Source organism: Stegostoma tigrinum, chromosome 34 (genome assembly GCF_030684315.1).
Source record: "Stegostoma tigrinum isolate sSteTig4 chromosome 34, sSteTig4.hap1, whole genome shotgun sequence".
Taxonomy (NCBI): domain Eukaryota; kingdom Metazoa; phylum Chordata; class Chondrichthyes; order Orectolobiformes; family Stegostomatidae; genus Stegostoma; species Stegostoma tigrinum.
Genome location: NC_081387.1, coordinates 23,905,840 through 23,977,928, shown reverse-complemented (window position 1 = coordinate 23,977,928; position 72,089 = coordinate 23,905,840). Strand labels below are relative to the sequence as shown.

The window sequence follows — 72,089 nt, the reverse complement described above, 5'->3', positions numbered from 1 at the left end:
AGTGACCACAACAGCCTCACATTTACCACAGCCATGGAAAGGGAAAGGAGCAGTTACCAGGGGAAGATATTTAACTGGGGTAAAGGAAACTATGACGCTATCAGACAGGAGTTGGGAAGTACAGATTGGGAGCAATTGTTCCACAGAAAGGGCACAGCAGACATGTGGAGGCTGTTTAAGGAGCAGTTGTTGCGAGTGATGTATAAATTTGTTCCTCTGAGACAGGTAAGAAGAGGTAAGATTAAGGAGCCTTGGATGATGAGTACAGAGGTGCTTCTTGTCAAAAAGAAAAAGGCAGCGTACGTAAGGTGGAGGAAACAAGGGTCTAGCACAGCTTTAGACGATTACAGGCTTGCTCGGAAGGAGCTCAAAAGTGGACTGAGGAGGGCCAGGAGGCGGCTCGAAAAAGGCTTGGCAGAAAGGATTAGGGAGAACCCGAAGGCATTTTACTCATACGTGAGGAATAAGAGAATGATCAGGGAGAAGGTAGGGCCGATCAGGGATAGCGTGGGGAACTTGTGCGTGGAGTCTGAGCAGATAGGGGAAGCCCTAAATGAGTTTTTTGCTTCGGTTTTCACTCAGGAAAGGGACCTTGTTGTGAATGAGAACTTTGAGGAGCAGAAAAACAGGCTTGAACAGATCAAGATTGAGGAAGTTGATGTGCTGGAAATTTTGGCAAACATTAAGATTGATAAGTCCCCAGGGCCAGACCAGATTTATCCTAGGTTGCTCTGGGAAGTGAGAAAGGAGGTTGCTAAGCCGCTGGCGAAGATCTTTGCTTCCTCACTCTCCACGGGAGTCGTACCGGAAGATTGGAGGGAGGCAAATGTTGTTCCTCTTTTCAAGAAAGAGAATAGGGAAATCCCTGGAAATTATAGACCAGTCAGTCTTACGTCTGTGGTCAGCAAGGTTTTGGAAAGAATTCTGAGGGATAGGATTTATGACTATTTGGAAAAGCATAGAGTGATTAAAGGGAGTCAGCATGGCTTTGTGAGGGGCAAGCCATGTCTTACAAATCTGATTGAGTTCTTTGAGGAAGTCACGAGACAGGTTGACGAGGGTCGAGCAGTGGATGTGGTGTACATGGACTTCAGCAAGGCATTTGATAAGGTTCCCCATGGCAGGCTCATTCATAAAGTCAGGAGGTATGGGATACAGGGTGATTTGGCTGTCTGGATTCAGAATTGGTTGGCTGACAGGAGGCAGAGAGTCGTTGCAGATGGTAAGTATTCTGCCTGGAAGTCAGTGCTGACAGGTGTCCCGTAGGGGTCTGTTCTTGGGCCTCTGCTCTTTGTAGTTTTTATAAATGACTTGCTTGAGGAGGTTGAGGGGTGGGTCAGTATGTTTGCTGATGACACAAAGGTTGGAGATGTTGTTGATAGTATTGAGGGCTACTGCAGGCTTCAGCGAGACATTGACAGAATGCAGAGCTGGACTGAGAAATGGCAGATGGAGTTCAACCTGGATAAATGCAAAGTGATGCATTTTGGAAGGTCAAACTTAAATGCTGAATACAGGATTAAAGGCAGGATTCTCGGGAGTGTGGAGGAACAGCGGGATCTTGGTGTTCAAGTGCATAGCTCCCTCAAAGTTGTCACCCAGGTGGATAAGGTTGTTGAGAAAGCATATGGTGTTTTGGCTTTCATTAACAGGGGGATCGAGTTTAAGAGCCGCGAGGTTATGCTGCAGCTCTACAAAACCCGAGTGAGACCACAATTGGAATATTGTGTCCAGTTCTGGTCGCCCTATTATAGGAAAGATGTGGAGGCTTTGGAGAGGGTGCAAAGGAGGTTTACCAGGATGCTGCCTGGACCTGAGGGCTTGTCATTCAAGGAGAGGTTGACTGAGCTCGGTCTTTTCTCTCTGGAGAGAAGGAAGAAGAGAGGTGACCTGATCGAGGTGTACAAGGTAATGAGAGGCATGGATAGAGTCGATAGCCAGAGACTTTTCCCCAGGGCAGGATTGGCTGCCACGAGGGGTCATAGTTTTAAGGTGTTAGGAGGAAGGTATACAGGAGACTCAGAGGGAGTTTCTTCACCCAGAGAGTTGTGAGCGCATGGAATACTTTGCCAGTGGTAGTCGTGGAAGCGGAGTCATTAGTGACATTTAAGCGACTGCTGGAGATGCACGTGGACAGCAGTGAATTGAGGGGAATGTAGATTAGGTTATTTTATTTTTGGATTAGGATCATTCCACAGCACAACATCGTGGGCTGAAGGGCCTGTACTGTGCTGTACTTTTCTATGTTCTATGTTCTATGTTCTACAACTCCAGACATCAGACCTAAATGGCAACTCTATATTGCTGCCTGATCATGCCTACTTCTGGATTCTGATTTCCCTGTGTTTCTCTTTGTGAAATCCTGATCATTCTCAATATTTCAATCTTCAACCTACAGAAGTCAAGACATTGCAAATCACATTCGTGCAACCATTTCCTTGGAATGTAATGCTCCACGTGCTGGCTTCATTCCAGTGAAAAAGCAAAACATATTCAAGTGAAAGGAGAGAGGTAAAAAAGGCTTAATGTACCCTGATTAACCTGACATCAATTGTTGGAAAAATGATGGAATCAATGATTGAGGAAGTAATAGCAGCAGCGTTGGAAAATCATAATCTAATCAAACAGAGTCAGCATGGCTTCATGAAATGGAAATTGTGTCTGGCTAATTCATTAGAGATTTTCAAGGAAGTCTTAACCAGCGTAGGTAGAGGGGAAACCATTAATGTGTTATATTTGGACTTCCAGAAGTTGTTGTACAAGGTACCATGTGGTTAAGTTTGGTTTAGAGATAGATATATACAGTTTATAGAGAGATGTTGGTAAGTTAAGCAAATGAGCAAAATCTGACAAATGCACTATAATGTGGGAAAATGTGAAGCTGTGCATTTTGGAAGGGATAACAAAAGAACAGAGTATTGTTTTGATGGAGAAAAACTGCAGAAAGCTGCAACTCAAAAGGGACTTGTGCATGAAATGCGGAAAGCTAGCATACAGGTACAGCAGGTAATCAGGAAGGATCACAGTCCAAAGGTGTGCATGTTCAGTGGATTTGCTATATTAAGTTGACTATCATGCCCAGCGATCTGCAAGCAAGGTGTATCAGCCATGAGATGTGCAGAGTTAGGAGAAGAAGGTAGTGGGTTGTGTTTGGGTCAGTGCAGACTCGATGGGTGGAATGACCTCTTGTGCACTGAAGGTTTCTGTGATTTTTCCTGTCTATTATTGGCCTTACTTAAGCTGAGGACACTGTGTTGAGAATGGAGCTGCTGGCCTTCAAAATAAATTGGAAATTTTACCGCATTATGATCACAAGGTCCCATTCAGTGATTTCCATTGACACAGTCAATTCATCTATCTTGTTTGAAATGGTGCATGCACTCAGATGAAGAGCTCTGAACATTGACTTTCTACCATTTCTGTGTATTCTGGTTTTGTTTCTGCGACACTTTTCGACCCAAGAGTAATGATTAGGCCCTTCAGCCTGTTGAGGCTGCATCAATAAAATAAATCACCAAACTACACTGATCTCACTTTGCAGCACTTGGCCCAAAGCTGGGAATGTTAGACTTTGGAAGTGCTCATCTATGTATTTTTAAAGTTCTGCCAATCCTCTCAGGCAGCTCATTGCAGGTTCCCACATCCTCTGGGTGAAAAATATTTTCCTCAGATTCCCCCGAAACCTCCTGCTCTTCTTCTTAAAATTATGTCCGTTCAATATTGACCCTTCAACTGAGGGCAACAGTCATTTCCCAGCTACCCTGTCCATGCCCCTCATAATCTTACCCTCCTCAATCATGCCCCCTCCCCGCCTCAGCCTTCACTGCTCTAAAGGAAACAACCTGAGCCTATCCAATCCCTCTTCATAGCTCAACTACTCCAACCCAGGCAACATCCTGGTGAGTCTTCACTCCACCCCGAAAAGTGCAATCACATTCATTCTCTCATGTAGTGATCAGAACTGTACACTGTACTGCAGTGGTGGCCTAACTAAAGCCCTGTATAACTCCAACACAACACCCCTGTTTTTATAAACTATGCCATGATTCATAAAGGCAAGTGTCCATGTGCCGCGTTAACCATCCAATTAACCTGTCCTGCCATCTTCAGGGATCTGTAGACAATCTCACCAAGATCTCTCTGTTCCTCTGAGCTTCCTGTGATCTGCGATTCACAGGCCACCATTGTCTTGTTCCATCTTCTAAAGAGCATCATGTCACACTTTTCAGGATTAACTTCCATGTACCACTGATGTGCCGATCTAACCAACCTAGCTATAGGGTCTTGTCACCGAAAGCTCTCTCCCCACTATTAACCACCCAACAATCCTCTCGTTGCCTGGAAATTTACTTAATATCCCTTTCACATTGTCATCCAGTTTATTGACATAAATTACAAACAATAGGGACAAATTGTCCATCCCTAATTTCCCAGAGGGTAGTTATGAGTCAATCACATTGCAGTTGGTCTGGACTCACATGCCAGCCAGACCAGGTAATGATGGCAGTTTCCTTCTCTAAATGACATTAGTGAATCAAATGAGATTTTCTGACAATCAACAATGGCTTTATGGTCATTTTTAAACTTTCAATTCCAGATTTTCATGTAATTCAAAATCCATCATCTACCAGGGCAGAATTCGAACCGAAGTCCCCAGAATATGACCTTGTTCTCTGAATTAACAGTCCAGACTGGAATTTTGTCCACATTTGAGCTCATCAAAGCCTCCATTGACTCCTCACTCTCTTTGTCAATTTTCTGAAGAAACTCACAGTCCATGTTCCCAAATTCTATACATACAGTCTTTTTCTCCAAAGTGAAGACAGAAGTGAAGTACTCATTTCAAACCCAACCATGACCCTCTGTCTCTTTGCACAGATTGCCCCTTTGGTCCCTAATGGGCTGTACTCTTCTCCTGGTTATCCTTTTCTGTTTGATATATTTGTAGAATATCTCAGAATTCTCATTGAGTTGCTCCCGTTCATCTGCTAAAGCCTGTGTTTTCCTTCTTATCAATCCTGAGTGTTCCTGGATATTCAGGGTTCTCTGGGCTGGTTACTCCTACATTCCACCCGAAAAACAACATGTTGGGTTTATACTCTGTGCAGGAATTCTGCCCCCTCTTCACCCTTTACAATATGACTTTCCAATTAATGTTGGGAAAGTTAAAATCCCCTCATTTAGTTACGTTATTATTTTTATGCTCATTTTGAATTGTCGACACATCCGATCATCTATTGCCTCTCGACTGTTTCGCTGTTACACTCCCAGCAATGTGACTGCCTCCTTTTTATTCCTAAGCTCTACACACAAAGCCTCGTTGGAAGACGAAGTGCTGAAGGTCTTAGAAAACTTAAAGGTGGATAAATTCCTGGGACCTGATCAAGTTTAATCCAAGAGGTTGTGGGAAGTTAGCGAAGAAATTGCAGGGTCCCTAGCGGAATCATCTTGCAACATCTATAACCGTGGGTGAGGCGCTGCAGGACTGGAAGGTGGCTATTGTTGTGTGTTTAAGAAAGGCTGCAAGGAGAATCATAGAGCTCGGAGTCCGACTTCAGTGCTGGGTAATTTGTTGGAGGTGATTCTGAAAGATAGGATTTACACACATGTGGAAAGGTAAGGATTGGTTAGGGATAATCGCATGGTTTCATTCAAGGGAAATTGTGTCTCACAAACTTGATTGAGTTTTTTAACAAAGTACCAACTGAAAGATAAGGGCAGAGTGGTAGATGCCTCAGTGAAGCCTTTAACGAGGCTCCACGTGGTAGATGCTGAGTAACGTTAGAGCACATGGTATTCAGGGCGAGCATACCAATTGGATACAAAGTTGGTTTTACTTTGGAGACAGAGTTTGGTGGTGTTGGGGGATTGTTTTTTGGACTGTGACCATTGGTGTTCCACAGGTACTGGGTTCACTTTTTCTTGTCATTGATATAAATGATTTGGATGAGGATATGGGAGGTGTGCTTACTAAGTTTGAAGATGACATCAGGATGAGTGGGATTGTGGACAGTGAAGAAGTTTATCTATGACCAGAAAGGAATCTTGACCAATCGGATCAGAGCTGAGGATTGGCAGATGGAGTTTAATTTGGACAAATGTGAGGTATTGCATTTTGGTAAAACAAAAATGGCCAGGACTTATACAATTAATGGTATGGCCCTGGGTAATGTTGTAGCACAGAGAGAACGAGGGATTCAGGTACAAAATTCTTTGAAATTTGCTTCACAGGTAGACAGAGTGTTGAAGAGCCTGTTTAGCACACTTGACTTCATTGCTCAGACCTTTGACAAGAGGAGATGGGACATCATGTTGGTGTTGTGTCGGATGCTGGCCTCTTCTGGAGGGCTGTGTCCAGTTCTGGTCATAGAGTCATAGAGATGTACAGCACGGAAGCAGACCCTTCACTGCTTCTCATCCATGTTGCCCAGGTATCCTACATAAATCTAGTCCACTGCCAGCATTTGGTCCATATCCCTCAAAACCCGTCCTATTCATTTGCCCATCCAGATGACTTTTACATTTTGTAATTGTACCAGTGCCCACCGCTTCCTTTGGCAGCTCATTCCATACACGCTCCACCTCCTGTGTGAAAAATCTGTCCCTAAGATCCCTTTTCAATCTTTCCCCTCTCACCTTAATCCTGTGCTCTCTAGTTTTGGACTTCCCCACCCTGGAGAAAAGACTTTGTCTATTTACTCAATCCAAACCCGTCATGATTTTGCAAAGTTTTATAAGGTCATCCTTCAGCCTCCAATGCTCCAGAGAAAATCGTCCCTGCCCATTCAGCCTGTCCCTATAGCTCAAAGCGTCCAATCTTAGCAACATCCTAGTAAATATTTTCTGAATCCTTTCAAGTTTCACAACATCCTTCCAATAGCAGCGAGACCAGAATTGCACACAGCATTCCGAAAGTGGCCGAACCAATGTCCTGTACAGCTGCAACATGACTTCCCAGCTCCGATACTCAATGCACTGACCAATAAAGGTGATCAAACCAAATACCTTCCTCACTCTCTTACCAACCTGTAATTCCACTTTCAAGGACGCCCTCTTGTTGGAAGAATATTCTTAAACTGGAGAGGGTTCAGAGAAGATTTACCAGGATGTTGCCGGGAATGGAGCGTTTGATTTATAAAAAATAGATTGGAAAATTTGGAAAATCCGAGACATTTTCCCTGGAGCATAGGAGGTTTAGCAGTGATCTTATGAATGTTTATAAAACCATGACAGGCACAGATAATGTATATGGCATGGTCTTTTCCTACAGGTGGGGTAGGTCTGAGCTGGGAGCATATTTTAAGGTGAGAGGAGAAAGATTTCGATAAGACATAAGGGGCAACTATTTTACGCAGAGAATGGTTCATGTTTGAATGAGCTTCCCAGAAAGTGGTGGATGCAGATTCAGTTACACCATTGAAAAGACATTTGGCGAAGTACTTTAACAGGAAAGATTTGGAGGGATAAGGGCCAAATGCAGACAGGTGGGTCTGATTTTGGGAACATGGAAGGCATGAACTGGTTGGACCAAAGGGTCTGTTTCCATGCTGTATTACTCTCTGACTCTATATTGTCCCTCCTTACGGCAGTGACTGACTCCCGAATTAACTATTCAACACTATCTCCTCTATTATATCCCCTCCCCGTCACCTGAAGATCCTATGTCCCATAATGTTAAGTTTCCTGTCCTGCTGCTCCCTCAATCGAATCTGTGGGGTGTGAACAATGTTGCAATTCTACATGTTAATCTACGCATATAACTCATCTGCTTTACCTGTCATGCTCCAAACATTAAAGTAGATACCATGCAGCCTCACCTTCCTCCCTTGAAACTCAACATTGTTGAATTCCCTTGGTGTTTGATCATTTACGACAGTAAGCCATGTTCCTATTGTACTGACACTCTGTGTCCCCTGCCCCTGCTGATCTACTTTAAATTCCTCCCAAATGCACTGTAACCCACCCTCACTGATGATGGCTCCATTCTAGTTTGGGTTCAGAGTGTCCTAGTTGTGCAGGTCCTGACTTCCCCAGAAACGGTGCCAGGGTGATGCAGGAATTTAAACCCTTTTCATTCCTGCACTAACTCTTGAACCATGCATTTATCTGGTGAAATTTCCTCTTTCCACATTTGCTGGCATGTGGCAATGGGAGTAATCCAGAGATTACAACCTTTGAGGTGCTACTCTTTAATCTACAGCTCAGCTCCCCAATTGCCATCTATCATTCTACCGACAATCATTGGTCCCAATGTGTACTACAACCTCCGAAGCATCACCCTCCCTGTTCAGGATGTCCTGCAGCAGTTCAGTGACATCCTGACCCTGTGACCAGGCAGACCACATTCTATCCTGGAGACACATCCTGGAGATTTCAGAAATGCCTGTCTGTTCCCCTGACGAATAAATTCTGTATCACGACTGCTCCCGCTTTCTGCTTGCTCCTCTCCTGCACAGTCAGGCTACCTGTGGGGCCAGAAGCTTGATTCTGCCTGCACTCCCTTGAGGATCTAGTATCCCATCTGCTTCAAAATGGAAAGTGGATTTGTAATCGGGATCCCAAGGGACTCTTGCAGTGCCTCTGGAACAGATGGGACATGAGCACAGGCCTCTCAGTCCAAAGGGGAGGGACATTACAACTGCATCATTGGAGGCACCCTCCATTTTGATTTTTTAAAAAAATACTAACAGTCTGAGAAAATGGGCCGTTAACCCTCTTTTAATCAACATGTTAAAAGATATAATTACACACGTCTGGAGCAGGTGAGACTTGAACCCAGGTCTCCTGGTTCAAAAGAAAGATCACTGTTACAGAGCCACATGAACCCAAATAATTGTGTAGAACCGCCAATTTTTTGAATCAAGTTTTTCAGAGATGTTATTGCACAGCTCATGAACAGATGGGTCTCAAACCCGAGCCTCCAGGTCCAGGGGGAGGGACCCCACAACTGCACAACAGAAGGGCGCCTTCCTTTAGATTTTAATTGAATCCTGCCCCTCACTCATAAGTGCCACCCCCAGTCTGCTTCACAGTGATACTGACCTGCTGCACACTCCTCCCAGTCTGTTTCACAGTGATACTGACTGCCGCACACTCCTCCCAGTCTGTATCACAGCGATACTGACCTGCCGCACACTCCTCCCAGTCTGTTTCACAGTGATACTGACCTGCCGCACACTCGCAGTCTGTTTCACAGTGATACTGACCTGCCGCACCCTCCTCCCAGTCTGTATCACAGTGATACTGACCTGCCGCACACTCCTTTCTCTGAGACAACTGTGTACAATTCAGAAACAGATCTTTCAGCCTACCACATCCATGCTGACCAGTTTCGTAAACTGAGAGTCCCATTTGCCTGCATTTGTCCTTCGTCCATCTGAAACCTTTCTTCTCCAAATGCCTTTTAAATGGTATCATTGTGCCCGCATCTACCACCTCCGCTCATTGGGTTTATGCTCCATATCTGTGTGAAAAAGCTGTCCCTCAGGTCCCTTTTAAGTCTTTCTCCTCTCACCTGACACATATACCTCTGGTTTCAGACTCTCTACCCTGGAGGAAAGACCTTGGGTATTCACCCTGTCCATTGCCCTCATGTTTTTTCTCAATCTCCATATGATCACCCCTCAGACTCCTGCACTCCAAGGAAATATGTCCCAGCCTATCCAGCCTCTCCTTCTTCCTCAAACATTCCAGACTGGAGTACATCCTTGTCAGTCTTTTTCACATCCTTTCCAGTTTAACAGCATCCCTCCCACAGGAGGGTGACCAGATTTTTACACAGTACCCCAAATATGGCCTTTCCACTGCCTTGTACACCTGTAACGTTCCGTCTAAATGTCTATACTCAGTGCTCTGGCCGATGAAGGCAAGTATCCCAAACATCACCTTCACCGCCCAGCCTACTTGTGATGCCATTTTCAAGGATATACCCAAACCCCTCGGTCTCTCTGTTGGACAACCCCCCAAAATGGTCGTACCACTAACTGTGTAACTTCTGCTCTGGTTTGTCTGATAAAAATGCAACACCTCACATTTCTGAGAATTAAATTCCATTTGTCATTTCTCAGCCCACTGACCCAGTTGATCCAGACCCCATTGTATTCGTACATTAACTACTTCGCTGCCCACTATACCACCCAATGTGGTGTCGCCTGCAAACTAATGACTGTGTTTCACATGTTCACATTGAAATTGTTAATATAAATGACGAACAACAATGGACCCAGCATTGATCCTTGCAGCACACCATTGGTCACAGGCCTCTAGTCTGATCAACTTGCGATCTCACCCTGCTAACCAGTCTATCATGCAGGAACTTGTTGAAGGCCTTGCTAAAGCCCATGAGGATAACATCTACTGCTGTACCTTCATTTATCTTCTCACAATTTCCCCTGCATGAAGCCATGCTGACTATCCTTCTTCGTCCTCGGCTTTCCAAATGCAAATAGATCCTGACGGTATGGACCTTACCAGTACTGACATCAGACACTCTGACCTATAGTTCCCTGACTTTTCCTTGCAGCCTTTCTGAAGTAATGGCATCACATTAGCCACGCTCCTGTCTTGAACCATCTCGCCCGTGGCTGTCGATGTTATAGGTCTCTCTAACAAGGGCCTCCCAACCGTTTTCCTCCCTTCCCACAATGTCCTGTGCCACACTTGATCAATTCATCTGGGAATTTATCTACCTTTATGTATTTTAAGACCTCCTCTTCTGTCATTTAGACTCTTTTCGAGACATCACCATTTATTCTCCCAAGCTCCCCAGCTTCCGTGTTTTTCTACACAGTAAATACTGATGTGAAATATTCATTTTGGATCTCACCCATCTTCTGTGTTTCCACACATAGACAGCCTCATTAACCTTTAAGCCCTACTATCTCCCTCATTCCTTATTTTTTGGCCTGAATATAGTTGTAGAATCCCTTTGGATTCTCCTATTTGCGAAAGCTACCTCATATCCCTTTTGCCCTCCTGATTTCCCTCTAAAGTATACTCCTACACCTCCTATGCTCCTCGAGGGATTCACTCGATCCCTGCTGTCTGTACCTGACATATACCTCCTTTTACTTCCCCAGATCCTCAATATCTTTAGTCATCCTGTGTTCCCTACTCAGACCAGCATTGCCCTTCACACTTAGAGGAACATGCTTGCCCAGAACTCTTGTTATCTCACTTTTGAAAGCTTCCCACTAGCCAGAAGTCCCTTTACCTGTGAGCAGCTTCCTCCAATCAACTTTTGAAAGCTCCTCTCCATTACCATCAAAATTGGCCCTTTCCCCCAGTGTAGAACTTTGACTTGTGGGCCAGGCCGATCCTTTTCCTTAATGACCTTTAGACTAATAGAATTGTGGTTATGTGTCCCTTAGTGTTCTCCCACAAACATCTCAGTCACCTTCCCTTCCTGATTTCCCAAAAGGATTTCAAGCTCTGCCCCTTTCTCGTTGGGTCAGCTACACACATCTTGCAGGCAATGTGTTCCCATGCAGCTGTAGGCTTGTTATTCCAGACAGAGGTAGCGGGTTTGGAAGATGATTTTGCAGGAGCCTTGTAGAGTTGTTGCAGTCTGTCTTGTAGGTGACATACACCGCTGTCAGTGCATTGATCATAGAACGAATAAATATTGAAAATGACATTTCTGGTGCCAGTCAAGTGGGCCGTTTGTCCTGTCCTGGATGGTGTCAGGCTTCTTGCGTCTTATTGGAGCTGCACGGTTCCAGGCAAGTGTGGAATATTCCATCACACTCCTTATGGTGGCCTTGTTCAGGGAGTTAGGAGGTGTGTTACTTGTTACACAATTCCCAGATTCAGCCCAACCATAACAGAACAGTGGGTCTGCTCTTGAAATCCCACAGCCCCTGTCAAAACCCTTACTTGAGATTTTCAAAGGGTGAAAAGGACCAGTGAAGCATTGCCAGTCATGATATTGGAGATATTGTGAATCAAACCATCAGCATGGCCACTGCATATTCTAAAGGCACTGTGCACAGCACACCATCCATCAGGTACAGATGAATGCCAAACAATCATAGCATGTTCTGAAAAACTCCAGAGACATTGCATACAGAAGTAAAAAACAAATTACAAGGAGAAAAAGATATTAACATGGCAATGTTCATAGCATGTCATACAAGCAGAGTTCAGGAACCTCAGGCTCAGAGAATTTATATTTCACCAAAAACTTTGTATAAGTGTTGCAGAGCCTGTTCAACAATGGTATGACTGCACTGTCTGTGTAACATGAGATTGGTGATAAATAAATAGACTATCACTTCTCTCCCTCTCAGGCAATTCTTCTGCTGAGACTTCAGGATGGAAGGTCTTCCCCACATTGTGCTGTTACTGCTTGTGATTCAGGACTCGGTGAATGGTAAGGATCATTGTAACCGGTTGCAGTGAAATTCCTCGGAGCTCTCCAGTGCTGGTACTCACACTGATTCTGAATGTCCATTCACTTTTTTTACCAGGATCAGGATCTCTATAAGATAGGGAAGAATGTCTGTGCCACTAATTTACAGCGATTCTCTGAGTCACTTGCCATTTTTGTTAAATCATACCCTGGATATTTTTTACAAAGGAGATTTGAGAATTCCAATTCAAAATTCAGGTCTTTTTGTGTGAAAACTGTAAATGATTTACCTTTAGCTGTACAATTATTCCATTTGGTTTTGCAATCATGGAAAGATGACAGTGACTAAGTGAAATATTAATCAGCTACCAATGCTGGAGTAAAGGTTTAGACTTTGTTGTAATGAACATTGTGTACATTGAGGTTACTTTCTCTTTCTGAAGATTCACCTACACTGCAGTTCTCATCAAAGCTGGCGTTGTCCATGCTTTGGATGTTTCCATTTCTACATAAATCATCTTACTCAGGTACAGGACTTGTGAGATGATAGAAAGGGTCGGTGTTGACGTGCTATTCAATGCAATGTTATTCACAAAACACACTTAAGACACAAAAGGGCTGAACATTCTCGAAAACCTTTATTTCGTGATAAAATGACTGATTCTTACATTAATTACCAAACCAATTGCAGTGTTAGGAAGGATCACAATCCTTATCTCAACTACCACTGGCTTCGAGACTCGGAGCAGGTACTACCTGAGCAGGTCAACTTGTCCAGGCTGCGCAGTCAGCTCTCATAAACCTGGGGAAGGCTGGTCGTGCAAATGGTTGTCTTCTCCTTCTCCCTCTCTCTCTCTCTCTCTCTCTCTCTCTCCCTCTCTCTCTCTCCCTCTCTCTCTCTCCCTCTCCCTCTTTCTCTCTCTCTCTCTCTCGCTCTCTCTCTGTCTGGATGGTTGGAGCCCCACTGCAGGGCCAGGTGGATAGGTGGATTCTACACTGAGGGAATGGCTGCCAGGGATCTCTCCTTATCACTCTCTGCTGCACCTTCTAGAATGTTCTCTGCTCCGCAGCTCATCAATCTTCCAGGTCAAGGCCACAGTGTCCAATGGGTCCATGATGCCGTGATTGGAAAACACTGGGGCTGCCTCGATGCCCATCCACTGATCTGTTGGGAGCACACCCCATCTCTCCATTTCATGGCCTTGGGCACCAGTGAGTTTGCTCACCTTCCTCCAGTACACAAACCAGCCTCGTTATCGAGCGCAATGTTTATCAGACTGTATGTAGATTTTATTGTCAGAAACAACTCAACCATGTTAACTTCATAAAAAATGAACAACTCGGCTATTGCAAACAAATCTCACTCAAGTGATGATAAGCAAAAGCTGTAGCCTTGCTCATAAATATCGCTACCTATTGAAACACACAAACATGTGCACATGTACACACACACACACACACACACACACACACATACAGACACACACACACACACACACACACACACACACACACACACATGCACACACACACACACACACACACACACACACACACGCGCGCACGCGTACACAAAATCAGACAGACACGCTGGGATCACAGCAGTGTATTTTAGATATCAATGACTTGGAGGCAGGAAGCAACTCTACTGTAACCAAATGTGCAAATGACACGAAGATGGATGGAAAGGCAATTTGTGAGAGGGATATAAACAGTTTATAGAGGGATGTTAGTAAGTTAAGCAAATGAGCAAAGAGCTATCAAATGCAGTATAATGTGGGAAAATGTGACGTTGTTCATTTTGGAAGGGATAACGAAAGAACAGAACATTGTTTTGATGGAGAAAAACTGCAGAAAGCTGCAACACAAAAGGGACTTGTGCATGAAACGCGGAAAGCTAGCATATAGGTACAGCAGCTAATCAGGAAGGATCACAGTCCAAAGGTGTGCATGTTCAGAGGATTTGCTATATTAAGTTGACTATCATGTCCAGGGATCTACAGGCAAGGTGTATCAGCCATGAGATGTGCAGAGTTAGGAGAATAGGGTAGTGGGTTGTGTTTGGGTCAGTGCAGTCTTGATGGGTGGAATGGCCTCTTGTGCACTGCAGAGTTCTGTGATTTTTCCTGTCTATTATTGGCCTTACTTAAGTTGAGGACACTGGTTTGAGAACGGAGCTGCTGGTCATCAAACTGAATTTGAAATTTTACCCCATTATGATCACAAGCTCATATTCATTGATTTCTGTTGACACAGTCAATTCATCTATCTTGTTGGAAATGCTGCATGCTCTCAGATGAAGAGCTCTGAACATTGACTTTCCACCACTGCTGTGTATTCTGGTTTTGTTTCTGCTACACTCTTAGAACCAAGAGTAATGAATAGGCCCTTCAGCCTGTTGAGGCTGCATCAAAAAAAATTGCCATTCTACACTAATCTCATGTTGCAAGTCTTGGCCCAAAGCTGGGAATGTTAGACATTGGAAGTGCTCATCCATGTATTTTTAAAGGTTCTGCCAATCCTCTCAGGCAGCTCATTCCATATTCCCACATCCTCTGGGTGAAAAATATTTTCCTCAGATTCCCCCTAAACCTTCTGCTCTTCTGCTTAAAATTATGTCCCTTCAATATTGACCCTTCAACTGAGGGCAACAGTCATTTCCCATCTACCCTGTCCATGCCCCTCATAATCTTACCCTCCTCAATCATGCCCCCTCCCCGTCTCAGCCTTCACTGCTCTAAAAGAAACAACCTGAGCCTATCCAATCTCTCTTCATAGCTCAACTACTCCAACCCAGGCAACATCCTGGTGAGTCTTCAGCCCACCCCTTAAAGTGCAATCACATTCATTCTATAGTGCTGTGACCAGAACCGTACACTGTACTGCAGTAGTGGCCGAACTGAAGTCCTGTATAACTCAACATAACACCTCATGTTCTTATAATCTATGCCATGATTCATAAAGGCAACTGTCCATGTGCTGCGTTAACCATCCAAATTAACCTGTCCTGCCATCTTCAGTGATAAGTAGACAATCTCACCAAGATCTCTCTGTTCCTCTTAGCTTCCTTTGAACTGCAATTCACAGGCCACCATTGTTTTGTTACATCTTCTAAAGAGCATCATGTCACACTTTTCAGGATTAATTTCCATGTACCACTGATGTGCTGATCTCACCAACCTATATCTCGGGTCTTGTCACCTGAAGCTCCCTCCTCACTATTAACCACCCAACAATCTTCGTGTTATCTGGAAATTTACTGAATATTCCTTTCACATTCTCATCCAGATTATCTATATAAATTACAAACAATATGGGACGAAGTGCGGATCCCTGTGGGATGTCACCGGACACTGGACTCCAGTCACACAAACAGCATTTCATCCCATCGTCTGTCTCCTACCACTTGGACAATTTTGGATCCATTTTGCCAAATTACCTTGAATCCAAAGTACGTTTCCATTCTTTATCAGTCTCCCAAGTGAGATCCTGTCAAATTTTTTGCTGAAATCCATATAAACCACATCACTGCCTTACCCTCTCCCAAACAGTTGGTCGTCTCCTCAAAAAATTCAGTCAAATTTGTTCAGCACGTCCTCCCTCTGACAAAACTCTGCCGACTATTCCTGATCAAACCTTGCCTGTATGAATGGAGATTACTTCTCTTCCTCAGAATTATCTCCGATAGTTTCCCAAACACTGATGCATGACTCACTGGTCTGCGATTCCCTGGTTTATTGCTAACAGCCTTCTTGGAAAGTGGAAACACATCAGGTGTCCTCCAGTCCTCTGGCATCTCCCCTGTAGCCAGAGAAGAATTAAAAATGTGTGTCAGGGCCCCTGTAATTATCTCTCTCACTTCACACAGCAGCCTGGGATACAAATTTTCTTGTAATTCATTCACAGGATGTGGATGTCACTGGCTGTGCCAGCATTGTTTTATTGCCCTGGGGGTATTTATGAGTCAGTCACATTGCTGTGGCTCTGGATTCGAACCCAAGTCCCCAGAACATGACCTGGATCTCTGGACTAACTGTCCAGTGTTAATACCACTCGACTTCGCCTCAGCCAGACCTGGAATTTTATCCACTTTTGAGCTCACCAAAACTTCCATTGACTCCTCACTCTCTTTGTCAAATTGCTGAAGATCCTCACAGTCCATGTTCCCAAATTCTATGCACATTTTTTTCTCCAAAATGAAGACAGAAGTGAAGTACTCCTTTAAAACTCAGCCACAATCCTCTGGTTCCTTGCACAGATTGCCCATTTAGTCCCTCACGGGCTCTACTCTTTTCCCGGTTATCCTTTTCTGTTTGAATATCTCAAAATTCTCCTTGAGCTGCTCCCTTTGTATCTGCGAAAATCTCTCTTTTTCTTCTTATCCATCCTGAGTATTCCTAGACATTCAGGGGTTCTCTTGGCTTGTTACTCCTACATTTCACCCTGTTGGGTTTCTTCTCTGTGCAGGAATTCTGACCCCTCTACAGCCTTTACAATATGATCTTACCAAGTAATGTTAGGAAAGATAAAATCCCCTTGTTTAATTATGTTATTATCATGCACTTCATTGAATTGTCAACATATCCGATCGTCTATTGCCTGTCAACTGTTTGGGGGCCTATAATACACTCCCAGCAATGTGACTGCTGCCTTTTTATTCCTGAGCTATGCACACAAAGTCTCACTGGAAGAGGAAATGTAGGCAATCTTAGAAAACATAAAGGTGGATAAATCTCCAGGGCCTGATCAAGTGTAATCCAGGAGGTTGTGGGAAGTTAGAGAATAAATTGCAGAGCCCCTAGCGGAATCATCTTGCAACATCTATAACCGTGGGTGAGGCGCTGCAGGACTGGAAGGTGGCTATTGTTGTGTGTTTAAGAAAGGCTGCAAGGAGAATCATAGAGCTCGGAGTCCGACTTCAGTGCTGGGTAAGTTGTTGGAGGTGATTCTGAAAAATAGGATTTGCGTGTATTTGGAAAGGCAAGTGTTTGTTAAGGATGGTCAGCACAGTTTCTTGTGAGGGAAATGTGTCCCACAAACTTAATTGAGTTTTTTAACAAAGTACCAAAATAAAAGATGGTGTTTACTTGGGCTTTAGTAAAGCCTCTGACGAGGTTCCACATGGCAGACTCTGAGTAAAGTTAGAGCACGTGGTATTCAGGGTGAGCATGCCAACTGGATACAAAGTTGGTTTTACTTTGGAGACAGAGTTTGGTGGTGTTGGGGGATTGTTTTTTGGACTGTGACCATTGGTGTTCCACAGGTACTGGGTTCACTTTTTCTTGTCATTGATATAAATGATTTGGATGAGAATATGGGAAGTGTGCTGAGTAAGTTTGAAGATGACATCAGGATGAGTGGGATTGTGGACAGTGAAGAAAGTTATCTAAGACCAGAAAGAAATCTTGACCAGTTGGGTCAATGGCTGAGGAGTAGCAGATGGAGTTTAATTTGGACAGATGTGAGGTATTGCATTTGAGTAAAACAAAAAAGGGCAGGACTTATACAACTAATGGTATGACCCAGGGTGGTGTTGTAGAACAGAGAGAACGAGAGGTTCAGTTACAAAATTCTTTGAAATCTGTGTCACAGGGCAGTTAAGAGCCCATTTAGCACACTTGCCTTCATTGCTCAGACCTTTGATGATGGGAGATAGGACATCATGTTGACATTGTATGAGATGTTGGCCTCTCCTGGACGGCTGTGTCCAGTTCTGGTCAGAGAGTCATAGAGTCACAGAGATGTACAGCACGAAAGCAGACCCTTCACTCCGACTTGTCCATGTTGCCCAGATATCCTGCATTGGTCTCGTCCACTTGCCAGTATTTGGACCATAATCCCTCGAAACATTTCCTATCCATATGCCCATCCAGATGCATTTTAAATTTTGTAATTGTACCAGCCTCCACACCTTCCTCTGGCAGCTCATTCCATCCATGTATCACCCTCTGCATGAAAAAATTGTCCCTAAGATCCCTTTCCAATCTTTCCCCTCTCACCTTAAACCTGTGCCCTCTAGTTTTAAACACGCCCACCCTGGAGAAATCCATTTACTCTATCCAAGCTGCTCATGATTTTGTAAACTTTTATAAGGTCACTCTTCAACCTCTGATGCTCCAGGGAAAATTATTCCAGCCCATTCAGCCCGACTGTGTAGCTTAAACCCTCCAACCTTGGCAATCCCCTTGTAAACTTTTTCTGAATCCATTTAAGTTTTCACAACATCCTTCCAAGAGCAGCAAGACCAGAATTGTACACAGAAGTTGTCCTGAAGGCTGGGCTTTCTGTTCGGATGAGGAGGAACAAGACAGACACCTGAGGATGTTGAAGGACGCCCTCACAGGAACAGGATGAGATGCTCAACTCATAGATCACCAGTTCCAATGTGCCACAATGAAAAACCGCAATGACGTCCTCAGAAGACAGACGTGGGATACGCCCGTTAGCATACCCTTCATCATCCAGTGCTTCCTGGGAGCTGAGAATCTACACCATGTTCTTTTTAGCCTTCAACACATTATCGATGACAATGAGCACCTCACCAAGATCTTCCCCAAACCTCGACTTCGCACCTTCAAACAACCACCAAACCTTAAACAGGCCATCATTCGCAGCAAACTACCCAACCTTCAGGACAACATTGACCACAACACCACACAACCCTGTAACCTCTGTAAAACATGTCAGAGCATCAACATAGACACCGCTATCACGCATGGGAACACCACCCACCCACGTGCACAGCAGTTACTCATGTGACTCGGCCAACGTTGTCTATCATCCGCTGCAGGTACGGATGGCTCAAGGCATGGTACATGGGCGAAACCACAGCGGATCAGTGGTGCAACTATCACCAAACAGGGATCCCCTCCCAGTGGGGAACACTTCTGTAGTCAAGGACATTCAGCCTCGGATCGTCGGACGAACGTACTCCAAGGCGGACTTTGGGATACACAACAACACAGAGTCACTGAGCAGAGGCTGATAGCCAAGCTCGATCACCATGACAACAACCTAAACGGGGATCATGGGTTTATGTCACACTACAGTGGCCCAACCACACTATACACTCCCACACAGATCCTCTCTCAGACACACAGTCTCTCTACCCGCCCCCAACACACACACACACACACACACACACACTCTGTCTCTCTCATACACACACACACACACTCACTCACACTGTCTCTCCCCCACGTAAACACACACACACACACACACACACACACACACACTCTGTCTCTCTCATACACACACACACACACTCACTCACACTGTCTCTCCCCAACATAAACACACACACACACACACACGTGCACACATGCATTCACATTCTCTCTCTCTCTCCCACTCAGATGCACACTCACTCTCTCCCCTGTTCTCTCTCTCTCACACACACACACACACACACACACACACACACACACACGTAAATCTGTGGGGTGAATTTGTATTTGTAGATACATTCTAGTTCATTCAAAAAGCTCACAATTTATAGACAGTCAGTCAGTGTGGCATTTTATAAACTCCTACTTTAGAAATAAAACCAGGCTGACTCCAAACCGAAACACAAACAGATTCGAAACAAGGCCTCACACCTAACTCGCATTGTTTGACATGAAATGTCACCTCTTGTTTGCATCGATAAAACTTTTAGTTTTCTCAGGGCAGTGACTTGAAGGGAATTCAGGGATTGACATATACATATTAATCAATTAAAACCTTCTCACAGATTAACGATTTATCTGCATCTTGGGTTTGTCTAATACATCCTCATCAGTGCTGTGGCTCCTTGATCTTTTACTATAAATTCTGTATCTGATTCCTCCTCTCTCACCAACACCTGCAGGAGCGAGGCTCGAAAGCTTCTGTTTTCAAATAACAAATGTTGGATTATAAGCTGGTGTTGTGTGATTTCTAACACTATGTAATTTCATATAATTTATTCCATTGAACTCCTTTTGTCAGGAATGCTGCTTCACATGTTATTTTGTCAAAAGACGTGTCAGCACTTTGAAACTTAATGCGTGCTTCTCTCTCACATGACTTCCCAGCACAGACTGAAAAACAAAGTCAGAGTCTGGAAAGATCTGCTCTTGTATCGTGAGGGTGTGGGGGAAGGTTAGATAGGAAGAAACTGTCCCACTTGGTGGAAGGATCATTAGGAAGATTGAGAACAGGTTGAAGGGAAAATGGCATTGGGAACGTGATGTTCTGAACATCAGTACCTGACAGTGGGGTGGAGGCAGGGACATTTGAAGGATCTGTGGGTGATGATTGGGATGGGGAGGTGTCACACAATAAACTTCTCCCGTGGAGAGCTGCACATGTGTGATCAGGTCCTGCACTCTAAGCATTCTGTGATCCTATGCCATACTGCAGATGCGGCTCCTGTGAGTCACACAGGTATTCACCAGCACCCACATACTACAGCTCCAACACATCGCCTCCCTGCTGTCTCTATTGTGCTTTATTCAACTAATCAGGTTGCAAGTTTAGAAGTACCACCCAACAATATTTTGTAATTATTAGGAAGTAGTAAATCTGTAAATTTATTCTGATACTCAGATCCCTCACTTACCAATATCCTGAGACATGCTCTGGGTCATACTCTTTCTGTTTTATTTGTAGTTACTTACCAAATCAGAATTTTTAATTTCTCCATTAAAAGCAAAATGTTTCAAGAAAGAAGAAATGCTCACTTAGCTTTTCTCTCTGACAAATCTGTTAAGTTCTCTTACTGAGCGTGGTCAGTCATCTCTCACCACATGGACCCTCTCCTCATCTCAGTCTCTCTGTGCCCTTCCTAAGGAGAGACAAACACTACACACCCAACTCGGTAAGGAAACGGAAATATTGGTGTGTTAAAATCAAGAGTGAAACATTATTTTTAATTCAGATCCAATACAGGTCCCAGCACAGTCAGAGGCTGGAATTCAAAGTCTCGCCTGGAAAATAATTCTGGTCCCACAGTGAGATGTATTCACACAAACTTCACTTTATCTATTAAATACATGCCTGGAGGTGACGCATTAATTTTATTAACATTAATAATTTTCGGTGAGTTACAGTTGAAGGAGCAACTTGCCCGCAGTGACACATTTGTTTGAAGGAGGGAGCAATGAATTGAACGGGAGCTGCTGGGGATTGTGCAGTGAAATGGTGAAACCTTTCTCCAATGTCTCTGATCAGCTGCACAGAGCCTGGAGCTGGTTCCTGTCATTATAAGGGAACAGGAGGGAGAGGCAATGTGTAACATTCACTTCTCAGGGTCAGACACAGCGACTGGAAAGGGAGACGGGAGTGAAAAGGAGGAACAGAGTGAGGGCCATGAGATGGAACATGACCCACTGGTGTTTCTGTTTAAAGGCAAATAATTCAATCCTGGAGACAGTTGTGACGCTTCATGTCCTGACATAAACTTTAATTGAAGAGTTTCCCTTGTGTTGAGTCCATTCTCCGATTCCTTCTTTCCCATTTCGGGTTTTCTGCCTCCACCATCGAGAGCAGCTGCGTGGGCCCTCAGATCCGGAGCGCTCTCCATTCCTCAATCCATCAATTCCTCTCCACTTCCCTCCGCCTCCCTTCAGCTTGTTCCGAGAACCTCTCTGCAATTCTCTGCTCCTTTCAGCTGGTTCTTCAGATGTCGCTTTGACTGATCTTTTACTGAATTGATTTACATTCTGTTCGCTGCTTTCACTCTCAGTCTCTCCCTTGTTGAGCCCAGGATCTCCTGTGCTTTGCTGACTGCTCTCTCAGCATGGCCTGTCACCATCAGAGATTGATCTATAACTAATCCCCACCACTGCCTACCTGCACTCACCTATCACCCCACCCCTCCCCTCCTTATTTATTTCAGAGCCCCCTTCCCCCTCCCCCATTTCTGAAGATGGGTCCTGACGTCAGCTTTCCTGCTCCTCTGATGCTGCCTGGCCTGCTGTGTTCATCCAGCTCCACACTGTTACATTTGTGATTGATAGCCTTCTGATTCATCATCAATAATTGAATCAAAGCCTGCCTTTGATGGAAACCTGGCTGAGGAGTGATGACAATTTCTCCCTGAATGAATCCTCCCCACCTTCCAGCGTGAGCCCCGTCGAGGCTGTTCCACTGGCAGTTTGGTCATGTTCAGCAAATCACACCTTTCCCTGATCTTTAGGTCCTCTCTCCCCCACTAAGCATCTCACCTCTCATTTAAAACCTCATTCTGTCCCGTCAACAAATAGAAAAGAATCAATATTATCGTGCAGTGGTAACTGGTAATCTTCAATACCTCTGCAAACAAGAAAAAATGACTCACCTGAGCAATCAGGATCATTTCAGGATATGTCATACGGCTAGAATTCACTAGTAAATGAAGAACAAGAGCTGGCACTAACACAATGGTCCAAATGGCCTCCTTTCTATCTGTAAACTTGGAAGCTTCTATTCATCCGCAGAGACTGATGGATCTTTCAACATTGTCAAAATGTTTTTCCACATGAAGTTCAGCATTATCCTTCCTGGTGACTGCAGCATTCAATTAACTTCTCAAAGTCTTCCCCAAAGTGACACGAGTAATGATCTCCAACCGTCCAAATCCATCCTGATCTCATTCAGCATTAAGATGTAATCTCCATCAATCCCAGGGTGTTACAACATCAAAATATTTTGCACTTTCCTTCTTTCCACGGAAAGAAAATGCATCTTATAGCAAGAGTGAGATAAAGGGTTTGGGGAAGTCCACAGATTTTTAAAAACAAGAGTCAATTGGCCAGTGTTCATGGACTTATTTAGGTTTGAATCTTGGGAGACAGTATGGAATGGGATTGATTTATACTGAGAGCAGCTTTAACCATATAATGCACAATGTACGATTCAGTTTAAAGATTGAAGTGATCTTAAGGACACAATGCCTCATAGCTGTAAATGAACAGGCAAGTCGAAGGTAAGTTAGAATTTAATTCTGTTGGTGGGAGAGGTTTATGAATTGGACAGACAGTGAATGACCAGCTTTGGACTGAAGGTAGGCAAATTTGTAACAAGCAGCTAATTATGGTTAAGTATGAGATAATTTTTTTTGTTTTTTTCTCTAATTGAAAGTGTTCCCACTCTCAACACTTGCAGATACACGTAGTAGGTGTCTGTTATAGGACAGTCAGGGGGGGTACTTTCTGGGAGGTGTGGATATAGTGGAGAGCTCCAGATCTCTGCTGAAAGGATTTGAAGTCAGATTGGTGAGGAAATACTTTGACACCTTCAATCATCCCTTATCCACCTCTGCCCAAAGAACAGCAATTCAATTACTTTGTGTTTTTTATTCACTGGTTAATCCCATCACGAAAAACAAATGGACACAGTGAAACACAAATTCCAGGCTGTGTAGCTATCGACACTCATAGCCTGGTTTGTCTGTCTTATTACTGGCATCTTCCTCCTCCTCCTTCATTTTCAGCAGCAGTCTTTTTCTGAGGCACCATTTCCTAACAGTAGAAGTGTTAATAAGATCAATGATGCACATCAACATTAATGTGTTCTTTATTCTTTAACAGCAATGAGAGTGACCCTGCAATATTTACCCAGGCCATGTGCTTTCCACCTCAGAAACCTTCAATGTCAATGCACTTTGAAAACATCTTATCGTGTGACCAGTGAATTTCTCTGTGTCCTGCTGTTATTTACATGATCTTTTTGACCTTGCTTTCAAAGAGGAAGGGATTATCATCCCACACCTTTCATTCAATTTGGGCATTTCAGTTGCCTGTCTTCAGAAAAAGCAAGACTCCTTTGTCAAAATACCTTGGTTGATATCAGTGCTGTGTACCTGCAGTAATTTTTCTCTCTGGTATTCCCCTGCGATGCCACATATCTAGCAGAGTGGTTTTGTCCCACTTTTGTACAACTGGAATTGACTTGATGAATCACTAAAATAACCTTAGTCCTGTTGGATTGAACTATGGTGCCAGCATGCTAATAGGTTTAGGAGGAGGTGATAGTCCAGTGGTGTTCTCATATTCTCACTAGATTATTAATCTGGTAAACCCAAGTAATATTCTGGATAAAAACTGAAAGAACTGCAGTTACTGTAAATCAGAAGCCTAAAAACAGGAGTTGCTGGAAAAGCCAAGCGAGCCCAGCAGCATCCACGGACAGAAACCAGAGCTGATATTTCTGGTCCAATGACCCTTCTCCAGCAGTCTTCTGAGAATCTAGATTCAAATTCTGCCATGGCAGGTGGTTGAATATGAACTCCTTAAAAGCTCGAATGAAGAGTCTAATGATGATGATGAAACTCTTATCAATTGTCAGAAAACCCATCAGCCCACCCACGACCCCAAGGGAAGGAAACTGCCAAACCCACATTGTGTGTTGATACACTGTTTAACCTACAGTATAACTCCGGTGAACAGTTCATCCAAACCCATCATTGTTCAAACCAACAGCTCAGCCCCAACCTGCCTGTACTGCCAGCACCCCTATCTCCCAATCTGATTACCCCAATCACTCACTCAGTCACCCACGAACCGACTCTGTCTCACCACCCCATGACCCAGCGATGCACCCACCCAGTGTTCCCACTGAAATGTCGAGACATTTAAAATCTTACTAGGAGGGGGAGGAGCTGATGTTGTAAAAGGAGTCATTCTCTCTCTGCTGCTCTGTCAGTTCCTCCCAGATACTTGTGCTGAGCATTTGTTGATGCAGCTGAGATCAGAAGATCCATCAAAAAAGGCACAAAATGGGAAGAGCATGCAGTCATTGTGTTCTTGAGATCTACAAAACAGAAAATGGTGCTTCAGCCCATTGAGTCTGTGTAGGTCAAAAGCAATCACCTAACCATTTTAATCCCAGCACTTGGCCCATAGCCTGTATATTTTATCAACAGTGATATGTGCCGTATCACCATCAGATAATTTGGCTCATTACGTTAACATCTCAGCCAAGCAGTTAGTATTGCTTTTTAAGAAATATGTTGAGGACTTTTCATTTCAGATGAGATACTACAATCAGTTATCTCCAATAGTGCAAGAAAGAGTCTTCAGTCTTCTGATGCTGTTTGGTTTTCATACTGCGCTGTCAGGTAAGCAAAGGAATTGTTCCTGCATATATTACTGATACTTGATTTTGGAACAAACATATCTTTACTATCTTAGCTAATTTATCATGAAGATTTTCACAAGTGGAAAGGTCCCAAAAAAAGACCTTTTTTACCCCCCCCTTCAATCTGTATCCTTCAATCTGTTCAGTCTCTTAAAAATGTCACTTGATGGTGTCATACAATCTGCTCCAACTGCATTCAGCAGCATCTAATTGCACAACCCGATGTCAGATAAGTTACCAGAGAAGGCCAGGGATGAGGGTACACACACTAAACCTGATCCCATCCTTTCTCTTCACAAACACCTGATGTCTTTCCAACATTTTCCTGTTTCAGATTTCCATCGTTTGTTGTTTTTTGTCTCGTTATTGCTGCATTTCAGAAAATTACATTCGCCTTTTCGTGTCTTCCTAATTTCCCATTTCTCTCCAGTTATTTCAACTCATGAACACAAAAACAGTTTGAAAATTTCCTACCCTCTTTATTCCTTCCAGATGTTTGTCAAAACTTGCTTCGTTGACCAGGCTTTTAAGTTTCTGCCCTAATTTAATTTCATGTCACTCACTGTCAAATTTACATTCTGGCGAATAATCAAATTTCCTTTCCAAGAAGAAAACAAATTTAACAATGAAAGGAATTTGTAGAGTAAGTCATGAAAATGGAAAACAGTCAAATATGCAAGTAATCTGTTCATAGTATTTATTGAGGGAGGAATATTGCTGCAACATTGGGAGATATTTGTAAACATCTTCAAATTGTGTCATGGGATACTTCACTCCCACTGGAACAGGCATGCTACTCTTTGGATCAATGTCTCAGCAAAAAGATGTCACCTCCAACAATATAACACTCTCTCAGCATTTACTAGAGCTTCAGCTCAAATCATGAGCTGAAGTGTAAAATGGAATGCAAATATCATTTTCAAAATCAGTTTGCTTTGGGTTTGGGCATTCGTTCCAGGTTAAGCAATGCCTTAATTTCAAATTATCATCCGTTTTCAAATAACTTTGTTCCTCCTTATTTCTGTAATCTCTCCCATTCACAACTAACATTGCAAAGAATGTGTTTGTAGGTGTGCAAGTAATTTTTTAAAGTGTGCAGCCATGCATGTGTACTAACTTAAAGGGGCCAGCATTTTTTTTTGCTTTGGACACTTTTACTGCCCCAGAAGGCAGTGGAGGCCAAGTCTCTGGATACTTTCAAGAAAGACATAGATAGAGCTCTTAAAGATAGTGGAATCAAGGGTTATGGGGTTAAGGCAGGAACAGGATACTGATCGTGGATGATCAGCCATGACCATAATAAATGGTGGTGCTGGCTCAAAGGGCCGAATGGCTTACTCCTGCACCTATTGTCTATTGTCTGTTGTCTATTACACTACTGTGCATGTTATAAGAAATGCTGCCTACAATATTCTGGGAGATCTTCACTAATCTGATTCTGCTGTGTTTGGTATTCCCAAATGGAATTGCTTCATCATTGGTGGCTGCACCTACACCCACTTAGGCCTTAATCTCTATAATTCTCTGACTCGATACTCAGCTTTACCCTTCTAAACTCTATCTCAGAATTTACCGCCTTTACCAGGCTCTTGGCTGCCTGCCCTAAACTGTTTAAAATGGGCTGGTGTCAAATTTACGATCCGAGATAATGGGAACTGCAGATGCTGGAGAATCCAAGATAACAAAGTGTGGGGCTGGATGGACACAGCAGGCCAAGTAGCATCCTAGGAGCACAAAAATTGACGTTTTGGGCCTAGACCCTTCATCAGATAAAAGGCCTGCTGTGTTCACCCAGCCCCACACTTTGTTAACTTGGTGTCAAATTTACATTTGTAACATTCTTGTGAAGGACCTGGGACACTTCCACACAATATAAACAAATGCTTTTGATTGAAACAATGAACAGAATTGGAGTGCATATGGAGACGTTGGTTGTTGAGCTATTGCTGAGGAATCAACTGATGAATCAAAAACAGAAGTTGCTGGAGAAACTCAGCGGGTCTGGCAGCATCTGTGGAGAGAGAACCAAAGTCAATGTTTTGAGTTCAGAACATCTGAAGAAGGATCCGATCAGAGTTGAAACATTAACTCTTTTTTTCTCTCTCCACAGATGCTGCCAGATCTGTTGAGTTTATACAACATTTTCTGTGTTTCATTTTCAGATTTTCAGCATCTGCAGTATTTTGTCGTCACAAAGTGAGGAATACTGTTAAACTGGAAATAAATCAGCTTCATCCAAAAAAATGGAAGCCATAAACAAACTGAAATTACTGCTTCTTATGCTTAACAACTGCTTCACAGCCAGAGTTGTCATCTGGAAAGTCTTCCATGTTATATTTTTTATTTCTTCTTTGGCAGTTCCTCAGAATTGAGGATGACTTGCTTCCACTCAGCCGGGATTCTGTGGTGTCTGAATAGTCCTGCAGACACAGATGCTGCCAGAGCTGGGGCATGTAGTGTTTGATGTGGGTGGATGGGATGCTGCACACTCTTTCTGCTGTTTACGCCTGGCCTCAGCATACTCCATTCAATGGCATCTTCATGGATGTTTCTTTTTGAATTTCTGTGTTCTAAGGCTAGCAATTCCAACGTGTCCGTGGAGATGTTGCATTTTTTTGGGAGGCTTTCAGGGTGTTCATGCAGTTTTTCCTCTGCCTTCCTAGTGATCACTTACCATGGTGAAGCTCGGAGTAGAGAACTTGTTTTGGGGGTCTTGTGTTGGGCAAGCAGACAGCATGGCCCATCACAGTACATCGTGATTCATAAATATGACACTGAAATTAAAAAAGAAAGACTAAAATAATTTTTTGTTTTTCCCAGGTTTCTCAAACCCCAAATAACTTAAGAGAGATTGTAATAAATGTCTCACTCTTGTGTCACTCTGTAAATCTGAGATTACTGGCCAGAATTCCCCTTTTATCACCTCATCTATACATATAAACTGGTCAGTGAACCAATGAATTTGTGAATAATCTGTGGGAAATAGTTATATGTTATGTTTCCAAATTAAAGACTTTTGCTGGAATTATTAAAATTAAAACAAAAGTTTTACCTCTGTCTTTTAAAATACCTCCATGGAGTTTAAACCTATTCCTCTGGTAAGAGTGCTGATTTTGTTTGCAATTTTGTATTTTGCCAGAGATATTCCATGTGGTTATACCAGACTATCCCATCACAGTCTCTGTGGGTGAACATGTTGTATTAGAGTGCCAAGTGGTCCCAGCTATACCTCTGGATGCCCTGGAGGTTCGATGGTTTACATCAGATTCAGCTTCACCAGTTCATTTATACACCGATGGGCAGGATCGACCTGATGTACAGGACAAAGATTATCAAGGCAGGACGGAACTGTTTAAAGACGAATTTCCCCATGGAAATGCTTCTCTCAAATTGAAGAACATTAAAATATCAGATGAAGGGAGTTATACATGTTCCATTGATTCCAAAACGCGCCATGATGAAGCAGTGATAGATCTGAGAGTTGCAGGTTGGTCTTTCTCATTGTAAACCCCTAATGTTTGCTAAAACAACATAATATTGCGGTCACAAATATTTTTAAATCAAGCATTGCAAATAATAAGCTGTTTATTCCTGGAAAATGAAAACCACAAAATGTTCGCTGGAATGCAGGAGATGTAACTAAATAATTCAAACTGTTCTCGATAGCTCAACCTGTAAGTGTTAAAATGCAGTATAACAAGTGATTAGGAATGCAAATGGATTGTTGATTATTGCAAAAGAACTATGAAATATAGAAGTGGGAATGTTTTGCTACAATTGTCCAAAACATTGTAAGACCACATCTGCAAAAATGTGTCCAGTTTTGATCCCTTTATTGAACAAAATAATTGATTTAGATGAAATTCAGAGAAGGCTCACTCCACTGACTTCACTGGGATGAAGGATTATCTCATGATGGAAGGTTAAACAGGTTGGTTGCATATCCATTGTGGAATTTAGAAGAGTGAGAGATGCTCTTTCTTGAAACATGCAAGACCTTGTGGGGACTTGACAGAGTGGATGTTGAAAGGATAATTCCAAATATGAGAGACTGGAATTGGGGGACACTATTTAAAATTAAGGGTCTCTCATTTTAAGATGGTGATTAAAACTTTTTCTCTCGGAGGCTCATTAGTCCATGGAATAATTTTCCTCAGAAAGTGATGAAGACGAACATTTTTCAGTTGAGTTGTGCTCTTAGTTGACAAGGAAGCCAAATGGTAAAAGCGGGAGGGGCTTATATGCAGGAAAGCAGAGTTGAGGCTATAATCGAATCAGCCATAACTTTATAAAGTGGTGGAGGAGGCTTAAGGCACTGAACAGCCTGTTCCTAATATTTTCATACATATCCTTTGGCCTGTTGCCCTTTTGTGTTGGATGTCTAACAGCAGTTGCTTGTTTTCCTTTGGGAATTCAGATCGTCACAAAGGAAAGTTGAAGGGTTGGTGTTTTCACCCAGCAACAGAACCCAAGCTGGGTGGGTGTAACTCTGTCAGAGAGGCTGTGAAATGCAGTGAAGCAGGTAAACCATGGATTGTGCTCTCTTTGTTGAGAGAAAGGATATAGCTGTTCGACTGGGTCTGCAGCAAGTGGTGAGAGTGACCACCACACAGTCCTTGTGGAGGTGGAGTCCTGCCTTCACATTGAAAATACCCTCCAGCATGTTGTATGGCACTATCACTGTGCTAAATGGGACAGGGTTCACACAGAGCTGGCAATTCAATATTGGGCATCTAATAGGCGCTGTGGGCCACCAATAGCAGCAGAATTGTACTCCAGCACAATCTGTAACCTCATGGCCCGGCATATCCCCCTCTCAATCCTGGTTCAATGGAGACTGCAGGGAGGCATGTTAGGAGTAGCCCCAGGCATATCTGGTCAGTCTGGTGAAACTACCGCGCAGAACTTCGGCCTGCCAAACAGCGTGAGCAGCAAGTGATAGACAGAGCAAAGCAATCCCACAACCAGTGATCATAATCTAAGCTGTGCGGGCCTGTCACATCCAGTCACGAATGGTGGTGGACAATTAAACAACTCACTGGAGAAGCAGGCTGTACAAATATGCCCATCCTCAATGATGGAAAAGCCGAACACATCACGACAAGAGACAAGTTCTGTCTGCAAAAAGGGCCCGAGCTTCCAGCTGCCTGCCATTTTAATACATCACCCTGTTCCCTGGCCAACATCTCTGTCTCAGGCCTGCTGCAGTGCTCTAGCAAAGCTCAGCATGCTCTGGAAGAACAGCACCTCATTTTCTGCTTAAGAACTCTATTGCCTTCTGAACTCAAAATTGAGATAAACAACTTTAGATCTTGAACTCTCCCATTTCCTTACTCCTTTTCTCACACACCAGGCCTTGTTATCACTGTCCCTGTTATTACACACAATGCATTGTTAGCTACTAACAGTCCACATTAACAGTTATGCACCCTCCAGCCTGGCTGTAATGCGCCATTGTCCATCCATTATTCTTCTGTCTGTTTGGGCTCTATCGCCACCTACTGTTTGCTCCTTACCCCGCTCCCCAACACTATCTTCCATGCATCAACCACATTTTCCAAGCTACCATCGGTTCTGAGGAAGAGCCACTGGACCTGAAATATTAACTCTGATTTCTCTCCACAGATGCTGCCAGACCTGCTGTGCTTTTCCAGCAATTTCTACTTTTGTATCTGATGTACAACATCTGCATTTCTTTCAGTTTTTCTAAACATAGACTGCTTTAGCTTTTCACAGATCAGCCCCTCCCACTTGGAAACTAGTTCGAACGTAAACTCTTTTAATCAAGCTGTTTGGATATGTCGTGATACCAATCTCTGGGGAAGGCGGGATTTGAACCTGGACCTTCAGGTTCACTTCCAGAGCCACGACCACTTCAATATCACTGCACTATCATTGTGGTATCACTGCACTGCAAATCCTGCCTGAATTTTTCCCCATTGATTAGAGATGCATTTTGCCACTATTATAACATGCACATTGACACACCCATGTTCCATGCTCCACCATTCAGGAAGATCATGGCTGATCTGACTGTGGTGTCAACCCTATATTCTAACCTACCCTGAAAACCTTTAATTGCCTTGATAGTCAACGATCTATGTCCCTCTACCTTTGATGTATTTAGTGAATCCTACCATTCCCATTGTTCCCAGGGGAAGAGCGTAGACAGTTCCAAAGATTAAACTCTGAGGGGAATAAAAATCCTCCTAATTTTATCATAAAATCCTTATTTGTCAACTTTTTAACAACTGCCTGAATAACACTGAAGCAGATTTCTTCTAAAGTTTTGACATTCTTTTAATCAATTCGTCTACCCCAGCAAGTGCAAGAGTTTCAGCAATCAGTGCATTTCGTAATTCTCCTTATTTTTTCGGCTTCCCAAACCAAGGAATAACATTTACCACTTTCTCCCATAAGGAACATCATGAATCAGCTGTGTTTGAAAACCCATCACAAAGGTTTTTAGAAGAGGCTTCACAAAGAATATTCTTTTATATTCTAGGTATAATCTAATGATGGTAAACTCAGAACACATTTCTCCAACTTTTATGTTTTACGTTTCTTTTCTGAAAATAATCTCAACCCTTGAAAGTTTTTTTAGTAGGCTAAATCTAGTTTAAACATCCACAAAGTGTAACAAAAAAAATTGCCGATTTGTGAGAAATTTTCCGATAGTTTATTAAGTTTGTTAAGAAGCAGTAGTTTGTTTATAATACATCAGTTATTTCATTCGATAAAGGAATGATACAATTGGAGATGGTTCACTGATATCAAAGGACAAGCGGGCTGTCGGCATGGAATGTTTCAGTTTTGCTAAAGTTTCGGGGAGCATCCTGCTCTCTCACTGATGTGTTAGAGACCCCTTCCCTCAGTCTTTCTCCTCAGCTTCCATCCACCTTCCATCTGCTCAGTGAGGACTGATCAATCAAGACTGTTCCCTGGGGACTGCCAATGAGAACTGCAGCTTGCAAGGTTTAATTGATGAGAGCTTCCCTGGAAGAACTCCTCTCTGCTCTCAGCACTTATTGTTATGTCAGATTTCTCAGAGCATGTCGCATTGTCGGAACCTGTTTGGCCAGTGACCATTTCAGCAACTCATGACATCAGATGATTGTTTCAACTGAGGGTTAGTTTACCATTCTTCCTCAGAATAAATGCTTCTTTTGTTTTGGAAAACAGCCTATTTTGGCATGTTTGACTCCAGACGAATTGTTGATACTAGCCTGGGACATCATGCTCTCTGTGTTTCTTGTAACTCTTCTCTTTGTTTTCACATGCTAGAATTTTGATAAGTTAGTAACGTTACATTAGCTGAGAAATCTCAAGCAACATAGTTAATATTCGGAAAATTCAGTTTTTGAAGGACCTCGATATTCAACGCAGCAATCCATTTTCCCCCAGATGTTAGTGACAGGATGGGTCATCAGATCTCATTCAGAGTTCGTAAGGAATTATGGTGCTTCACTGTAAGTGGGCTGGCCTGAAAGCCCCTCAAAAGCCTCTTACTAATGAACTGCCTCAACCACTGCTCACATTCTGATGTTTCACCTTCCAATCCTGGGACAATGCTCCCCTGAATTCTTGGAAACTGCAATCTAACCTTTATTCATGGGCACAACACCAACTTTTCACAAGAAGTTGAGCTTGTTTTCTGAGTTCTGACCTGGCTGAGTTGCGCAAAGCAATTGTTCTTTGCCAGATTCCATCCCCTCATTCACAGTTGAACTGGACAATTACTGGTGTGGAGCTTTTTCAGGGGCCCTGTAGTGAATACTTGGTTGCCATCTTATTCCTAAAACGTTTGTCTTCTGATTGAATTGTATAGTTGTCTTTCAGTACAGTTGAACAGTATTTTTTCGCACAGAACTTACTTCTCTCGACATTTGCCATCTTCTCCAACAAACAGTGTTACTCCAAACATCTCCGCAGTGATCTCTGAACTGTTTTTGAGTGACCAACTGAAAACTTTCAATCAGCCCACTTTGTTCCTGACCAAAATTGATTGTAGCTAATCTTTTTAAAAGAGTCAAATGAAGTAACCAGCTGTGGGCATTCCAGACTGGCATGTTTCAAGTTCAGGGACTCCATGCTGAGGGGCACACTAATGCTTAGGGCAGCTGCTGCAAAAGTGCAACTGAGAAAAAACAGTATCCAAGGTTTTTCTGCCATAGTTCACCAAGGCCCAGAAACTTACTCAGGCTCCTTGGCCTGTGTATTTAACTGAAATGAAACTTTAAAATATTATTATGACTGTCAATATACTGACTAACTGAGTATTCAAAGGAAATAATTGGTTTGCGCCTTATGTCATCTTTGAATGGTCATGTTACGTGCTTTCATAAATTTAATTAATAAAATATAATTTTGGCAATGTTCAGACAGCACAAGTGGCCCTTTATTCAGACAGTGCACTGCATTAGGCTGCCCCATCACAGACATTCTAAATTCACCTGGGCTGGGGCGTTCTGTCAAACTAACAATGCTGGGCTCGGTCTGCATGCACTGTCCCTGGTCATTCCCTGGCATCATGCTGTTTTATCTAGAATGATAAAATATCTGAAATCACTAAAAACAGATTGAAGCTGTTCAAGCACTTTCTGATGTATATGATTACGGACTGCACTGATGTTAGGACCTGAATGTATTCTCAATGGGGCAGCAGCAGACAAACATAATTATCCACCAGGACAGTGCTGTTTGTGTATCTTCGGGACGAATTAGAGACGGGTAGCAGAGGTGTGGAACAATATGAGTGGAAGCTGGGGAAAGATCACTCGTGGTGAGGAGGGTTTCTGGAAGGAGTTTGGTAATTCCGGGAGAAGACATTTTGGTGTTTGTTTGCAGTTTGCAGGTTTCGGCCTCAGTCTTGGAGAGGATCTTTTTCCATCCAACCTTCGGGCTGTTTTTGTTGGTGTGTTTGATGTTATCTGAAAAGGAACAGAGAGCTGCTACATAGTAATAAACTAAGGAAGCAGAAACTGTTGATATTACAGTGGCATGCTTTGATGAAGAGATTGAGTGAAGGCAAGATCAGGGAATCCAGAATGAATGCGGATGATATGAATGATCTGATTCATAATCACAGTTATCCTCCTGGCTGGGAATCAAGAATCAGCACTGGTGATGATGGAAGAGTTTAACACATTCTGGACCAATTGATGTCGCCTGTTTTAACATTATCGCAAACAGTTAAAATTCCTATCCACTGATTTTAATATTGGGCAGGTAATAAAGGAATGTTAATCCGCTGCTAATGTATAACAGCTTAAAATGATTACCTCCTGTTGAAATTAAACATTTAATAATTTAAAATGAATATAAGTTTGAATAAGCGACTTTATTGCAGAGTTTGGACAGCGGCCTTGGGTTGATCTGGAGGAGAACGACAAAGAAGGACTTTGTGTTGTGTGTCGATCAGACGGATGGTATCCTGAGCCACTGATACAGTGGGTAGATGGGAAAGGAGATGCGACAGCACAGTCTGAAACAGAATTCATTCAGGACCCCACAGGCCTCATCGCTGCCCAGAGTCGGAATAATGTCCAAAGTGATTCTGTTTCATAGAAAACCAGTTATTGAGCAAAAGACGAGAGGCCCATCTCCAGATATGAGGTAGGTGTGTGTTTGGTAATCATTTTATGGGCGATATTTCTCTCCCCGCCTCCCCACCCCGCCGAAGACACTAACTCAGACTGGGTGTGAATCCACGAGCACTGATTTGTCTCTGGACAATACCAAGAGGCAGCCTTTCATATTTAAAGCTGAAACATTGAGAAGTGAGTAGACTGTCCAAAACACAGCTTCAGCTGGGCCTGATGTGTACTTACCCAATGTCCACGTTTTATATTCCAGCTGTGGTCACTGGATAGAGATTAGGAACAAGGACACTAAGTACTGTGCTTTTGGCTGACTGTTATTAAGAGAAACAGATGTTTATTCAGAACTGCACTGGAATCCAAATGAAGCCAAGTTCGATCAATTCAAGTTCTTATTAGCACTGGTATTATTTATCTGTATAATCTCGATGGGCATCAAAAGCTGAGATTATTGCACGAGAATTGAAGCATTGTTGCTGTTTGGAAGATGAACTCAAAATTCAGTTTTGGGAGTTGCATTTCAGATGCTGATTCTGTTCTTTTTAATCTTAGATGAGTTCTTCCCTAAAGTCAATGTGGTTAACATCTGGCTGATAATTTTCTGGGTGTTAGTGTGCCTTGTGATCATGGCTATTACTGTCGATGTAATCGTCCACAGAAAAGAAGACAAAAAGATTAAAGGTAGGAGGAAAAGAGATCCTTAAAACACCACATCTGTGATTGTAAATTGTGTTTGAAATCTGTAGATAAGTTAGAAATGAATTATATTTGTCGCAGATTCTGAATTTAGAATTATTTGAAAATTATTCTGAAATGGAAAGAATGTAATTTGAAGGTGGAATTTTATTTTTGTGCCTTCAAGAATAATCTCTTGTTCAGCATGCAGCATCCTGTCTCTGGGAAGGAATAAGACCAAATTCAAAGTTTAGTTTTGGGACATGTGAATCGCTGGTTAGACCTAACTATCATTGAGGAAGTGGTGTTGGGGTGCTTTCATGATCCACTGTTACCTGTGTGGGATCGGCACTTACCTGGGTTTTTGTTCTGTCATAGTTTGAGACAACTGAGTGGTTTCTTAGACCATGACTCTATGTTAGATGGCAGTTCAAAGACAAGTGCTTTGTTATGATTCTATCTGACCAATTTCCTTTCCTGATGGATATTAGTGAAACAATCAGTAACTTCATTACCACTAGTATCCACCAGTTGTTTCAAAGAAATGCATTCCGAGGAAGGAGACGTGTAACCTCCTGGCTCAGTCAGGGATGGAACGGGGAATCTGCAGGTGGTGTATGTGGACTTTCTGAGCAGTTCAGTGGAGGAGCAAGGAGTGTAGGATTGTGTGATGTACTGTATAAATGAATGTTATTAGTTGTAATAAATCATTGTGTTTCATAAGTGAGCCGGCGGAGCCAAGCTTGAAGTTATTACATTGGCAATGAGCTAAAGGCCAGCAACTGTCATGTTGAGTCTGTACAGAACTTTGGTTTGGGCACTTTCAGAATGTTGTGTTCAATTCTGGTCTCCTTGCTATAGGAAAGATGTTGTTAAACTTGAAAGGACTCAGAAAAGATTTACAAGGACGTTGCTGTGTTGAGGGGATTTGAGCTTCTGAAATAGGCTGAATAGGCAAGGGCTATTTTTCCTACAGCCACCAACAGATGTGCCAACGAACTCGCTGACGAAACTGCCTGAGTGAGTATTTTTCCTGGAGCATCGGAGGCTGAAGGGTAACCATAGAGGATTACAAAATCATGAGGCGCATGGATGGGGTGAATAAGCAAGGTCTTTTCCTGGGGTGGGGAAGTCCAAAACTAGAGGGCAGAGGTTTAAGTTGAGAGGGGGAAAGATTTAAAAGGGACCTGAGGAGCAACTTTTTCACACAGAGGGTGGTGCGTGTATGGAACGAGCTGTCAGAAGAAGTGGTGTAGGTTGGTACAATTACAACATTTAGAAGGCATCAGGATGGGTACATTAGTAGGAAGGCTTTAGAGGGGTATGGACCAACTGCTGGCAAATGGAACAAGATTATTTTACGATATCAGTATGGACGAGTTGGACCAAAGTGTCTGTCTCCATATTGTACAACTCTATAACTGTATGTCTCTAACTCAAATAGCCTGTAACAGTCAGACAAGTTTAACTACCAAAAAAAAGCACATTTTGTGGAAAATTACTGTCATTCAGAACAGTAACAGGAGGTAAGGTACGGTATGTGGAATGTTTTAGTCTCTTACCATGTGGATGAATTACAGTGGGAGGAGAAACAGTGAGTGATTTAACTGCTGTGGGGCAGAGACATATACTCTGAATCAAAACACAACATTCCTGAATGCCCCGATTTCAAAACATTTTCAGAGATTGTAAAGTTACTCAAAGGACACTATCACCCCAAGCACCCAGTGATTTTAGAACGTAACAAGATTTATTCATCAGACGGTCCCTCGTGGTGAGACTCAAGCACATTATGGCATACTGTGATTTTGGATTTGTGTTAACTCGGATGGTGAGAGGTTGTTCTGTGTGAGACATTAATCATACAATCATCCAAAAGAAGCTTTGTAAAAATTGTAAATGGATTTTAGAAGGTTGCTGGAGATTAGTTTGGGCATGGAGAGTGTGGAGAAGGGCGAGCAGGAGATACAAAGTGCTTTGAGAAGCACAGCCCACCAGTTCGGATGGGAAACTGCAAGCAACAGTGGTGGTGTCCGGAGTGAAGGTGCTGGTGAAAGCAGGGAATGGATCCAGGAACCGGAACAGCCAGAGTGTACAGAAGATTAAACCGACAGCCTTGGACAGGCCCTGAGGGTGCAGAGTGTTTCCAGTGTGGGGGAGGCCAACCTCCATAGCAGTGTTTTCAAGAAGGAGCTCACCTTCTGATGTTGAAGAGCACTGGGACCAGGCTGACGACATGTGTAGGTTGGGGGTGAGCAGTGGCTGGTGGGCATTACATGAATAGGCTCAACAGTGGCTCCAGTGAGGGACTGTCAGCAATGCCCTCAGCCCAGTGTCTGGTCAGGGCCCATGTTTAATGTGGTGTGATTAGCTCAAAGAGATCAAATTAAATTAACCAGAGACTTTTAGCATCAGAGAGGGTGGAGGGGGTCACACAATGACGTCAGTAAATACTGAGATGTTTCCCTGGAAAAACTGGGAAAAAGGAAAGACATAAAGACAAAATGCAGATGAATTGAGAGGCCATCCCAAGATTTTTCAGAGTTCGGCCTGTGCTGTGTGTGTTATTGGAGAAGTTGGAGATGGAGTTGAAGAGAATGAAAAGACCTTGGCATCATTCACCCTGTGTGATTTACTGAATGGGCAGCACCCATTGTGCCAGGGTGGAGGGGGTCACACAATGACGTCAGTAAATACTGAGATGTTTCCCTGGAAAAACTGGGAAAAAGGAAAGACATAAAGACAAAATGCAGATGAATTGAGAGGCCATCCCAAGATTTTTCAGAGTTCGGCCTGTGCTGTGTGTGTTATTGGAGAAGTTGGAGATGGAGTTGAAGAGAATGAAAAGACCTTGGCATCATTCACCCTGTGTGATTTACTGAATGGGCAGCACCCATTGTGCCAGGAGTGTAACTGGATAAGTTCATTCCCATCTGTGGGGATTACAAGCTGGTGGCTATGATGTGGCTGGATAAGCATCTCGTTTCCAACAGGAAGATCGATATGGGAAAGCAGCTGGGGCCGGGGTTGGGGGTGGTCAGACATTCTCAGAGTTAGACATGACTCATGCCGAGCAGCAGCTGGAGCTGTCAGAGCCTCACGGGAATATGTGACTATTAACATCCACAAGGAGTTGTATCAATTTACTCACTTGTACTGTCTTCCAAAGAACCACGGAGAGCTTACTGCAAGACTTGCCAGTTATTGTTGTGTCCTTGGATAATGTATCAACTAACCTGTTGTAAAAGAGCATTTGTTGATTTTGGGAGAAATATGAAGGGGATCCCAGGAAGCAGGAGTGGACCTTAATAGAGAAGCACCTTCCAGGTTAATGAGGTGGTTTGCTTGGGTTATCAGGTGGATGCACAGGGTTTGCACCCCCATGGAGGACAAGGTGAGAACAATCAGGGAGACACTGGTCCCTCGGAATATCTCTGAACTCAAATCCTTTCTAGGAATGGTTAAGTCCTGTGGGTGATTCCTCCCAAGCCTTTCCACAATGTTAGCGCCACGACAAAAATAATGAAAGAAACAACAGGGCCTGGGTCGGACCACAAACTGAGGCTTTTAAACAGGTCCAGCAGGTGCTACAATTATTGTGTTTCCTGGTTTGCTTCAACCAGCAAGATATTACTGACATCCTCATATGGTGTTGGGGCAGTTTTATCCCACACAATGGATAATGGGGCAGATAGACCTGTGGGAAATGCAGCAAAAATACTGTCGGACACAGAGAAGAGCTATTTGTGAATAGGAGAGATGACAGAGCAGTTATTTGTGGCAACAAAATGTTCCACCAATATCTATACTGGAGACATTTCATCATATGGTGACAGAACACAAGCCCCTGTTGGGAATATAAGGCGATTTGACCAATAGCTTTGGCCTTTGAACATTGTCCCGGGACATCAACAGCCAATGCTGATGCCCTCATCATGTTCCCTGACCAGAGATAGGCACAGGCCCCACAGTGTTGGAAGAGATGGGAATGGCCATGAATTTTCATCTGTTTTAGCTCAACAAAGTAAGTACTGGGCTAACAGAGACCCACAATTCTCAAAGGAGAAGCAGATAATAGTGTGTGGCTGGCAAAACAAGAGATTTTTTAAAAGAAATTAAACCTTACAAGTTGGGGAAAAGTGAGCTTCGTTGTGAGCATGGTATTGTCCTTTGGGGATTGAAGGCTTTTATTCTTGGGTCGAAAGAAATTTATTACTGAAATATTTACAAAGGACGTATCCGGGTGTATTTAAAATGAATAAAATGGTTTCAGGAAGCTCTGTTGGTAGTCTAGCATTGAAGCAGCAGTTAAAGATGCAGTAACGTGCTGTGATCAGTGCTAATTTCAGCAGACGTTACCTGTCCCAAGTCCACAATTGTGAGGTGAGTGACAGTCCTTGATATCAAGGCTGCATTCGACCAAGTGTGGCATCGCGCTGCTGTCACAAAATTGGAATCAATGGGCAAACTGACTGCTGATTGGAGTCATACCTGACGCATAGGAAGATGGTCATGGTTTGTGGAGGTCAGTCAGTTCCAGAACATTTCTGCAGGATTTCCTGAAGGTAGTGTCCTTGACCCAACCATTTTCAACTGCTGCATCAATGATCAAGCAATTGACCAGAGGAATTCCAATCAGTGTTGAATATTGTTGAAATAGCAAGGCCTTATGAATTGGAAAGATTAAAATCCATATGTCCAAGTGATAAAGCATGGATAAAGAGGACAGCTAAACAACTGAAGATCATGAATATGTACCAGAAATATAATCCCATCACTGCCTATGTTTCAGCCCAATGTGCATTAAGTGATGTATTTAAGTGAACAGTTTTGTTGAAATTATATCATGATGAGAACGTCTAGTGAAAGATGAAAAACATCATTTGTAAATTCTGACAGATCTTCAGATTGAGATTTAGAATGTTAAAATGTTGTTCTGATCCCAGCTGATGGTTTGCTGGACAAGTCTGATCTGTGTTCTGTTTGTGTCCCGATGTTGCTGCTATCGGATGTGGCGGTAGCTGCAGAATCTCACTCACTAACACGTTCCTGTGTTCTTGTCTTTCAGAACTACAGGAATTCCTCACTTTGGAAGGTAAGTTATTTCAGAACCATGTCAGGAATCTGATCTACAGACACTGAGAAAGAAAATTCCAGTTTCACTTTATGGGAATCCAGGAATTCTGAACGAAGAGGGTGGAATTTTATAAGGGTCTGAGCGCTGTGGTCTGTGGTGAGAAATTGATGGAATTGTGTGAGGTGTCCATTGAGACCCATTTTAATGTCACTGCCTGGCATTGAGGTGGGATTCTCACAAAGCTGCAATGCGTGTTGCCTATGAAAGGGGAATATTACTTGTGAACGACCATATTAAATGCATACCTCACCTCATTAATATACAGCCTTCTATCGCACCAAACCTGTCATACAGGCGGGATACTGAGAATTCTCAACATGGAGATCCAAACATGTACCTGCTGACTTCAGCTCACTGCTCACTCCAAAGGGATCTCAATGTTGGAAATTAGACACCAACCTCTCAGGGCACGCCACACGTAACCCATGTCCATGGACATTGGCATCCAACATGTGCCAGCCTTGAAACACCCTCATGGCACATCTCCAAACATTGTAAAACTGCTGCTTGGACACTGTCCACTCAGAGGCACACACCCAGCTCATGGACTGGGCGAAACTGCATCGCTGGGATCTTTAATTGTTCTTTTAACCCTCACTCACTCTCAGCTTATCTGGATATTAGCAGCATTCCTGCTTTTTCATTAACATTTACTCCTTGTCCCTCAGCCAGAGATACAATGCTCACAGTTCTGCTGTTTAACCGTTTAGTGGAGACACGGAGCCAAGAAGCTGGTCAGATTGTCAGCAGAACACAGTCAAGCCAAGGGAGGTAGCCTTCAGCCAGAGGATATGGTCAGTCAGTAGCATTACCCCTCATTAGCTGTGAGGGGTCAACTATCAGCTAGTAGCCCACCCAGCCATACGGACACTTACTGACTAGTCGGCACTGTTTTCCTCCTGAATGAGAGAGAGGTAGTTGTTAATGGAGACGAAAGTGCTCTTACTGTTGGTGTAGGTGTCCTGAGGAAATGTGTTAGCAGCACAGAGAACAAACAGGGTTTATGGTGTCAGGTGTTGGTGTGGGTGATGTAGAGTGAGTGAAGATGTTCCAGTCCGTGGTAAGTGTGGTAAAGCATGAGCCTTGGTGGGAGGTGGGTGCAGCAGCAGAGACAGAGTGAGTGTGTGGTCATGGAGAGAAGATGGTGGATCACATGGTGGTGGAGTGGAGAATGTCGCTGATGTGCTGGGCAGTCCTCCAGACGCTGAGACTGTACTCACCCATGTGCCACCCTGTGACCAGGCAGGGATTGGCATCATGACCATCTCGGCTGGTTCTGGGGGAAGAGGTTATCTACCCCACCCTGTCCAGCGGGACCTTCAGGTTCCTGTCCACAAAGTGAGGCAATAATTACCACCTGTCTGCTCCATCTGGGGAAGATGGCAGGAGCTGTATGGGGCAGCTGCAGGCTGACATACCTGCCTGGCTGCACCACAGCCTTGCAGAGATGGCACCGCTGCCAGGGATCAGGTCAGTTCTGGGATGTCCCAGCAGTGGCGAGTTGCTTCAGAAATGGTGTGTGGTAGGATGGGGCTAGAACTGAGTGTGAGGCTCGTAGTGACACGGTCTGTAGTTAATGGTGTGAATTTGGTAAGATCTGGTGAGAAAACTTGCTGGATGACGTGGAGAGAAGTAGTCCATGAAACTTGATGAAACTGATTGTTAATCAAAAAAGGTTACATTCAGCCCAACGTTCGACAATCCGATTTGCTTTTTGCTGATTAATCTCCGTCAATGGCCGAGATGATTTCACATGCCTGTGAACTTCACACCCTGTTATAGTTAAACAACTTCCCTCAGCAGTCCTGACTGGGTGTGCAGTGAGTGAGATGTTGCTCCTTCATCTTTGGGACTGGGTGGCTTAATGGGGCCAATCCTGTCTTTTTGCGTTTTGAAACATTTTTGTACATTGGATACAAATATGTTGTATCGCAGAACCATCAACTTTTTTTTGTTTATCATTCTCCAATATTATGAAATGCTATTTCACTGTTAGCTGATAATTATCAAATGGATGAGATGTGGTCCTTTTCTGATGCAGATAGTTTGACGCAGTGCTTCTTTAATTAAAGTCTTTGTTATCTTTATGTCATTATTCTTTACTATTTCTTGAAAGATATGCTTCAAGTGAGAGGACGGAATACAGAATAAAAGAGCGCAATGTCCTGGATCAGTGAAAACAACAAATTAATTTCATCATTACTCTGTAATCTTTAATATTTCATTTTATTTACTTTGCATGTTTTCTCTTTTTTTAAAACCTCTGATTTTTTTTTCTTTGGAGAATGAGTTTAGAGAGGTTTTGCTGATTGGTTACTCTGTCCAAGGTAACAACTGAGCAGAATGCTACTTGATCTCACTTCCTCCCCAGTTAGCCAATGAAAAGCAGGAAGAATCTCCACACGACAATCAGAATCTGACTGTCTGTCCAAGGGACATGTGACCACAAAGAGCCCCTTTCAAACATGCACGAAACAGGTGGAAGTAGCTTGATGGATAGGTTCGGCTGTCAGAGTTTTCAGCTCCCGATGTGTCACTGGGACAGAGTTGGAATGTAATAATCATGGGCCGATCATGAGATAGAAATACTGTCAACACTTCCCAATATTCCAGTCCCAGTTTCCAATCAATGTCAGTCTTTACATCAATGGGATAATTATTCTGAGATGAACAGAGCATTTGAACAAAAAGAAAATCTAAAGTTTCTCGAAATACTCAACAGCTTAGGCAGCATGTTTGGAGAGAGAAACCAAGATCATGTTTCAGGTCAGTGACCTTCGGGAAAAAGAGACGTATCAGGTCTTGAGCAAGTGCTGAGGTGGGGGGGAAGCGACAGTGGGGAAGGCGGAAGTGCAAAAGGAATGAAAGGTTCATGACAGGGTGGAAGGCAAAAGTGATTCAGTGATGAAATGGACAATGATGTAAAGGAAAGGAGATGGAAGTGAGACAGGTTGTTACCCATGATTGGGATTGTGCACGGGAAGTCAAGTCCCTTTATTCCTGGAGTCATCGCAAATGTTCAAGATGTTAAAAAGTATGCCAAGTTCCCCAGTTTACCAATCTTTTAGACCAAGATTGGTGAAAAGCACAGACCAGGTTTCTGTATATACCAAGTAAATAGACTGTAGCTACTGGTCAAAAGTTTGAACCATTGGCATGGGGGAGATGATGGCCCAGTGGCAGTGTTAGTGCACTGTTAATCCAGAGACCCAGGTAATGTTCTGGGGAGCCAGGTTTGAATCCCATTAGATTGTGGATGGTGGGGCTTGAATGCAATAAAAAAAATCTGGAGTTCAGAGTCTAATGATGACCATGAATCCATTGTCAGAAAAACCTAGTGGGGTTTTCAGTGGGGAACATCCTGAAGGAAACTGCTTTCCTTATCCGGTCAGACCTACAGTAACGTAATGACTCTTACCGGCTCTCTGGGCAATTAGCAATGGGCAATAAATCAGCTACACCCTCATCCCATGAATGAATAAAAAACACGAATAGTTAAAGTTCCAATCGCATTAGAAACTGCCTTGTATGCCTTTCCTCTCTCTCCAAACACACACACAGAAAAACAAAACATGGGTGTTCATGTTCACAGAGAGCTGCTGACTCTTCTGCTATCCGAACAGTGCTCTTGATCATCCTTCTGTAGATGCTTTCATTTGCAGGAGACCCAGATTGTGCAGGCCACACATATAAAAGATCCCTGACTTGTTTGTTAAAGTCATAACTTACAGAAAGTGCTGAAGGAAAAATAAACAAATACTCTTCAGGCTGGAAATGAGTTTTGTTGCAGAGAACGGAGAGAACTTCTGAGCTGATGAAGATCCGTTGGTGTCTCTGTATCTTATTTAAAGTCCCAAGCTACATCTGGTTCTGCATCTTTTCCTGCTGCTTGAACCAGCGACTGTGTAAACAGTGCTTACAGTCAATGTCCAGTTACTTGCTTTAAAAATAATGCAGCAATCCTCCAACAATCCTTGGTTTTTAAAGCAAATCTTTTCCCATTTCGGTCCACATTTAAAAATCAGTGGAAGTTAAAAAGGAGCAGTCTTTACAAAGTTAAGAAATGAAAGATGGTTGATCGGTGCTGCAAGAACAGTAAATGTTGGAGATCTGAAATAAAAACAGAAAGCGCTGGAGGAACTCAGCAGGTCTGGAAAAGTCTGTGGAGAGAGTGAAAAACAAAATGAATGTCACATTCATGATGACTCTTCTACAGAATGTGTGTGTTCCATAGAATGGCAATATCAAACTCGAATGGTGTGCTTTGCCCCTTTCGACACAAACGATGCCAAACGTGCTGAATTTCGTCCATAGTTCCTGTTTTTATATGAGATGAGACTAAAGGGAAATAGTAGGATCATCGCCAACTGCGACTGTCTAAAAAAAGTGATTTTCAATATTCTTGTTCCACACAGGTTTCAACAAACTGGCAATAAATCGTGGTAAGTACAGAACTAACATACAATTCAATAAAACTAACCTGAACTGACGATAGATATTGAAGAACACTTCTCATTGGAAATCTTTTATTTGAAATGAGGTATTTAACTTGGCTTTCCATTTCTGCTGAAAAATTTTATTTCATATGAACGTAGAAGTTACCAATATGTCGATATTTTGTCTTCATATCGTGCATTTCTAAATAGATTTCATGAATCCATGTGTATTTAACCATATATTCACATTTATAATTCCATGGTACTGCAGGAATGTTTTATTTGCACAGTGTTTGTGGACTGAGTTCACTGATACATTCAGGCTTCAGGACATGGTGAGGTCAAGAAGCTAAGACATGTTGGCCTTGGTTTCTGACAATGAGCTGAGTGGGAGTGGGGCAGAGGGTTCTGTCTTACCACCTCATGTTATTTGGGGTCATTGTTGTTTCTGGTTATTGTGTGGGTTGAAGTGCTCAGAGGGACAGTGCTGATCGGTTCTGTAGAATCAGACCCTTGACTGCTTGATAGTTCCCCAGTTCAGTAAATGTCCCACATACAGTCATTGCAGGTTTGCTGAGTGAGGGATGTGGCGGGAGGGAGCAGTATTTCACAGAGGGGAATGTATTAGTTGCAGCCAATAATAAAAGTTGTCTAAATTGTTCATTGGACAGTCCATGTCAGCACTGAGCTGCACCCTGGAGAATTGCAGGAGGATCCCAGCTCTGCGTGATCTGGTGCTGTTCACACAGTTCAGTTCAAGGGCAGGGGATCAAATGGGCAAATGTGAAAGAGGACAGTCTGAATGGAAACTTTTCCTTTTGATGTTCTGCAACTGAGTGTCAGCTTCCTCTGAATCACTGTTAGATTTTATTGCATGTTTGTCAATTTCACTGGGTCAGTGTCAGTGACTCCATTTCAGTACAGTCACACTGCAGTCACAGTGAAAACCATGGGTTACAGTCAGTGAGGTCAGTGTAAAATACAATCAGAGGTCAAACACCAGCAGGAACTCACTCTGGGATCTCAGGTGGAGAATCTCTTCGGGACCAAACTGTCAGGAGAGTTGGTCACTGTGTAGAAATGTAAAGAAACCCTTGGATTTCTCCCATTTCAGGATCGCGGAATATTCCCAAGTGTTTGCCAGGCGAGGGAGTGTTTCTGAAATGTAGACCCAGGTTTTCCATTTGTCGTGCAGGCATTATTCCAGTGTAGATGGGAGCTTGACATGAGGATTCTGCAGAATTCCCATTATAACATACTCCAAGTGAATTGCCTGGGATGTTGAATTTTCCAGCCAGCAATTCATTTACCCCTGGATCCCTCCGAAAATATCTGTTTAAATCAGGGAACTTGGTGGGTTCCACCATAATTAAGCAACTGGCTACTCAGGAAATTTTTGGACCTGTTCGATCTCCTGAGCATCTACTAACCTGATCTCCCTCAACTTAATTCTCGCTCATCTACACCTCTCCCAGACCCTGACATGAAGATTTGTAGCTCAGGTTGAAGTTCTGGATGTGAGTTTGCTCGCTGAGCTGGAAGGTTCGTTTTCAGATGTTTCGTCACCATTCTAGGTAACATCATCAGTGAGCCTCCGGTGAAGCACTGGTGTTATGTTCCACTTTCTATTTATGTGTTTAGGTTTCCTTGGGTTGGTGATATCATTTCCTGTGTTGGTGCTGTCATTTCCCGCTCTTTTTCTCAGAGGACTCTGCAGAAAGCCCATTATAACATACTCCAAGTGAATTGCCTGGGATATTGAATTTTCCGGTCAGCAATTCATTTACCCGTGGATCCGTCCGAAAATATCCGTTTGAATCAGGGAACTTGGTGAGTTGCACCATAATTAAGCAACTAGCTACTCAGGAAAACTTTGGACCTGGTCGATCTCCTGAGCATCTACTAACCTGATCTCCCACCTCTCCCAGACCCTGACATGACATCACCCTGTATCGCTGTGATCTGATTGCCCCAGCCCTGGACCTGACCTCCCACCACCCCCCCCACCCTCCCCATCCCCCTCATTCTCTGCTCATTCTGGACTCGATCTGTCCTGCCCACCACAACCTACTGCAAACACTCCATCACTTTCCTGGTCCCCACTACCTTGCGCAGCAAAACCCGACTTAACTGGCTCCATCACCCGATTCAGCTGGCACCCTCCCCTCACAGCACCCAAATCTTACCCCCTCAGGCAACGCTGGAGAAACTCAGCAGGTCTGGCAGCATCTATGGGGAGAGAAACAGAATTAATGTTTCAAGTCCATTGACACTTCTTCAGAACTGAATGATGATGGAACATGGATTCATTTTTATGCTTTTGAGAGACAGAGGATGAGACAGAGGACAGATGGAATAGACACCCAGTGCAAAAGATAAGGGGGTTGTGAGACAGAAAAAAGGACGTACGAAGGATCTAAAGATATGGGGGAGGCCATTTAGCGCTGAGATGTGGAGACTGTCTTCACTCTGAGTGGACATGGTCAGAAGTCACATAACCAAGTTATAGCCCAACAGGTTCATTTGAAATCACAAGCTTTTTGAGCACTGCCCCTTTGTCAAGGGACTTCATCTGGTGTCATGTGATTCTGATGCTGTCCGCCCCAGTCCACCCTCCACTTCACTCTGAGTGGTGAGCCTGTGGAATTCTCTGCCACAGAAAATGGCTGAAGCCAAAACAAGTTACTGTTTTCAAGAAGGATTTCAGTATAATTCTTAGAACTGCAGGCTCGAAGGGTATGGAGGCGGGAAGAGAAGGAGCAGGATACTCAGCAGGATGTGAGCCATGTAAAAGTGACAGACCAATCATGAATGTAAGTGGGAAGAGATTTAACAAAGATGGAGAAATAGAGCCAAGGGAAGGAAGAGATAAGTTCCATGGGGCAGGATCAGGCTGCAATGATGGGTCTGCCAGTGCAGGCCTGTTTGTGGATTTTGGGGAGGAGGTAGAAGGGAGCTGTGTGGGTTTGAGGCACAATGATTTGGGAAGCTGTGGGGGAGCGAGGGGTTAGATTTCCAGAGGAGATGAAGTCTGTGACAATCTTAGAAACAACAGCCTGATGTTCAAAGGTGCAGGCATGATCCAGGAGAGATAGAAGAAAGTGCTGATGTCCCCCTTTCATTGATAAGATCAAACAGAGACTGAGTGACTGGTTTGAGGAATATCTCCATCCTGACTGTAGGAATGACCACAACATCTCAGTTATGACCATTTTAAAACACACCTTGCTCTTAATGGAGCATTTCTGTCCTGGGCCTCTAGGCACAAAAACACGCTCGAGAAAGAACGCCTCATTTTCTGCTCAGGCACTATGCAGCCTCGAGACTTCAACATTGAATTCAATAACTTCATAAACTGACGTAAAACAGAGAATTGCAGATGCTGGCGATTTAAAACAAAGAGAAATTGCTGGAGACATTCAGTAGGTTTGACAGCATCCGTGGGCAAAAAGCAGAATTAATGTGTCAAGTCCTGTGGTTCTCTATCAGAACTGTTGGAAAATCTGGGATTTCTGCTAAAGATGAGGCTGGGCTAGCAGAGGGATGGCGAGAGGGGAGTGAATAGGTGGAGATGGAGCCGAGAGATGGAGCGAGGTGAAAGGGGTGCGTCAACAAGGAGATTATGGATAGCAAGCCGGTACAGAAGAAAAGGTGAAGAAGTGACAGTAAGAGTGAAGAGTATAAGGAAGTGTGAGAGCTGAAATGAATGTAACCCATATAATGTGATAATAGGCTGAGGAGTAGGTGAGAATGGGTAACTGTGCTAACAGCATCCCATGGCATAACAGGGTGTGGGGTAGGTAAAGCTGGAACCAGGCTTGAAAGTCATTGCACTCGATGTTGAGTCCTGGAGGCTGCACGTCCCCAAGTGGAAATTGAGATGCTGTTCTCTGAGCTTCTGCTGAGGGTCGTTGGAATTCTGCACAGGCCTGAGACAGAAATATTGGTGTGGGAACAGGATGGTATGTTGAAGTGGCAGACAACTGGAAGCTCAGGATCATTTTTTACCGACAGAATATAGGTGTTCTGCAAAGCAGCCCCCCAGTCTGTGTTTTGTCTCCCCATTGCACAGGAGATCACAGTGTGAGCAGCGAACACATTAGACGAGATTGAGTGAAGTGCAGGTGAATCACTGCTTCACCTGGGAAGTGTACCTGGGGCCCTGGATAGTGAGGAGGGAGAAGATAGACAGGCTTGTTTACTTTTCCAAGCAACTTTGTTTTTGTTCCTGATTGACAGCATTCATCACACACCACCCCACCAACCTCCGGATACAACGCATCATCCTCCGACACTTCCGCCATCTACAATCCGACCCCACCACCCAAGACATTTTTCCATCCCCACCCTTGTCTGCTTTCCGGAGAGACCACTCTCTCCATGACTCCCTTGTTCGCTCCACACTGCCCTCCAACCCCACCACACCCGGCACCTTCCCCTGCAACCGCAGGAAATGCTACACTTGCCCCCACACCTCCTCCCTCACCCCTATCCCAGGCCCTAAGATGACTTTCCACATTAAGCAGAGGTTCACCTGCACATCTGCCAATGTGGTATACTGCATCCACTGTACCCGGTGTGGCTTCCTCTACATTGGGGAAACAAGCGGAGGCTTGGGGACCACTTTGCAGAACACCTCCACTCGGTTCGCAATAAACAACTGCACCTCCCAGTCGCAAACCATTTCCACACCCCCTCCCATTCTTTAGATGACATGTCCATCATGGGCCTCCTGCAGTGCCACAATGATGCCACCCGAAGGTTGCAGGAACAGCAACTCATATTCCGCTTGGAAACCCTGCAGCCCAATGGTATCAATGTGGACTTTACCAGCTTCAAAATCTCCCCTTCCCCCACCGCATCCCAAAACCAGCCCAGTTCGTCCCCTCCCCCCACTGCACCACACAACCAGCCCAGCTCTTCCCCTCCACCCACTGCATCCCAAAACCAGTCACACCTGTCTCTGCCTCCCTAACCTGTTCTTCCTTTCACCCACCCCTTCCTCCCACCCCAAGCCGCACCTCTATCTCCTACCTACTAACCTCATCCCACCTCCTTGACCTGTCCGTCTTCCCTGGACTGACCTATCCCCTCCCTACCTCCCCACCTATACTCTCCTCTCCACCTATCTTCTTTTCTCTCCATCTTCAGTCCGCCTCCCCCTCTCTCCCTATTTATTTCCAGAACCCTGACCCCATCCCCCTCTCTGATGAAGGGTCTAGGCCCGAAACGTCAGCTTTTGTGCTCCTGAGATGCTGTTTGGCCTGCTGTGTTCATCCAGCCACACATTTCATTATCTTGGATTCTCCAGCATCTGCAGTTCCCATTATCACTGACAGCATTCACAGTTCTTTTGGTTTTTATTTAAACAGGTTTATGCCACCCTTTCTGTGATTGCAGGGGAAGGCACAATGGAGGTGTGAGGAGGTATTGGGAGTGGAAAAGGAGTGCATGAGAGTGTCCTGGAGGGAACGGTCCCTGTGGAAGGCTGACAGGGGAGGGGAGGCGAATATGTTGGGTTCTGGCAAATCATTGGATGAAGCAGAAATAGCAGCTGACAGTCATTTGGATGTGACAATTAAGCCTGTTTCCCACATATGTTCCACTTTATTTCAATTGCTCATTGTCACGTGCACTTAATCCTTAATGAGCTGGTTTGCAGATATTTTTAATCCTGCTACTACATTTGGTAAGTCAGGACCTGAGGGAACCCATCGCTTTGTGGGAGCGAAAAGTAGGGGGGAGGGTAGAAATGTGGGAGATGGCCCTGTTGAATATAGTAATGGGGAATCCTCGGCTGCGGAAGAAGATGGATGTTTCTGAGGCCTCCCTGAGGAAGGTAGCATTTTCAGACCGTTGTGATGGAAGCAGAAAAACTGGGAAAATGGGATGGAGTCCTTACAGGAAGCAGGCTTTTAGGATGTACAGACCAGGTAACTGTGGGAGTCGGTGGGTTGTTAGTGGATATTGGTGGCCAGTCTGTCCCCAGAAATGGTAACAGAGATGTCGAGGAAGGGATTGGAGAAATCAGAGATGGATCAGATGAAGGTGAGAGCAGGGTAGAAATTGGAAATGAAACTGATCAATTTTTCCAATTCAGATTAATTCCAGGGATGAAAGGGCTAACCAACAGCAAGCAGTTGAATAACTGGGATCGTACTCACTGGAATTCGGAAGAATGGGTGGGGGGTATCTGATTGAGGGATATAAAATATTAAAGGGAGTTGATAAAGTAGATATTGAACAGACAATTCCACTTGTGGGACAGTCTCGAACAAGAGGTCACAGATATAGAGTCGGGGGAGGAGAAACTATATGTGAATCTGTGGAACTCACTGCCCCAGAGTACAGTGGAGGCAGAATCAATCAACAGACTGACAAAAGAAATAGATATGTTTCTGAGGAAAAGCAGGTTAAAGGGCGATGGGAAGCAGGTAAGGAAAGTGGAGGTGAGACCAGGATAAGATCAGCTATGACCTTGTTAAATAGGTAGCACTGCCTACGTCTGCTCCTAATTCTGATGCTCCTCTGTTGAGAATGATACCAGACTTGAAACATGAACTCTGTTTCTCTCTCTCCACGCACTGCCAGAGCTGCTGAGTTTCTCCAGTTTTCTCTATGTTTGTTTGAGATTACCAGCATGAGTAGCATTTTGACTTTCCCCAAATATTACATTTACCTCAGGGATTTACCCGTTCACACGAGCTGTTAAAGTAATTGTCTGTGATCCTGGACCTTTATATCACAGAATACAGAAACTGACTGCTGTGAGAAAGGGAGCACAATTTACCTTCCCCCGATTCTCCTGCACTTACAAGGGACTTATCAGATTTGAAATCTGGCTTCACATTTAGAGAACAGAATATGGAACAGACCAGCACAGGAACGGGCCCTTCGGCCCTCCATATCTATTGCTGACCATGGTGCCATTCTAAATTAATCCCATCTGCCTGCACATGGTTGGTATCCCCAGTTTCCTGAAGGGGACCTGATCCGAATCTCCTGTCAGAAATGCACAGCTTGATCTTCAGGTAAGTAAAGGGGACAGAGTGTTAATCTGAGTGTGAGTGTAACTCCTCAGAAAATCCAGACCAGTGACATGATTTAGTGTTGGAAACATGGCAATCAAACTGCACAACTCTCCCCCTCCCCTGTCCTGAACCCCCTCATCCCAGTCACATTCCTCACTGCCCCCTCAATTTCCCAATGGATCCCTGCACCACCCTCAACCCCAGTTTGTTCTCTCACTGTCCTGATGCCTTATTGACTCTGTCCATCTCCCCTCAGCCAGTCCCCTGTCCTGCCCTCCCCTTCACCAATACGAGAGATTACCCCCTTCCCAGTTTCCCCCACAAGATCCCTCCCACACTTCAGATACGAAACAAGATCACTCCAATCCCAGGGAGACTCCAATCCCAGTCTTCCCATGAACCCCTCTGCTCTCCCTCAGCCTGGACACCAATCCCACAGCAAACCTGCTCCCCCTTCACTTGCCCCAATCCCACACGTGACTTGCTAAGTCCTGCCCGAGCCCATGACAACTTCCCAATCCCCCAGTGAATCCCATTCCCTTACACCCCATGAGTGCCCTCCCCATTGCCCGCTGCATTACCCCTCACACTCCACCTGATGCCCCCATAAGACAACATCCCCTCCTCAGGACCTTCAGTGAGTCCCCTCACAATCCTTGATCCTCAAATAACACCCAAGCCCCTGACATCCTCACCCTCTCCCCAACAGACACACACACATTTCCCCCCAACTCAAACATTCCTACCAACCCCCTCCCTCCCCACACATACACACACAGACATGCACACGCATGCACACACATATCCCCCCAACGTGAACATTCCCACCATCCCCCTCCCTCCTATACACACATACCCACACACAGTCACACACACACAGACACTGACACATACCCACAGAGTGTCCCTAATTCTCTGTATTTTCTCTCCCAGTCTCTGTGACCCTGAATGTGGAAACGGCACATCCCCAGCTCGAGGTGTCTGAGGATCTGAAGGGTTTGAGATGGACCGGGACCTGGAAGGATCTCCCTGACACCAGGAAGAGGTTTACAGACTGGCCCTGTACCTGTGTCCTGGGATTGGAGGGATTCACATCGAGGAGACATTACTGGGAGATGGAAGTGCTGGGGAATCGGGTCTGGAGACTGGGAGTAGCCTCAGAGTCTGTGCAGACGAAGGGCTGGGTCAGTCTGATCCCAGAGAATGGATTCTGGACCATTGCGCGAGATGAGGATCAGTTTTATATAAACTTCCCTCGAATTCCTCTTCCTGTCAGTCAGGTCCCGAGGAAAGTGGGAATTTATCTCAGTTATGAGTCTGGGACCATTTCATTCTATAACGCAGACACCATGTCCCATCTCCACACTTTCACTGGGAATAAATTCACTGGGAAACTTTATCCTTACTTTGATAGTTGGGATTTGAACCCATTTCTGAGAATCTGCACCTGAAGGGGTGGGACCTCAGGGTCTCCCTGACTTCACAGTGACCCGACCCTGGGGTCAGGGGTCAGAAACATACTTTGAGAACAGATTGGTATAAAATGTTCATTAAAATTTACAATTTATACTTTGTACAATCAGACTGTAAATAACTTCAATATAAATAGAAATGTCAGATGGACCTGACCTCAGGGTGAGGGACTGGGTTAGGGGTGAGGGTGTTCTCAATGTGTCATTCAATTTCAAGATTGTATTTTTGAAAATCACAACCAAAGTGTAAATAAATCAGACAGAAATGTAAATGTCAGGATAAAAATTAAAAATAAATAAATGTATTGTGTCTCTCATTCCTTCATTTACCCCCAGCTTCAGTCCCACCCTCCATCCCTTCACCTCTTTCCCAGTCTGGATCTGGGATTTCTCTGTTTTTCCATTTCTCACTCTGCACCCAGAACATGAAAATCCTGAGGGAGAAATCCAACACTGACAGGGTGACAGAGCTGCATTTACATAGCGCTCTATTAAGCTGCCTGTGTCATTGGGGAAGGGAGTTACACAAGATCCACTCTCTCCCAGGATTTCCAGCATCCCCAGGATTTCACTTTATTTCTGAGTAACCGGCAACCCCCGGAATTTGACTGTGTAACACCATTTGTTGGATATGTTTGTCACTGAGTAATATTGGGCCACAGTATCATGTCCCACTGGATGCTGGTGGTCCTGAACTGTGTTGAAAGAAAGAGTCTGAGGATCATTGATCAACCTGTAAATTTACTGAAAATTGAATGCAGAATTTTCAGGGATGAGCTGTTGTTGGGAATGTGTTTACTGTTTAAACATGTTCTGGAGAAAAGGTGGAAAGTGTCCGCACCAGAAACAGAAAATGCTGCAAATCCCTAACAGGACAGGCAGCATCTGTGTACAGAGAACCAGAGGGAGCTGAGGTAAATCCTGGGGATGCTGGAAATCGGAGATAAAAATCAGTTAAGATTTTGAATCCAGTGACATTTTTTCAGCTCTTTGACCTGCTCGAAACATGTTGGACTTCCAGTGCAAGGAGTTTTATTTCAAAAATATATTTTATTTTCATAAAGAAATCTCTGTATGTACATTGTCACAAATGCAGTTCGGTTCTGTACAGTTGCATATCAAGTAAAGACACAAAACATTGGACTTTGATTCCATCAAATAAACCAAAGTCCTCTCTTATACGTACAATCCTAACATTTACATATATTTCAGACACTGGGAGAGCCCAGTAAATGATTCCCATTTACCTTCTGCAGACAGACCTCTGACAGTGGTCTTTCCACCCAGTGCCTTGATGGCAGCTGCCCTGAGCTTTAGCACGTCCCTCAGCACACGGTCCTGGACCTTGGAATGTGCCAGTCTGCAGCTCAGTCAGGGTCACCTCCTTGTTCCAGAAGACCATCACTGAGCTGATCGCCCTCCAGGCAACGCCGATGTTTGTCTCAGTGTGCATTTGGGGGAACAGATCGGAGAGCACAGAGTCCTGCAGCACGGAGCTGCTTGGGACAAACTGCGACAAAACCCACTGTATCCTCCAGGGCAAGGAGCTGACCTTGAGCAAGTGCTGCAGACCGGCACAGTCCAACGTCCAGGTCTATGGGCTGAGGGATGCACTGAAGCTCGGGGAGCAGTCAGGGTTTGTGTCAGTGTGTGTCCCAGGGGCACAGAGTCCACCATCACGGAGCTGCTCAGAGAGAAATTTATAATACTGTGACAGAAATCTTCAGGTAGTTTTGGGCCCATGACCCAGTCCCAATCTCTTGCCTTTCTCCCAGACCATTATTATCTGAATGACCCAGAATTATCATCCGATCCATGATAGCCGGCTCCCTGGTTGGCTCCAGGAACATACTGCTCTCTGAAACTATCCCCACCCTTTCCAACTGATTAACCGCCAATCACAATTAAGATTAAACTTACCCAGAATTATTACTCTCCTTTTTATATGTTCCTATTATTTATTGATTTCAAACTTACCCACAGAGTGGTGACTGCTTGGAGGTCTGTAGACTCCTTACACCAATGTCCTACACACCACGCTCTGTGTGAAAATGTTGTTGCTCAGATCCCTTTTCAGTCTTTCCCCTCGCACCGTAAACCTGTGCTGGCCAGTTTTGGACCCCCCCACCCTCCGGGGAAATAGGCCCCAGCCTGATCAATCTCTCCCTGTAGCTCAAACCCTGCAATCCCGGCCACATCCTTCTAAATCTTTCTCAACCCTTTCAACTTTAACAACATCCTTCCTGAAGCAGACCGACCAGAATTGAACGCAGTATTCTAAAAGTGGCCTCACCAATATCCTGTACAGCTGCGATGTGACCTCCCAACTCCTACACTCACTGCACTGACCAATAAAGGCTAGATGTAGCTGCTCCCACTCTGTTTTTCTTTCCTAGATCCTGTCTTCTCATATTATAGTCAACTCTCTCCCTAATTCTAAACTTTTATCTCTGGACTGTCTGTTCATTTCCATGACCCAATAAAATATCGTTAAATTGTGGTCACTATCACTGAATCCTTCCCATATTTACACTTCCAACATTTCCCTCAACTGAGATCCGGCTCACCCCCGACTCTCTTACAGGACTTTCTACAATCCAGCCTGACAAATCCTTCCTGGGCATATTTTAAGAATTCTGCTCCCTCGAAGCCTTTCACACTTTGACTATCCCAGGGAGTACTGGGTTTGTTGAAATCCCTTAAAACGATCACCTTATCATTTTTACACTTCTCTGAAATTTGCCAATACATCTGTCTTTCTATCTTTCCACAATTCTTAGGGGGAGTGTGTCCTGAACATGGCACACCCCCAGCAAAGTGATTGCTCCATTTCTGTGTCATTGGGAGAAGTTTCCGAGACATTATCCATTCTTGCTGACATCCTTGATTGATATTGAGACACGGCTTCCTCTTTTTCCATCACCCAACCCTTCCCAAACTCCCCTGAAATCCATAACCCTGGAATATCGAGCTGCCAGTCCTGGGGATATAAAGTGAAAGTTAGTATTAGGCGGTGCAATACCACCACCACGAGGCTGGAAATGGTATTGCGGGGATGAGAGGCGACCGATTTCAGAAGTGGTGCTGCAGCACCCCCCAATGGTTTCTAGTGATACTGCAGCAACATATTTCCTTGTTCCAGGACCTGAATTTGTTTCGCCGTTTAACGAGACACAACTTCATTCACAACAAAAACAGAAAGTGTTGGAGAGACTCAGCAGGTCGAGGAGCCTCTGGGGTGAGAGAGAGGCACAAAGTTAACGTTTCGGGTTCAAAGTCCCTTCTTCAGATCATTTCATATCCTACGTCAGAGGCAATATCACTGCCTTGTTCACTGTTTAGTTAAATATACTTTTCCAATGTTGTTTTTAATTGATGTTGGCTAAAGTAGATGAATAAGAACATTTTTAACATCAGAGTTCGATTTTTGCGTGGAAAAGGCCTGACACCTCCTGGCTGAAATCGGAAGTGCACGGTTGTTTCCTGCAATGCCGACCCCGACCACTTGGCGGCAATAGAGAGCCGTGAAACCCATCTCTTTTTGAGCAGGTTTTTTTCTGTCCCAGAAGAGATCCGAATGATGCAAGAACCCCAATCCCTGGACATCACTGTACCTCTTCGGCCATTGATTTATTTCCCCTGTTGTTTTGTTCTTTCCCACATTAGACTTTGATGCTGGAAGTAAACCAGAGATTATTATGTGAGGTGGTGCACTTTGGTAGGAGTAACCGGAAGGAAAAGTACTGGGCTAATGGTAAGATTCTTAGTAGTGTAGATGAACAGAGAGATCTCGGTGTCCATGTACACAGATCCTTGAAAGTTGCCACCCAGGTTGACAGGGCTGTTAAGAAGGCATACAGTGTTTTAGAGATAATGGGAACTGCAGATGCTGGAGAATCCAAGACAACAAAACATGAGGCTGGATGAACACAGCAGGCCAAGCAGCATCTCAGGAGCACAAAAGCTGACATTTCGGGCCTAGACCCTTCATCAGAGAGGGGGATGGGGTGAGGGTTCTGGAAATAAATAGGGAGAGAGGGGGAGGCGGACTGAAGATGGAGAGAAAAGAAGATAGGTGGAGAGAGTATTGGTGGGGAGGTAGGAGGGGATAGGTCAGTCCAGGGAAGACGGACAGGTCAAGGAGGTGGGATGAGGTTAGTAGGTAGATGGGGGTGCGGCTTGGGGTGGGAGGAAGGGATGGGTGAGAGGAAGAACAGGTTAGGGAGGCAGAGACAGGTTCGACTGGTTTTGGGATGCAGTGGGTGGAGGGGAAGAGCTGGGCTGGTTGTGTGGTGCAGTGGGGGGAGGGGACGAACTGGGCTGGTTTTGGGATGCAGTTGGGGAAGGGGAGATTTTGAAATTGGTGAAGTCCACATTGATACCATTAGGCTGCAGGGTTCCCAGGCGGAATATGAGTTGCTGTTCCTGCAACCTTCGGGTGGCATCATGATGGCACTGCAGGAGGCCCATGATGGACATGTCATCTAAAGAATGGGAGGGGGAGTGGAAATGGTTTGCGACTGGGAGGTGCAGTAGTTTGTTGCGAACTGAGCGGACGTGTTCTGCAAAGCGATCTCCAAGCCTCCGCTTGGTTTCCCCAATGTAGAGGAAGCCACACCGGGTACAGTGGATGCAGTATACCACGTTGGCAGATGTGCGGGTGAACCTCTGCTTAATGTGGAATGTCATCTTGGGGCCTGGGATGGGGGTGAGGGGGAAGTTGTGGGGGCAAGTGTAGCATTTCCTGCGGTTGCAGGGGAAGGTGCCGGGTGTGGTGGGGTTGGAGGGCAGTGTGGAGCGAACAAGGGAGTCACGGAGAGAGTGGTCTCTCCGGAATGCAGACAGGGGTGGGGATGGAAAAATGTCTTGGGTGGTGGGGTCGGATTGTAGATGGCGGAAGTGTCGGAGGATGATGCGTTGTATCCGGAGGTTGTGGCTGTGGTGTGTGAGAATGAGGGGGATCCTCTTTGGGCGGTTGTGGCGGGGGCGGGGTGTGAGGGACATGTTGCGGGAAATACGGGAGACGCGGTCGAGGGCGTTCTCGATCACTGTTGGGGGAAAGTTGCAGTCCTGGAAGAACTTGGACATCTGGGATGTGCGGGAGTGGATTGTCTTATCGTGGGAGCAGATGCGGCGGAGGTGGAGGAATTGGGAATAGGGGATGGAATTTTTGCAGAAGGGTGGGTGGGAGGAGGTGTATTCTGGGTAGCTGTGGGAGTCGGTGGGCTTGAAATGGACATCAGTTACAAGCTGGTTGCCTGAGATGGAGACTGAGAGGTCCAGGAAGGTGAGGGATGTGCTGGAGATGGCCCAGGTGAACTGAAGGTTGGGGTGGAAGGTGTTGGTGAAGTGGATGAACTGTTCGAGCTCCTCTGGGGAGCAAGAGGCGGCGCCGATACAGTCATCAATGTACCAGAGGAAGAGGTGGGGTTTGGGGCCTGTGTAGGTGCGGAAGAGGGACTGTTCCACGTAACCTACAAAGAGGCAGGCATAGCTGGGGCCCATGCGGGTGCCCATGGCCACCCCCTTAGTCTGTAGGAAGTAGGAGGAGTCAAAAGAGAAGTTGTTGAGGGTGAGGACGAGTTCGGCTAGGCGGATGAGGGTGTCGGTGGAGGGGGACTGGTCGGGCCTACGGGACAGGAAGAAGCGGAGGGCCTTGAGGCCATCTGCATGCGGAATGCAGGTGTATAGGGACTGGACGTCCATGGTGAAGATGAGGTGTTGGGGGCCAGGGAATTGGAAGTCCTGGAGGAGGTGGAGGGCGTGGGTGGTGTCACGGACGTAGGTAGGGAGTTCCTGGACCAAAGGGGAGACAATGGAGTCCAGATAGATACTCTCTCCACCTATCTTCTTTTCTCTCCATCTTCGGTCCGCCTCCCCCTCTCTCCCTATTTATTCCAGAACCCTCACCCCATCCCCCTCTCTGATGAAGGGTCTAGGCCCGAAACGTCAGCTTTTGTGCTCCTGAGATGCTGCTTGGCCTGCTGTGTTCATCCAGCCTCACATACAGTGTTTTAGCTTTTATTAATAGAGGGATCGAGTTCCGGAACCAAGAGGTTACGGTGAAGCTGTACAAAACTCTGGTGCGGCCGCACTTGGAGTATTGCGTACAGTTCTAGTTACCGCATTATGAGAAGGATGTGGAAGCTTTGGAAAGGGTGCAGAGGAGATTTACTGGGATGTTGCCTGGTCTGGAGAGAAGGTCTTACGAGGAAAGGCTGAGGGACTTGAGGCTGTTTTCATTAGAGAGAAGAAGGTTGAGAGGTGACTTAATTGAAACGTATAAAATAATCAGAGGGTTAGATAGGGTGGATAGGGAGAGCCTTTTTCCTGGGATGGTGACGGCGAGCACGAGGGGGCATAGCTTTAAATTGAGGGGTGAAAGATATAGGACAGATGTCAGAGGTAGTTTCTTTACTCAGAGAGTAGTAAGGGAATGGAACGCTTTGCCTGCAACAGTAGTAGATTCGCCAACTTTAGGTACATTTAAGTCGTCATTGGACAAGCATATGGACGTACATGGAATAGTGTAGGTTAGATGGGCTTGAGATCGGTATGACAGGTCGGCACAACATCGAGGGCCGAAGGGCCTGTACTGTGCTGTAATGTTCCATGTTCTATTATTTACTTTTGATGTTTTGTTTTTTTAACATTCTATCTAACCTTTTGTATTCACTCTTCAAAGCCTTAATCCTTTCCCTAATTATAACATTCCTACTGATGTGTCCAACAACTTCCAGATTCTCACTCTCCCCTTCCACAATATGCTTCAAACGTTTTGAGACATCATTAATGCTGTCACCAGCAAAGTAGCTGAGTATCCTAAATTTACACTCACTGCCACAGAATCTGCGCCCGACAGGAGAATCACAGATTCCCTACGGTGTGAAAGCACGCCATTCGGCCCATCAAGACCACCCCAGCCCCCTGAAGAGCATCCCACCCAAGCCCACCACCCTTCCCTCACCCTGTAATGCTGCATTTCCCATGTCTAATCCACGCAGCCTACACAACCCTGGATCCTACTGGCAATTTAGCATGGTCAATCCATCTCACCGGACAAGGAGAGCCTCCTACAACAATTATACTTCTAAATTTTGGCAAACACCACTCAACATAAAATTCATTCTTAGTGCCCGAGATCTTACTACCAATTCTATTTTCTTCTGAGAGTCTCCCTCCTTCAACAGAACCCAAAACAGAATATCTGTTTGAGAGAGGAACAGCTACAGGAGACTCTGAACTAAGTTCTTACCTTTCCTGACAGTCACCCATCTATCTGACTGATCCATCAGTGTCATCACCTTGCTAAATCTGCTCATCATCACACTCTGTGTCTCTTGTATGCCCTCAGTGACACTAAGCCCAAAAAACTCTCATTGGACCCTTATATATACAAATTAACCACCTTTCCTTCCCCAGAGAGTTAATAGAGAAAAAAATCATAGAATCCCTTCAGTTTGGTAACAGGCCCTTTGGCCCAACAAGTCCACACCAAGCCTTGGAGCATCCCACCCAGACTCATCCCCCTTTAACCCACTTACTCTATACTTCCCTGAACACCACAGGCAATTTAGCATGACCAATCCACCTAGACGGCACATCTTTGGACTGTGGGAGGAAACCGGAGCAAACCCACACAGACACAGGGAGAATGTGCAAACTCTACACAGACAGTCGCCCGAGGGTGGAATCAAAGCCAGGTCCCTGGCTCTGTGAGGCAACAGTGCCACTGTGCTGCCCCTAAAACATCCTAAATTAGAAAGAAAATTAAACATATCAACATTAAAAAGAAATCAAGCACTTAGCTGAACAAATGAAAAGAACGACTCCTCAACTAATCCAACATTCAGAATTCAATCTCCAGCTAAAAACAACTTTCTTCAGAGATCTCCATTTGTAGGCTTCTCTATGAACTCCATTTCAAAACAATCTGTTCACCTTTGCCTTCATTTTATGTAATTTTTAAAAAGGTTGCTCTACAGATTGAAACTGAAAAAAAAATCACAAACCCCATTGGGGGAAAGCTCTCCTTCCTTTATTTGAGATAATGGGAACTGCAGATGCTGGAGAATTCCAAGATAATAAAATGTGAGGCTGGATGAACACAGCAGGCCCAGCAGCATCTCAGGAGCACAAAAGCTGATGTTTCGGGCCTAGACCCTTCATCAGAGAGGGGGATAGGGTGAGGGTTCTGGAATAAATAGGGAAAGAGGGGGAGGCGGACCGAAGATGGAGAGAAAAGAAGATAGGTGGAGAGGAGAGTATAGGTGGGGAGGTAGGGAGGGGATAGGTCAGTCCAGGGAAGACGGACAGGTCAAGGAGGTGGGATGAGGTTAGTAGGTAGGAGATGGAGGTGCGGCTTGGGGTGGGAGGAAGGGATGGGTGAGAGAAAGAACAGGTTAGGGAGGCAGAGACAGGTTGGACTGGTTTTGGGATGCAGTGGGTGGAGGGGAAGAGCTGGGCTGGTTGTGTGGTGCAGTGGGGGGAGGGGACGAACTGGGCTGGTTTAGGGATGCGGTGGGGGAAGGGGAGATTTTGAAACTGGTGAAGTCCACATTGATACCATTATTCCAGAACCCTCACCCCATCCCCTTCTCTGATGAAGGGTCTAGGCCCGAAACGTCAGCTTTTGTGCTCCTGAGATGCTGCTTGGCCTGCTGTGTTCATCCAGCCTCACATTTTAGTATCTTGGATTCTCCAGCATCTGCAGTTCCCATTATCTCTATATGGTTACAGTCCCGTATCCTGCCAGCTGGTGGCGGTGCTGTACCATGGAAAAGAATAATCAGTTGGAAATTATCTAATGCAGTACCAGTGAACGCCAGCGGGCGGTGGTATTGCACCATTTATTCACGAACAGGAGCGGGAAGTTGAACTGGAAAGTTGAGGCGGGTGGTCAGTCGTCACAGATTCGTTTGAAAACGGGATCTTCCCTCTCTCCATATCACCCCATCACTTTTTAATGTTTGCAATCCCCTTAACAGGATTTGTTTGTAAACATTCAGTTGGCAGCACGCGTTTTCCTGGTGGTGGAGAAATAAACTGTGTTCACAGCGGTGTCCTCATTCTCTGTCTCACCATAAATATATATCTGTCCTCATTCTCTCTCTCACTATAAATATATATATGTCCTCATTCTCTCTCCCACCATAAATATATATATGTCCTCATTCTCTCTCTCACTATAAATATATATATGTCCTCATTCTCTCTCTCACTATAAATATATATCTGTCCTCATTCTCTCTCTCACTATAAATATATATTAGTCCTCATTCTCTCTCTCACTATAAATATATATTAGTCCTCATTCTCTCTCTCACTATAATATATATTAGTCCTCATTCTCTCTCTCACTATTAATATATATCTGTCCTCATTCTCTCTCTCACCATAAATATATATCTGTCCTCATTCTCTCTCTCACTATAAATATATATATGTCCTCATTCTCTCTCTCACCATAAATATATATCTGTCCTCATTCTCTCTCTCACTATAAATATATATGTCCTCATTCTCTGTCTCACTATAAATATATATCTGTCCTCATTCTCTCACTCACCATAAATATATATATGTCCTCATTCTCTGTCTCACTATAAATATATACATGTCCTCGTTCTCTCTCACTATAAATATATATCTGTCCTCATTCTCTCGCTCGCTATAAATATATACATGTCCTCATTCTCTCACTCACCATAAATATATATCTGTCCTCATTCTCTGTCTCACTATAAATATATATCTGTCCTCATTCTCTCTCTCACTATAAATATACATAGGTCCTCATTCTCTCTCTCACCATAAATATATATCTGTCCTCATTCTCTCTCTCACTATAAATATATATATATCTGTCCTCATTCTCTGTGTCACTATAAATATATATAGGTCCTCATTCTCTCTCTCACTATAAATATATATCCGTCCTCATTCTCTCTCTCACTATAAATATATATATATATCTGTCCTCATTCTCTGTGTCACTATAAATATATATAGGTCCTCATTCTCTCTCTCACTATAAATATATATCTGTCCTCATTCTCTCTCGCACTATAAGTATATATCTGCCCTCATTCTCTCTCACTATAAATATATATCTGTCCTCATTCTCTCTCTCACTATAAATATATATCTGTCCTCATTCTCTCTCGCACTATAAGTATATATCTGTCCTCATTCTCTCTCACTATAAATATATATCTGTCCTCATTCTCTCTCTTACCATAAATATATATATGTCCTCATTCTCTCTCTCACTATAAATATATATAGGTCCTCATTCTGTCTCTCACTATAAATATATATCTGTCCTCATTCTCTCTCTCTATAAATATATATCTGTCCTCATTCTCTCTCTCTCTATAAATATATATATCTCTGAACTCGGGTGTTTGGGATTCACAACAAAACAGAATAAAGCCGGAATGATGGGCTGTTGTGCTGGGTTGGTTGCACCAATTCCTCTGAGCTAGGAGGCCTGGGTTCATGTCCCCTCTGCTCCAGACATAGGGAGAAACCAAACTTGGCTGGAGCAGGGAAAAAACGTTGCAAGGGGACCTCTTGTGGTCAGAAAAACAAATGAAAGAAAACACGGCCTTCAATAAGAAAAATAGAAACAAAAAGACCTGCGGATGCTGTAAATCAGGAACAAAAACAAAGTTGCTGGAAAAGCTCAGCAGGTCTGGCAGCATCTGTGGAGGAGAAAACAGAGTTAACGTTTCCGGTCCGAAACTTTAGTCTCTTTTCTCCTCCTTTTTATCCAGCAACTTTGTTTTTGTTCAAGGAAGAAGTTTGACATCTGCTCAGTTCTGCCAAACCTTTCTCAATGTTTCAAGAAGGACCAAGTCAGGCTGACATCAAATCTCTTGCCAGTGATATCCATCCCCAAGGATAAAGTGGAAACCAGTTGAATGACAGGTCTGGAGGCCAGGAAATCAAAGATACATTCCTCATTAGAATGGTGGCTCAGTGTCAATCCCATTGTATCTTTGCAGCATTTACTGACTTTCTCATGTTACTCGTGTTTCAATGCAGTTTGTGGCGGGATAGTAGTTTACAATGACAACAACTAAAGTGGCTGGAAAAGCTCAGCAGGTCTGGCAGCTGAGCAAGGGCCACCGGACTTGAAACGTTAATTCTGTTTTTTTCATTCACAGATGATGCCAGACCTGCTGAGCTTTTCCAGCGACTTTGTTTTGTTTTGTTTTTGTTCCTGATTTACAGCATCTGCAGCTCTTTCGGTTTTTATTTTAGCGGAGTGTTTCCAATGGCTGAGGAATCTAAATGCTGTTAAGATTAAAGACAAGAGATTTAGAACCAAGAGGGAGACGCCCCTTCACACAGAGTGTTTTGACCTGTTGAATTTCTCGTGCAGGTTCAGTGATTGAGGTTCAATGCTGTGGGGGAACAAGTGGTTCCCAAACTCTGCCCCAATACAGATCCCAGCGCAGCCAAAGGCTGGAATTCAAAGCGTCGCCTGGAAAATAATTCTGGCCCCACAGTGAGATGTATTCACACAGGCACCTACAGACTCACCCTGAGAGTGAAAGAGAGTCATTCTCATCTGGAAGGGGCCGCCAGTGAGATGGAGTTCACAGGGTTAATCGAACATAGAAGTGTCCAGCACAGGAACACACCATGATGTTGTGCTGAGATAATGGGAACTGCAGATGCTGGAGAATCCGAGGTAACATAGTATGGAACTGGATGAACATGACAGGCCAAGCAGCATCTTAGGAGCACAAAAGCTGATGTTTCGGGCCTAGACCCTTGTGCTGAACTAGACGCGAAATTAAACAAATCCCTTCTGCCTGCCCTTGGTCTATATCCTTTCACACATTGCATATTCATGTGCTTAAAATCCCTAATTGTGTCTGTCAGCACCATCACCTCTAGACTCCTATCACTCTCTGCGTAAAAATCATGTTCCTTACATCCCGTTTGAACTTTTACCGTCTCACCTTGCCCCCTTGTTTTAGACATTTCAACTCTGTGAGAAAGATTTGGACTGTCAGTCCCATCTACACTTCTCAATTTTACAAATATCTATCTCCCCTCAGCCTCTGCTGCTCCAGAGAAAACAACCCGAGTTTTACCAGCCTCCCTGCACAGTTCAGGCCCTCCAATCCAGGCAGCATCCTGATAAACCTCTTCTGCACCCTCCCCAGAGCCTCCACATCCTTCCTGTAATGTGGCAACCAGAATTGAATGCAAAACTCAAAGTGTTGCATCACCAAAGTCTTATGAAGCTGCAACATGATATCCTGACTTTTGAACCGAATTCCCCGTCCAATAAAGGCAAGCATGCCATAGACCTCTTTCCCACCCTATCTACTCGAGTGGCCACTTTCAGGGAGCCATGGACTTGAACCCTAATTTCAGTTGCTGGTAAAATAGTCCCATCTAGATTTAATTGATTAAACGTTAATTGATTGCTTCCTTGAAGTGGGCAACTGATCTGCCTCCCAGTCCATCCTGGGACAATTCCCCTTGGGATTGCACCAGGAACTATCCTGACACGGGTCACCACGATTCCTCCCCACATTGCCCAGGACCTGTACAATTAGATTAGATTAGATTCCCTACAGTGTGGAAACAGTCCCTTCTGCCCAACAAGTTCACACTGCCCCTTGGAGCATCCCATCCAGACCCATCCCCCTATAACCCACACACCCCCAAACACTATGGGCAATTTGGCATGGCCAATCCACCTAGCTCATCCTGACGAGTCTGTGGGAGTGTACAGTGTATATGTTAGCGATTGAGTAAATGAGTTTGTGAGTGTGGTTCGATGTCATGAAATGACAAAGGGAAAGCTTGGCGACGTGATAAATTAAAATTTTATTCTTTAAATACTGTATATTAGCTGGATTTTTAAAATTACTTGTGGTACCAATGTGGAGGACCAGAGGAATCTTGGGGTTCATGTCCACAGTTTGCTGAAAGCCTCCACCCAGGTGGATAGAGTTGTTAAGAAGGCACATGCTGTGTTAGCTTTCGTTAATAGAGGACTGAGTTCAAGAGCCGTGAAGTTATGCTCCAGTTACACAAATCCCTGGTTCAGCCACATCTGGAGTATTGTGTCCAGTTCTGGTCGCCTCATTACAGGAAAGATGTGGAAGCGTTGGAAAAGGTGCAGAGGAGATTTAGCAGGATGTTGCCTGGAATGGAAGGAAGGTCTTACGAGGAAAGGTTGAGAGAGCTAGGGCTTTTCTCTTTCGAGTGATGAAGGATGAGAGGTGACTTAATAGAAGTGTACAAAATGATCAGAGATATAGATAGAGTGGAGAGCCAGAGACTTTTTCCTGGGGTGGAGGCAGCAATTACGGAGTCGGGGGGCATAGTTTTAATGTGAGTGGAGATAGAGATAGGGGAGACGTCAGGGGTGGGTTCTTTACTCAGAGAGTGGTTGGGGTGTGGAATGCATTGCCGGAGAGGGTCATGGAGTCGGCCTCATTTGGGACATTTAAGCGACTATTAGATAGGCATATGGATGATAGTAAAAGGTAGGGGGGGGAGGTTAGAAAGACCTTAGGATTCGGTTAAAAGTTCAGCTCAACATCGTGGGCTGAAGGGCCTGTACTGTGCTGTACTGTTCTATGTTCTATCTATACTTTATCAATTAACGATGCCTTGAGGTGATCATTAATTTTGTTGACAGTAATTTTCTGAGGATTATACTTTAAAGACAAACTTCCCCGCAGTGACACATTTGTTCGAAGGAGGGAACAAAAGCCAAAGAGCAAATTCAGTGAAAACGAAAATAAATATTTTCAGGGAGGGGCTGTCGTTATGAACGTCTCTATTTTTTACACATTTGTCCGAGAAAAGGTGGAAAATGTTCGATCAGATTGTGGGAAAGTAAGAGGTGAGTCTGAAACCCTCTTTAATTTCAGGAAGGGCTCATTCCCAGTGGGATCGGGTGGATTTTATTCCCGCTGAAAGATCCCAATCAAATCCAAGGAGTCGAACGGGGAGCCGCTGGGGATTGTGCAGTGAAAAGGTGAAACCTTTCTCCAGTGTCTCTGATCAGCTGCACAGAGCCTGGAGCTGGTTCCTGTCAGTATAAGGGAACAGGAGGGAGAGGCAATGTCTAACATTAAGGAACAGTTAATCGGTCTGAACTAAGAGATCTGAAGGTTGGTTTCTGAGGTCAGAGAGAGATTAAACAGAGGAGGTGAATTAGCGAGGCAACATTTGAAGGTGACACAGCATCTAACGAAGCAAGAAGCAGATAAGAAATCTAAAACGAGTATGTTTTCCCATGGGAATGAAGTATGGGTGCTGTTCCCAGTTGTAGGAGATCCCTCCAAAGCAAAGTGTGATGGTCCCTATCAGATTGAGTAGATGTTGTCAGGTGAATTACCTGGTAAAGGGGACGGGGGTGGGGGGTGTGCAAAATATTGAGTGTTTCATGTGAACATGCTGAAACCTCACTGTGACAGGGAAAGGGAAGTGGAGAAACAGGTATCAGTTACTGTCAGATAATTCCGACTTTGATGTGCCTCGGAATAAATTGAGGAATGAGGAATTCCTTAAAGAATGGGATAGGGAAGCGAGCGATCCGACCTGGAACACAGAACTGAATTGAATTGTTTTTTCAGTACAATGAGGATGGACATAGAAGTAGAATGGGGAGGATGAACATCACGGTACAAGAGGTTGACGTATGGAATTCTGTTCTAATAAGACAAGACCCCTAAAGGCTTAATCCTCTCAAAGCAGCACAGGGACAGAAGGAAGTGGAAGTGAAGCTCTAAAGAAGACATCATTGAGCTAAGTCAAAGCAAGTGGAGTTCACTGATCATGTTGGTCCCCAAACCTGATGGTCCTCAACGATTCTGCCTGGATTATCAGAAGATCACTGCTGTGACTGAATCAGACTCATACCTAATTTCAAGGCTGGAGGACTGTGTGGATAAAGTTGGACGACCACTGACATCACTAAGTTGGACTTACTTCGCTATTAATGGCTTGCAGATTTAAAAGGAAGTGCAGGTGCACAGAGAGCTCCTGAAATTGAAACACGGCATCTAAAGGCTGATGGTTAGAAACCCGGTAGTGGTGTTGTTTTGTCAGCAAGTCTTACCCTTCCCCCGAACAGGAACATATTGTCTGTGGATTCTCATGATCTCATTCCTGAAGGGTTCCCATTTTCCAGCCATCCCATTACCTGCAAATATCTGCCCCGAATCAACTTTTGGAAGTTCTTGTCTACTACTGTCAAAGTTGGCTCTCCTCCAATTTCGATCTTAAACTTTTCAATCCACTCTATCCTTTTCCATAACTATTCTAAAACTGATAGAATTCAGCTCACTAGCCCCAAAGTGCTCTCCCACTGACACCTCAGTTTCTTGCCCTGTCTCATTTCCCAAGAGTAGGTCACGTTTTCCTCCTCCTGTCTGTACAGTGACAGACTGAATCAGCAAGGTTTCTTGTACACACTTAACAAATTCCTCTCCATCCAAACCCTTAACACTATGGCAGTCCCAGTCTATATTTGGAAAGTTAAAATCCCCTCCAATTTCTGTGGTGCATCTGTAAATATTGGTCAGAGTCACTGTGGAAATGTCAAATTTCCTGAGCCCCCTGAGGAATTTGAGGCATTGCTGTACTTCCTTGACTGCCACAGGTACATGGTGACCATCCAGCTCCCTGGAACTTCATGCTCTCAGTCACCTCCACCTCAGTCCCATTGATGCAGAGAGGGATGTGCCCTCCACTCTGCTTCCTGAAGTCAATGGCCAGCTCCTTTGTTTTGCTGATGTTGATGGAGAGATTGTTGTCTTTACACCATGCCACTAAGCAAGCAATTTCTTTCCTGTACTCAGTCTCTTGATGTTTGAGATCGGACCTAGAATGGTAGTGTCGTCAGCAAACTTGTAAATGGAGTTGGGGCAGAATTTGGCCACACAGTCATGAAACTACAAGGAGTCCAATTGGGGGCTGAGTACGCCACCCTGTGGGGCACCAGAGTTGCGGATTATCTTGGAGGGGTTGTCGTTGCTTATCCTACTGATTGTGGTCTATGGGTCAGAAGGTGAGGTCCTAGGTCTCAGATTTTGGAGTTTGTTTGAAACTATCATGTGGTAGTCAATAAGTAGGAGCCTGAAGTAGGTATCCTTGTTATCCAGATGTTCCAGCGAAGTGTGTAGGGCCAGGGAGATGGTGTCTGCTGTGGACCTGATGCAGGTAGGAGAATTGCAAAGGATCAAAGCATTCTGGGAGGCTGGAGTCGATGAGAACCAATGACTAACCTCCCAAAGCCCTTCATATTTATGAAGCCAAAGTCACCAGGCAGGAGTCATTGAGGCATGTTGCATGATTTTCCTTTGGCACCGGGATGATGGTGGTCTTCTTGAAGCAGGTGGGGACTTCAAGCCATGGCAAAGAGAGGTTAAAGATGTTTGCGAATATTCCCACCAGCTGGTCCGTGCAGGATTGGGATGCACAGCCGGGAACTCCATTCGGACAAGTCACTTACCCTGGGTTCACCCTGAGGAAGGTCGATCTGCCATTTGCAGCAGGGACTGTAGGTGCAGGTGCACCTGAGGCTGTTGGAGCTTGAGACATCATTTCACTGGCTTTCTGTCCAAAATGAGCAGAGAATGCATTGAGCTCCTCGGGGAGTGATATACCGTCATCAGTCACTCTGATCAATTCTGCTTTGTCGCCCAATGTGTTGTGTGAACCTTGCCACAAATGACAGGTGGTTGTATCTGCCATTCACAGTGCAGAATTCAGGGCTGCCAAGTTAACTCTGAATGTTCAAGTGTGAGTTTTTAAAAAAGACAGACATAGCCTACTCCGTGTCCTGTTTTCCAGTTAATACTGCCTGAACTGGTGCTTATCTCCATGTTCTGCTACTTTTGTTCAACTGTACGAAGCATTTTGCTTTTCCTTGCACAGTGTGAATTGTATAATTGAATATTATGACTGCGATGGGGCAATGAGCACGAATAGTCAAGCCTCATGACTCCTCCAGTGACATCATTTGTACAAATGGAAAATACCCATTTGCTTCTCCTTTGTATTTCTAATAAACATAAAAGAAACATCACCGGGCTTCATTGCTGCGCTCACATCATTTGTTTACTGTCGCTCAGTCTCAGTCAGGGACTGTATGGATAAGTGAGCCCCAGGGTTCCACAAACCATCACAAATGTGTAAATACCCAATTAAATCACCAAGATGCCCAATTTGTCGAACTGACTCTGATTCAGGTTAAAATGAATTCACACCAGGGTTTGTCCTTACAGGAAAAATAACCATTTATTGTAAACCAACTTCATGTTTTCGAAGTGACAAAAGAAAAATAGATTTCCCATTTCCTGCAATGTGGGTTACGTTGCATCCCTCTTTGTGAATGTTTGTGTGTGGGGGAATGGGAAGGAATGGCAGACAAAGACAGACACTTTGACACAAATAGAGTAGAGAAGGAGAGAAATATAGACAGGGAAACAAATTCTATACATCAAAGTCTGCACCCATCAAAGGTGAGCAGAATTGTCTCTCACAGGAATTTGATTCTTTAATGTGATGTTGATAGGCTTTTCTCTTCAATGGACCTCAGTCTTTTTCAGTCATAGAATTCTTCCTTCACAAATTTCTTGATTGTCTTTTCCACTCACAGTGAAAAAGGAAGGGAACCATTTCTTTCCTGCAGGCTTTTGAAACTCTCTCGACGATGAGGGAGAAACTTTCTCTTTTCAGGGCTCGGGATGTCGCACACAGCAAAGGGAGAGGGAGCTATTCCCTTGGTCAGGCTTCCGATATCTCCCTGGCTGCATTACACATGGGACCAAGCAGAAAGCTGCTGTCAAGCAGTTGTTCTTTGGCTTGAAACAGTCATCTCAGTAATGTAACAATCTCCCTCATCCCAAAAGAATCAGAGATGTGTACAACTTTCAAAAGATGCCATTAAATTTGCACATTGCAAAACTATCCTTATATTTCCTCCACACAGCAATGTCCAACTTCCATTCCAGTTGCACTCCAAAAGAAAAATATGCAGTCTTTGCATTATGAGTAAAACTTACTCTTGATTTGGAAATATTTTACCATTCCTTCACCTTCGCTGGTTCAAAATCCTAGAATTCGCTGCCTCGTATCTGGGGACTGCAGTGGGTCAAGAAAACAGCACCACCTTCTCAAGGGCAATGATGCCTGGGCAATAAATGTGAGCTTGGGGAGCAACACCCACGTCCCATCAGTCCCTTTAGAAAGAAAAGGGCAAATTTTGGTTAGCATCTAAACTGTGATCTGGAACTAAAATTACACCGCACAATCCCAC

General features: G+C 44.3%; 1 pseudogene; it reads left to right on the top strand.

Annotated features, from left to right (window-relative positions):
• The first annotated feature begins 19,064 nt into the window (after window positions 1–19,064).
• LOC132206245 (butyrophilin subfamily 1 member A1-like) lies at window positions 19,065–53,761 on the top strand (annotated as a pseudogene).
• Window positions 53,762–72,089: the final 18,328 nt, after the last annotated feature.